The 60,948-nt window shown below is 34.2% G+C and overlaps 8 protein-coding genes across 9 annotated transcripts in view; all 8 read right to left on the reverse strand.

Annotated features, from left to right (window-relative positions):
* The window catches only part of LOC123557139 (uncharacterized), a 4,270-nt gene extending 3,207 nt beyond the window's left edge, over positions 1 to 1,063 (reverse strand). The window contains exons 1-2 of the mRNA XM_045348423.2: positions 537 to 1,063; positions 4 to 206 (exon numbers count right to left, since the gene is read on the reverse strand). Coding sequence (XP_045204358.1) covers positions 4 to 206; positions 537 to 839 — 506 coding nt within the window. The 5' untranslated portion in view covers positions 840 to 1,063. The remainder of the gene's footprint in view (positions 1 to 3; positions 207 to 536) is intronic.
* A 1,860-nt stretch (positions 1,064 to 2,923) lies between these two features.
* Positions 2,924 to 6,845, reverse strand: LOC123558969 (uncharacterized). Its single transcript, XM_045350794.2, has 6 exons — positions 6,595 to 6,845; positions 5,520 to 5,875; positions 4,958 to 5,114; positions 4,470 to 4,553; positions 4,086 to 4,184; positions 2,924 to 3,552 (listed from the first exon to the last, which is right to left on the reverse strand). Exons 2-6 carry the CDS (start codon positions 5,858 to 5,860, stop codon positions 3,244 to 3,246), a joined length of 990 nt encoding a protein of 329 aa, XP_045206729.2. The 5' UTR covers positions 5,861 to 5,875; positions 6,595 to 6,845; the 3' UTR covers positions 2,924 to 3,243.
* A 2,299-nt stretch (positions 6,846 to 9,144) lies between these two features.
* Positions 9,145 to 15,214, reverse strand: LOC123558968 (uncharacterized). Its single transcript, XM_045350793.2, has 5 exons — positions 13,159 to 15,214; positions 11,597 to 12,651; positions 11,132 to 11,303; positions 10,596 to 10,700; positions 9,145 to 9,777 (listed from the first exon to the last, which is right to left on the reverse strand). The coding sequence occupies exons 1-5, from the start codon at positions 13,459 to 13,461 to the stop codon at positions 9,469 to 9,471; spliced, it is 1,944 nt and encodes a 647-aa protein (XP_045206728.2). The 5' UTR covers positions 13,462 to 15,214; the 3' UTR covers positions 9,145 to 9,468.
* A 3,472-nt stretch (positions 15,215 to 18,686) lies between these two features.
* LOC123557135 (uncharacterized) lies at positions 18,687 to 23,431 on the reverse strand. The gene is made up of 6 exons (XM_045348418.2): positions 23,149 to 23,431; positions 22,163 to 22,554; positions 21,712 to 21,892; positions 20,642 to 20,737; positions 19,890 to 19,985; positions 18,687 to 19,624 (listed from the first exon to the last, which is right to left on the reverse strand). Exons 1-6 carry the CDS (start codon positions 23,428 to 23,430, stop codon positions 19,337 to 19,339), a joined length of 1,335 nt encoding a protein of 444 aa, XP_045204353.2. The 5' UTR covers position 23,431; the 3' UTR covers positions 18,687 to 19,336.
* A 1,510-nt stretch (positions 23,432 to 24,941) lies between these two features.
* On the reverse strand, positions 24,942 to 28,549 carry LOC123557137 (uncharacterized). The gene is made up of 6 exons (XM_045348420.2): positions 27,742 to 28,549; positions 26,810 to 26,958; positions 26,409 to 26,586; positions 25,798 to 25,887; positions 25,533 to 25,622; positions 24,942 to 25,242 (listed from the first exon to the last, which is right to left on the reverse strand). The coding sequence occupies exons 1-6, from the start codon at positions 28,012 to 28,014 to the stop codon at positions 24,943 to 24,945; spliced, it is 1,080 nt and encodes a 359-aa protein (XP_045204355.2). The 5' UTR covers positions 28,015 to 28,549; the 3' UTR covers position 24,942.
* Positions 28,550 to 30,089: 1,540 nt separating this feature from the next.
* On the reverse strand, positions 30,090 to 35,163 carry LOC123557136 (uncharacterized). Of its 2 annotated transcripts, none has more exons than XM_053543442.1 (5): positions 33,521 to 35,157; positions 32,576 to 32,768; positions 31,638 to 31,736; positions 31,282 to 31,365; positions 30,090 to 30,673 (listed from the first exon to the last, which is right to left on the reverse strand). In XM_053543442.1, the coding sequence occupies exons 1-5, from the start codon at positions 33,625 to 33,627 to the stop codon at positions 30,383 to 30,385; spliced, it is 774 nt and encodes a 257-aa protein (XP_053399417.1). In that variant the 5' UTR covers positions 33,628 to 35,157; the 3' UTR covers positions 30,090 to 30,382. The 2 variants fall into 2 exon arrangements, with proteins under 2 accessions (XP_053399417.1, XP_053399418.1); XM_053543443.1 differs by lacking the exon at positions 30,090 to 30,673 and adding an exon at positions 30,686 to 30,996 and having other exon boundaries at positions 33,521 to 35,163.
* Positions 35,164 to 36,695: 1,532 nt separating this feature from the next.
* LOC128557315 (uncharacterized) lies at positions 36,696 to 43,081 on the reverse strand. The gene is made up of 6 exons (XM_053544582.1): positions 42,664 to 43,081; positions 40,527 to 40,873; positions 39,358 to 39,550; positions 38,952 to 39,050; positions 37,301 to 37,390; positions 36,696 to 36,953 (listed from the first exon to the last, which is right to left on the reverse strand). The coding sequence occupies exons 1-6, from the start codon at positions 42,925 to 42,927 to the stop codon at positions 36,696 to 36,698; spliced, it is 1,251 nt and encodes a 416-aa protein (XP_053400557.1). The 5' UTR covers positions 42,928 to 43,081.
* An 8,761-nt stretch (positions 43,082 to 51,842) lies between these two features.
* LOC128557021 (uncharacterized) lies at positions 51,843 to 59,925 on the reverse strand. The gene is made up of 6 exons (XM_053543441.1): positions 59,602 to 59,925; positions 58,130 to 58,251; positions 57,644 to 57,788; positions 56,140 to 56,226; positions 55,186 to 55,290; positions 51,843 to 53,925 (listed from the first exon to the last, which is right to left on the reverse strand). The coding sequence occupies exons 1-6, from the start codon at positions 59,863 to 59,865 to the stop codon at positions 53,647 to 53,649; spliced, it is 1,002 nt and encodes a 333-aa protein (XP_053399416.1). The 5' UTR covers positions 59,866 to 59,925; the 3' UTR covers positions 51,843 to 53,646.
* Between the last annotated feature and the right edge of the window lie 1,023 nt (positions 59,926 to 60,948).

Raw genomic sequence — 60,948 nt, forward strand, 5'->3', positions numbered from 1 at the left:
TACAATGTACTACGGTCAGTATAGGTAGACATATTGTCTGCTGATGTTCTAGTATGTTTAGATTTGTCTCTGACGTCATTTGGCTTGTCTTGACCAGCGTCTTTGCGTTCCTGTTGCGCCAACAACACCACGCCTATCTGCTGCGGCTGGTGAAAATTTATCTTGGGAATGTTCGAGTCTGCTTTTTTTTCTTGATTGTTCTTGAACTAAACATAAAAAAGAAATAAAAAATGTAAATAAATATGGCATTTATGTCTCTTTTGTTGTTTTGCATAAAGTCATACCATCTATTAGATCATACGTTGATATTTTAGTTATTAATGAAGGTGTGCATCAAAATTGTTTGAAGGTGGACTCCTGGGTAGAATGTCCAGCTGGACAGCTCCGTTATAACAGCTATGAGCGTTTATTGATGTATCAGTCTTAAGTGTAAAGAAATGTTCAAATTCACATAAACCAAGCCTTACTTCATATGTGGAAATTATGCAGTCCTTACTAATTACGGTTAATGTAGGATATTTGCAAAAAATGCTTACCAAGAAGGGCTTTATAACAGTTGCTGGTACCAGTTTCCGCAGTTTGTTGTATTGCGATTCTGCCTCTATCCCCAGTCGCTTTGTATAGTACCAACTTTTGGATTGTATCGAATCTCCAGCAGCTTCGAGAAATTTTGTAATTTTACTGTCATCAACATAAAGTTCTTGTTTTAATGGTTTAACGTACTTCCAAACATACTCCCACTCACTTGAAGCTACATAAACTAAGTCGGCACTAACTAAATAATATCTTTCGGTAAATATATACAGAAAAATCATATCTAGTACTGTTTTATCCCCCATTTCATATAAATATTCTCACATTAAACGTTAATTGTAAATGAAAGTCAATTTCCAAAAATCAATTGCTGGGATCGATATTACAGCACAGCATGTTAACATTTAGTGTGTGTAGAAATAAGATCGAGTGACAAACCTCCAAAACAAGTGAATGATATCTCCCGACAAGCTTCACTTACGTTGGGACTATTTTAAAGCTGTCACTCCCCCAATAAAAGGTTACGGTATTTTTTGCGCTTAACACAATATAGCAGACGGGTCCCACTTCTTTGTTTTAATAAGGATTTACTAAAATATAGGAAAAGATACTTTAAGAAGTATTAATACGGTCGACCAAGAACGTTTATTTTTTATCAAACTGTAAAATTCTTATTTGCTTAGAAAATTAAACACCATAAATCGGTAAGCCTTATGCAAAAACACAACCTCTTAAAAGTAGTTAAATACCTATAAACACTAGTCGAATCTTTAACTATATGATATGTATATAATGCTCATCTGCTCGATATTTCATGCGGGAAAATTAATGTTATGCTTCGTCTATTCTGTGTTTCTTTTTAAAACACCAGAGAGTAAATATTGAACATAATTTAATTTGAAGTTAAAAAGCTTTGAAATGCAGGCAAATGTCCATATATTTCTCAATAATAGTTTATATTTACATTTTTTTAACCGGAAGTGTGTAGTTATGAGCGTATGTTATTTTCATAAAAAAGAAAATCTTGTGTCAAAGGAAATGTAACTCTTCATGCACATATAGAGCAGAAACCCCATAATATATTGTGTATTTTCTATTTGAATGTATTTCATTTTACATTCAACAGTGTTCTGGATTGCTAAATAATTATCCATTATATGAGCCGTGCCATGAGAAAACCAACATAGTGGGTTTGCGACCAGCATGGATCCAGACAGCCTGCGCATCCGCGCAGTCTGGTCAGGATCCATGCTGTTCGCTTTCAAAGCCTATTGCAGTTAGAGAAACTGTTAGCGAACAGCATGGATCCAGACCAGACTGCGCGGATGCGCAGGCTGGTCTGGATCCATGCTGATCGCAAAGCCACTATGTTGGTTTTCCCATGGCACGGCTCATATATTGTTCACTAAAAATATAAAACATTTAGAACAGTCTGATAACCTTCAAATATGCTGTAATATAATGCAAATATTCAAGGTCTGACCGGGACTCGTACCCAGAACCTCTCATACCTAAGGCAGACACTTTACAATTTTGCTATAACAGCAGCATCTATAGCTATAGACTACATTACGTGAGCTCGAACAATTTTGTGATAGTAACATCATGTTTGGTGTACCCCAGATTATCGGTGTATTGACTTTGTTAGCTAACGGCAATTTTCGTGTAAAAACAAAAGTTCCAATTTTGTCACCATTTTTAAGGAGTTAAAACTGCCCATATTTCTCAAACGTGTTTGTTTAGAGTATGAATTTACTAACTGGCAATACCAATGAAATATAACTTACACCGAATCTTTTATATTTGCCCTTCTAGCAGCAGGCGACAGGAAAGACAGTGGGTTTGGCCAAATTTAATCAATAATTTTACAAGTTCGAGAGGATTTTAATCGGTAGGAAATTACAGTTACAAACTAAATACATTTCTGCATCTCACGAAGTTATAAGCATTTGCTTTCAATCAGTATTATTATGACTAAGATCGACTGTCATTCATTCATTCCAATTATGTTTACAAAAGTCAAAGTACACGAAGAACTCTTGTACGGTCTCTACATCGTTCTAATTCACTCAATAGATGGTTGGTGGATCAATATATGGAAATTTGTAAAATTTATATACAAACAATATTTAAATAAACAGGAAATTATAGAAGTTATCATCAAAAAGTATTTCTATTTAAAAAAAGATAACCGTAGCCAGTATAAATTCAGGCATTTTCAGCGTTAAAATAATTATCTCGCCATATCAACTCCAATTTTTGTTGTAAAAATTGTGAAATACGCTGGTCCTATTTATCGCTAACGAATAATTGAAATGATATTGTAGAAAACGGGTCTAAAACTCATATAACAATGCTTCGGTATGTATCTAATAAATCAAACAGTAACTGAGGGACATGATTTATTGTCTGTCACAAATCAAGAAATACGTTTTGCCAATAATTGAATGCTAACATATTATCTTGCAGTTCAACTGAGCAATGTGGTTTTATAAATAATGCTCTTTATACATGTACAGTTATATTACTAAAGAAATGTACCAAATGTTTCCTTATTTTATGTATCATAGCTATTAAACCAACAAGTTCAATGTCAGTAAATTTAACCCAGACTGTTCAAATGTATATGTAAGAGATATATCATGCATTGCAGGTTTTAAAATAATATTCTATCATTCAACTGAACTATCCTCATGGTATATATAAGGGTTACATCAGAACAGCTACGCCTTTGCTAATGATCGGTCCGTCCTTGTAAAGTCTTAGCGGTGGCCATACAATATACTGCAATCTCCTTCCTTTCTGATCAGGTTTGAAAGAAGTAACTGCCTGATTAAGCTCTTCCACCCGTTTAGGTTCAAAGTTAAAGCCGAGTACCAAAGACGGATCGTGGATACAAGCAAACCATGTAACTTCTACACATTTCGATACAAATTTAAGCAAATTTTTGCTCGGAACCGGATCTCCGGGTATTGAATACTTCTGTTGCAACAATGGTAAATGTGTTTTAAAGAAGTTCTGAAATATAATAATTAATGTGTTTTAATCATATCAAAACATGTAAGTGAAGCATTCAGATGTCAATAATTCGAGGACTTATCCCATGATCAGAACCTTTTATTACCAGAATAGTATCAGCAGCATGGTATTTTTGGGGACCAGATGAGAGATAATTATAATCAATATAAGGCAGGAGTGAAACTTGCACTGACATTGATATCACCAACAAACCATGTAACTATTTTAGCTTGCTAACAACAATACTATTACAATATCCAGGTGTCAGTCATTTTGTCCCAATCAAATGTCTTCTTACCCGATTAGAAACATACAAGTTTCGCACGTTACGTGGCTTGACCAGTAGAAATACCGGAAATCTATAACATGCAAGATAACAGGTTTCACTGGATGTGTTTGAACTTTTGAAACTTGTCATGAAAAGCAGTATATGACGTAAGAATTGTATCATATAATAATGGTTGAAATAAGTCGCATCACTGTTATAACGATTGTAATTAGTATAAGTTCTAAAAACGCAACAATAATGATACCTGTTTAAGGTATGGTAAAGACAAGGTAGAGTTCATACGTCTATATTCTTTTAGAATTTCAACATCTCCTTGCATATTTGCCTTGTCTGTAGGAGATTTCTGAAAGTAGAATATTCAAGCCATAAAACAACAGAATTACTTCGACATTCAAAAATGAGACAATCTAAAGATCAATGTCTCTAAGAATATTAAAAACCTATTGAATGATAAAGACATTTTAAAGGAAAACAGATCTAAATACATGCGATAGTTTGTTCTGCGAGATTGTCACAGTTAGGAATCGAACTCGCGGCCTCTCTTTTCATTTTGTACTTAACCTACTGAGCCAGCCGTGCGGACGTCGGAATATAAAGCGTAATAGTATAGGCAGACAGTATATCATACCTCTCCACGAACAAGTTCCATCGCTTCTTTCATCATCAATTCAATCTGACTGTTTGCATTCTCCACACTTGTATCATACGACAACTGTAAAGATGAAAATTAACGTGTTCACTCTATTGGAATATAATCGATTACTATTAAGTTAACCCTTACCCTGCTAAATTTATATAATGAACTTGTTCGTCTTTCAATTGAACAGTACCATTTACTGTTGAAATGGGTGCATACTAAAAAGATACTGACTGAATGGCGAACAGTGCAGAGTATGAACAGACTTCACGGATGTTCAGGCTGATCATGATCTACACAGGTCGCAAAGGCAGAATCAATCGTGTCCAGCATGATAAGGGTTAAGAAGGTAACAACTAGCGGTCTAAAGTTTAGTTTGAATTCATTAGGAATTGCATGTTGGAGAAAATACACACATGTTGAATTACATAAAGCTAGTATACTTTTCGTTATTTCAAGAACTAACTTTTATCACTTACTTTTAGAATTTCCTTAAGAAATTCAATCGAATGTCTCTCACTATTCTCTTTCCTGACGCTGCTGAATATCTTATTCCAGTCATTTGTATAGACTGACTGATATACCTTCGAAATTTCGGTAGGTCCACTATTTTTCGACAGAGACGTAATTTGTTCCCTGAAAACAACACCGAATACATGTACTTTTGACATTAACTACAACATGTAATCACTGAGTAAATAGCAAATGAATGTTTTGGGTTTGAAATTTGTTAAAAGCTTGTTTAAAAATGTTGCTGTAAGTTTTGTTAACTATGATGTTATAAAACGTTGTATGAATAAGTCAATACATGAAATCAATACAGCAAATTTTCGAATATTTATTTCTAGGATGGCCGAAATCTAAACAGAATTTACCCAAGTTAGTTTTAATGAATAAATTCGAAATTTAAAATTTAAGAATTGTATTCGACTACCATCCGAGTTCTTCAGATTGCTCTGTTTTATAAAAGGTATATTCAGGTATCTAAGAAGAAATTAAGAGAAAATAACCCTGTTACGGAACAGGTAACTCTGTACTCACATATATTCAGTTTGGCTAGCGTCCGGAGTTCCAGTATCCTCAGAAATATCCCCAGCGCTAACAGTCTCCGATTTGACCGGCAATTCACTCGAAATATTCGATCTACACACCATTGGCGATCTTTGAGAGTCTCTTGCTGTCGGAGTGGGTGCTTCATTGTCTGGTCCTTGCTCTTCAGTTATATGAGGGCCCTGAATATTATTCAGATCTGATAGGTCATTGGTCTCGTTTAGTTCCTGCTGTTTGCTGAATGAATTAGTTTTGTAGACACGCTGAGCCGCAAGCATCTTTTCTTCCTCAGACACTGATTTAGGCCCACCTTTCGGGTTTCTATTTTCCATTTTAGTTTGAGGACTCTGAAATTTATTGACAAATGTTATATTAAAAAATATCACGGACCGTTCCGTTATTTATAAATTCAAAATCTTTAGACTTTATCAATAACAGTAATAATGTTTAAATCCTTGTTATGGAAGGATAAATACCATGCAAACAACAACCTTTTTCGTGAATTAGTTTATAATATTTCAGAATTTGTTTCTTTGTTTTACTTTGACATATAACAGATAACATTTAATATTGAATAGATATCGTTTGATGATGAGGTGAACGTCAAAATTCATGGCCCTTGGTCAGGTCTATAGACATGGATATTCACCGATCGATATTATCATACAATAAGTTTATTTTATTTTATTTTGTTACTACACTTAAGACTCAGCAGTTTGATTAATATCTCAGTTACATTTATCGAAATTCGACGAGGCTGCTTTTTATCAGAAAGCAGTTATAACTGGCTGGTGTTTGACATATCTACTAGTATACATATTTAGTAAAGCAAATGAGTTTACCTTGAAGAATAATTGCTCGTTCAAATTTGTTTACAGGACTATAACAGAACAGAACAGTATATTTATTTTGACTTAAGCATATACGGCTTATTATTCAATACACGAAAACATAATACATATTGCGTTGAATATCACTTTCTATGGATCTCTTTGTGACCATTTATCGACTAGTAAAATAAGCAGAGTTTACAATTCATAAAATAGATAGAGATATAAACTCTCACCTTGACATAGCCTGCAAGTTCGCTGTATTTCTTCAAGTACTCATATTCTGTTTTTGCAATGAGGTACAAGTCGTTTAAGTCCTTAGGTATTTCACGACCCGTTTTATGCTTTAGTTCTATTAATCTATCAAGAAACCTCACAATAATCTGTTTATCTATGCTTTTGTTTTGGTGTTTCCTGCTGCAAACAGCACTCCATTTTCCCCACTCGACATCAAGTTCTGTTTTAGACGCATGTAAAAGTTTCAGGCTGATCTCGCAGTATATGTACAATTATTTTTCTATGAAGTATGAAGAAAGTTAAAAAGACCTGGGGGGTCATTCTGTGTTCATTGAAATTTCTACTTTATATTAACATGTCATTTTTTGAGATTCTAAGTTCTGAATAAATTATTTGACCTTTGCATCTTCATTATTTGGTCTTGCAGAAGTATATGTTACTCTATGAAAAAATATTGAATCATTTCCGTTAGTAATGGACTCGTTTAATAGCTATTACATACTCTGTGTGTGTGTGTGTTTTGTGTTGGGGGGGGGGGGGGGGGTGTTAACGCCGTTTTTCAAGTTTTTCAACAGTATTTCAGTCATGTAACGGCGGGCAGTTAACCTAACCAGTGTTCCTGGATTCTGTACCAGTGCAAACCTGTTCTCCGCAAGTAACTGCCAACTTCCCCACATGAATCAGAGGTGGAGGACTAATGATTTCAGACACAATGTCTTTTATCCATTAGTCACGGAGAACATACGCCCCGCCCGAGGATCGAACTCACGACCCCGCGACCCGTAGTCCAACGCTCTACCTACTGAGCTAAGCGGGCGGGCTACATTCTGTGTTTCTCCACAAGGAAACTTAAGAAGCTTCGAAAATTTATATTGAATAAATAGTTAATCAAACGAATTACACGTGGTCAGGTCATAACATTCCCCCATTCTGTATGTATCGTCTTTCATTAAATAAAATATAAAAACGATATGGACCATAGATTACGAATTGTAAACTACGAATGTCAATGCAAAAGCATATCAATGAAAACGTTCTGAAAAGATGCAAGAAAGAAATATGATTGTAATTTGTCACACACTTTATACAAAATGAGTATGATTATTGATGATGATTTCAAAAACTACTACCTGTATTTCTTTCATACCTTTTTCTTCACTGACAGATGCACCGTACAATCAAAGCTTTATTAGGGAGTTTGGAAAGTAATACACTTTGATTCGTATAAACTCGAAAGAATAGGAGGATAATGTATTTCTTTGTCTTAGCTGAGTATTTGATTAAACCACAAATTTTGAAAACATGATATAGATCTAACTAAAAACTTCAGCGAATTTAAATTAGGGTTTTGCTGGACCTTAAACCACTTTTCATAAAAGGTGCGAAAATAAAGGTGTTGGAAACATGTTCGCGTTGAACAACTCTTAAATATAGATATTAATAACATTTTCAATAGTAAATCTTTATAATTTACTAGTATATCATATTGTCAAATAGTATGTTCAGGTTCGTAGGCGTAAATCCATAATTAAAAAGAATCCAAAAACTGGAAGCTGATTTTATCATTTTATACCACGCACAAACACATTTTGTCTATCCTGAATTTCTAAAGGATAGTATCGTTGTTAGCTCTATCATTATGCAAAATAATTCTTACAATTTAACTGTCATTTATTTGTGACATGTTTTACGGTTGCCCATGTCAGTCTACAGTGTAAAGTTTTCAGATAAGAGATATTGAGCCACGACTCCGATGAAACAAATGTGAAAAGCTGCCTAAAGCTTGTCAGTTAGATTGAAACAACATTTATGTCATTTTGCTTTTTTACACTTTGTGTAAAGTCAGGTAAATATGTTTACAGATGTTTTATTTGATTTGGTAAAAAAATGCACCTCTATACCTTTTGGTTTTCTTTGAATGTCATATGGCGATTTCAATGATCTCATATTTGCAGCATATTTTAAGAACGGCCTATAACTTCACAATAAACTTGATCTGTATTCTGTTTCAACGTAGTTTGGTAAAGCGAGGTACTTGAAGTGTTCTCCTAAAAACGTTTCAACAATCGCAAATTATTTTCTTGTTAATATAGTTTTTTCTTTTTTTAATTTCTTAGGCCTCTGTATTTTACTTTGAGCTAATACGGTAAGGAAATGTTCGAGACATTCAATCGATGCTTTTTACGACTGAATATGTGAACACCAGAAGATTTTACAATGCTCAATTCATTTTACGTTGAAAACATATTTATGGAAGGATACTTGTTGATAAACAAACTACTTATAATATCTAATCTTATGTACAAAATGTACTTTATTTTTGCAGTTATAATTCGAATAAGAGGTAAGTAAGTCAAGTTATTAGATACAGGGAGATAATACCGAAAATTACTTCGACAAGCTACACTCATCTTCATCCAAGAACCATAATGAGGCACACCGAGCCCACTGTCTAAGTTAAAATTCCCAAAGGAAAACTATTTTTTGGCTCACTTGGTATTTTTCCTTTAACGGTCAATGAAAATTGAATCTAAAGAAAAACTTGTAGGTAGTATGAATGAATACATTTTATTATGTATCAAGAGTAACAGTAACAAGATATATAAATAGAACTGAGTCTAATGAAAAAAATAAATAACATAAACACATGAAAAATAGCAAACAAATAAAACAATTCAAAAATATTCATTGTTACGACACTAAACGTGCTCCACTTTTTTCTATTTCAACTGATGCACATTGTATAAACACAATAATTACATATCAACAGACAAGATTGTAGTTTCTTACATTCAACAGTTTCACAAGATTAAAGATATACATGCTGTATACAAGTTACAATACTTAGTGTTGAAATATGTTGGTACCATTGTCTATCTAAATTCTGCAATACCCTGAGATACAACTCTTCCGCCCTGCACACGTCGTATTGCAGGCCACACAACGTAATGAATGCAGTGTCCTTCGTTCTTGTATGGCTTGAAGATTTCCACAAGGTCTTCCAGAAGCATCGGTCTAGAATCATAATCAAATACCATTGGTGGTCTCCGCGTGAACATAAACCAGGAAAGCTCAACACACTTAGCCGAATATAAATTGACAATATTTTCTTGTTCTGTCCCTATCTGATACTCAATACTGTGCTCTTTCTGAAGCTCTTTCAAATGTCTGGTGAGAAATTCCTAAAATTTATTTTACAAATTGTTTATGCATTTATATAGTAATGCACGTAAAAAACTAGGAAACATGAAGTAAAACAGAGTGTTAATATAGTTTTAAAGATCAACACATTCATTAACATTTACAATGTACTGTCTGAGTAAACAACAACATTAAATATTAAAAATGTTATTTTACTGTTACCACAGAAAGCGAAAAAGAAACTTGGGTGACAAATACTAAACAATCATTTAAACTGTAAGTGAACTGTATACAACACACGAATTAAAGTTATTGTATCATAGCTCGGTGTTTTTTCTTAACAAATTTGGTGCAGGTAATTCGTATACACTGAGTACAGGGTGCGGTAACTAAAAGTGTGCAGGTATTTAATACCCGCACGCTAGTTACCGCACTGTTGTATAGGAATTAAACTATGCCAGCTGTCTGGAACAGTAGACAGAGAAGTGTATTTTATTGATTTTCTGCTCTAGCATTGGTTTATTTTACCTGGGCTTTACACATTTGTAAAGCAAGGATTTTAAGTACTCACTGAACTGCTGTATATGGCAATGTGGAACGCCTACAACTACCATATATGGATGGCTATGATACAAAACAGAAAGAACATTAAAACTCTCGGGTAAACAATTTATACTCGGGGGCTATGCCCCCTCGTACAAATCGTTTACCCTCGAGTTTCAATGCTCTTTCTATTACTTATCTGATGTATTGGCATATGCGTATGAGAAGTGATAATGATAATAATTATATACGATTAATTTGTAATCCAAAACAGAACTAAAATAACATATTTTAGCACAACATTTTATGCTTGTACCTGTTTTAGTTTCTGTAATACTTCAACCACAGTACATGATACAGTGTCATTAGGAAATGTTATGGATTTAATCTCAGAAGTTTTCCTCACATCACCTGCTGACAGCTGAAAAAAGTGAATTCTTCATTAATGGAAACTATTCATAACACAATGTACATGTATAAAACTTCCACAATTTTTGATGCAAAAAACCCTCACACATTCTGGTTGCATCGTCAGAACGCTCTGCTATATTAACAATTTTTAACAAAATCCGTTTGCCCTTATTTAATTCAAGCTACTTTATTACCGATAATGCATTGTGTAAAACAAATGTAATGTTACTGGAGCTCATCACTTTTTCTGATGAAAAATACATTGAAACGCAAGCTTAAGATCACATGTGAACAGAGATCAGAGTGTTATGAAACAGAACTAAATGCATTTCGGATTTAATCATTTATGGTAAATTAAAACCTCCCGCAAATGAAGACATCTTCCTAAGCCTGGTCAATATACACATATTTGAGCTAGTACTCATATGTATGTTTGCTTACCTTTAGAATTTCGCCGAGAAAATCGATGGTGTTTTTCATGCCGTTAGAAGGTTGGCAAGTAGTTAGTGCGTGGTAAGCTAGACTCCATTCTGTATCGTACACATGGTTTAGCTCTGTAACAATTTCTTCTGGTTTGCATTCATAACTTACTTCCGTCATCCGTTCTGATAATCTGAAAAATAACATTTTGAATGTAATACTTGTGTAAAGTTGTTGCTCTATAGTTTATATCGATTTTTAATTTACACCCATTGTAAGTAAGCTTTCTCGAGCTTTACGCAGGAAAATCTAAATTTGAAAATTTGAAAAGCAGTTTTATTTAATTTGGCAAAATATTATGTAAAACATAGGCATATAAAACAAATTATCTTTGAAAGACATATACGAAATTAAATACAAAATGTACGTTTAATGATCAATTTACATGTAACCAAAATAAAATGAATACATTTTTATACAACATACATGATTGAGATATCACAAGTTTTATGTTTTACTGCCACATTACTATCATAGTCAGTACTAATTTGATCGTTCAGACGGTCGTCTTTGTTAAGATCACCATTTTGAACATTGCTCTTATTTACTGAAGAATGTGCCCCGTTAGGGTCAGTGCCCAAATTTGTGTTTTCAGTATTGTCCATTGTCGTCTTTTGTGTATCGTTAACACAAACGTTGTCTACTACTTTATCTGTATCATGAAAGGAAACACTCTGTTGCATATTTCCTTTATCGGTGGATTTAACAACGTATTCCGCTTTTGTTTCATCAGTAAAATCTGTCGTTTTTGAAACAGATGTAATTGTGTTCTCTTGTTCTTTCAGCTCTGTTCTACTTTCAGTTTCCAGGCTGCTGTGGTCAACATTGCTAAGTACTTCGCCCTTTTGGCAATCGACATCAGTTTTGGTGATTTGAGACACACCTTCATCAGAAACAAGTCCGTCTCTGGTATTAGGTTTATCAGAGGCATCTCTAGTGATATCACTATTCGCTGCAATTGTTTCTGTTTCCCTTGTGTTTTCTGAGACTATTTCATCGCAAGCCTTTTCCTTCACTTTAGATGATTTAGTGTTCTCATTAGTATTTTCATTGCCTTTCAACACGTTTCCAGAAAATATTTCATCCGCAGCTTTTTCTTTCCGCTTAGATGATTCTGTTAGCTCATTACTATTTGCGTTGCCTTTCAATGTGTTACCTGAAGATATTTCGTCCTTGGTCATTTTCTTCACTTTTGATGATTCATTACAGTCTGTACTATTTTCGTTGCTGTATAAATTTGACTTGTCTTTGTTGTCTTTGTTGATTATTTCATTATTCTTCTTTACATCTGGTTTCGTGAAATCAGATTTCTTTAGGAGAGCGCCTCCTGTGTCCCCAATACATTTCTGTTTATTTATCTGCTTGTTGCGAAAGCTTGGTCGATGATGCACATTAACTGACGAAGATGGTGGTTTCTTTTCTCGTTTTGTTCCAGATTTAAATTTTCCGCTTGGAGCAACGTTTTCAATGAATAACGAAACCTGAAATACATGTTTTTTTTTCGTTGTTAGCTTCATTATTTTTGCATTTCGTTCACCCGTACCCTTAGTATTAGGTCATTATTTTCTTGGAAATATGCAATGTCATTATGGTCTCCAAATATTACTAAAGTATGATACGATGTGAGCATACATAACCTTTTTATTCAGTATTAACTGTAAAGATGTTATTTTTTTTTAATAAATTGGTTGGACTTTTGGTTTAAGAGAAACGAGATAAGAATGACAAAATCCAAGAAACAAAAATGAATAACTTTGTTTGAGAGAATACAACACCATCTTTCTTATTTCTCATCAATGTTTTTAGAACAAGGTAACTTGTGAAATGTCAAATGATTGAAGTACTAACTAAACAATAACCCTACCTGACCCATAAGGAAAATGTATACTAAATACATTAATATTTATCATTTTTAAACAGTTGAACGTTACATCTGACCGATTATGAAAATAACTCGCCGTCAGTGATTGTACTTGATGCAGCTTTACCTTAAAATCATCCAGAAAAGATGGGCGGATGTATCGCCGTATTTGCCTGTATTCATTTTCAGCCTGTGAACATTGTCTAACAGCTGCAATCCAGGCCTTCTTTTCTAAACCCTCCTGAACAGCGTCTAGGAAACGCGTGATTTTTCGCACGTCAACACGTGCAAGATCCCGCAATTTTTTCACAAGATTCCACACGTTACGAAATTCATTCGATGCATTAAACAGTATATCTTGATTTATATTATTTAAGTGATTGCCCTGTACACTGTGAAATAGATATTCCATACACGTCTTCTCCTCCATGTTTCTTCACTATATTTAACAGAAAACTTCTGTTTGGTTAAAGACGTAATATGTAGTTTGCAAAGCGCCCTTTATATTTCAAGATGATACATGTTTGATAGGCAGACATATACCTGATCATTTTGCTTCGTTGCAATTTAGTAAGGAAATAAGATACTTGCTTTTGTAACATTTTGACATTTTCATTGTATATATTTCACTTTTATTTCACAGTTATTGATCTAAAACAATGTGTTTTACAGAGCGATATGTATCAATGTCTTAAAGAATGTCATTTTATTAAAGTTCAGTCATTACAGATATAATATTCTCGTGTTGAGAAACGTGCTTATTATCATGTATATTTAAACAATCATTTAGTTTTGGTATACACTTACTATAGTTTCTCTATCAATGGAAAAAGAGATTGTAAGCAGAAAGGCTTTGGCCATTTTTGTTTAAAACAAATTGTCGTCTAGATGGGACATGAGAAATACATAAAGTTAAACATTAATAGATACGTTTCGCTATGTTCAATATACTTAAGTTGTTTGTTCCCATTATAATAAAAACGTTTTGCTATAGGATTAAATTATTATTTTTTGGTATTAAAGAATGTGTAATACAGTAATACTTTTATTTTAACGCACACATTGAATAAAGCCCTGAAGGGGCTTTATATAAAACGTGTGCGTTCATATATATATATGAAATTGACTTTGCCCTTCCCACCAGAAAATTCAGAAAGAATCCTGTTTTATCCTGTTTCAGTTGAAACCATGATCGCCGTATATAGGAATAATATAAGAAAATAAGTGCTCAAACACAGGTTTCGTTCAGATATGAGATTGTTATCGCAGAATTTTGTGTTATTGCTATCTGATTCGGCAACGCCTTAATATGCGTATAAATACAACAAGAGCTGTCGGAGGACAGCAACGCTCGACTATTCAACAGCCTTGTCGAAAAAGGGGCATAATATAGTAAATAGCAAAATAGGGTTATGGAACCTGCATAGTGCTTATCAGCTCATGACAGTGGACAAGTGTGTGAAATTTCAATCCATTCCCATTAGTGGGTACTGAAATACAGCTTACATATAAGAATTTAACCCAAAACTCCTAAGTTGGAAAAGGGGCATAATTTTGTAAAATGCGAAGTTGAGTTATTGACCCTTTGCGCTGCATGTCATATCATGACAAGTTTCAATCCTTTCCCATTAGTGGATACTGAGATACCAGCTTACATACAAAAACTTAACCAAAAATGTCTATGTTGAAAAAGGGGCATAATTTTGTAAAAAAGCAAAATAAAGTTATGGGACCTGCTTTGTACATGTAAGATCATGACAGTGAACAAGTGTGTGAAGTTTCAATCTATTCCAATTAGTGAGTACTGAGATACCAGCTTACATACAAAACCTTAAGCAAAAAATTCTACGTCGAAAAAGGGGCATAATTTTGTAAAAAAGCAAAATAGAGTTATGGAACCTGTGCAATGTAAGTCAGTTTATCACAGAAAATAAGTGTGTGAAGTTTCAATCCATTTCCACAAGTGGTTACTGAGATACCAGCTTACATACAAAAGCTTAACCAAAAATTTCTAAGTCAAAAACGGGGCATAATTTTGTAAAAAAGCAAAAAGAGTTATGGAACCTGTGCAATGTAAGTCAGTTTATCACAGTGAATAAGTGTGTGAAATTTCAATCTATTCCCACAAGTGGTTGCTGAGATACCAGCTTACATACAAAAACTTAACCAAATCGGGACGCCGACGACGACGCAGACGCGGACGCAGACGCATGGGCGAGTCCAGTAGCTCTACTATTCTATGAATAGTCGAGCTAAAAATGGTAACCGATGTGTTCATCAGCGTGCGAGCGTTTTGGCTAAATCAGTAAACTATTTGAAATTTTAGATACTGCAATTATAAACATAATAATTTTGAAAGCATTGTTGAATAGTAACTTTTAAAATAACAGCAGTATTTGTAAAGCGGGATTTGGAGTAAATAAAAGTATAATTGGGCCGTTCAATGACAAATCCTATATTAGTAGTGATAAAATAAAATATTCATGAAGAACATTCTTTTACCATTCAAATTAAAAAAAATTGAGAAGTTATTTCACTAGTTCAAGACTTATAATGATTTTAAGTAAATCTCCGAAGGCATTTAGAGACGTAACGTTAAGAACGTCATGAAAAAAGTATTACATTGTCGTGCATGGCGTGATTTTTCTTATCGTTCAACTAATGCGTACCACTAACTATCCATCATACATTTGAATATTTAGTAACCGTATAAGAAAAATAACATGGCTGTAAATATTTGGTTTCAACAAGGGATCTATACACATCAGTATGCTTAAGGCGCATGCGTGCTTCGGAATTCCGGTTGCCATGACAATACAAACAACGTATATTAATTTTGTAAAATATGACAGAATTTGATTTGCCTAAAATTACTGAATAACAATATTTTAGTTTCTAGTTTCTGTATGAACATAAGAAAAGCAATGATTTTTCGTTATTTAAACTATTAATTACGCAATAATTACACTAATACAGGTTTTCTCATGGAGTGGCCGAGTTATATCATTATCATCATTATTATTATCATCACTATTGTTTTTTTTATAATAATAGTATACTGCCTTCCACAAAATAGACGCACTGGATAGGAAGTGCCGAATTCTACACAACGTCATTAATAAGTCCTTAATAATTGATAACTGGTCAAGTTACAGACATGAATTGCTTAACATTTACAGCCCGTATGCGCGTCGTCCTATCGGGAATAATGTCGTAACACGCAACTACATCGTTAATTAAGCAGAACTGAAATGATTTGACTACTGATCCTTCAAAGACATAAAAATGTACACACCGAGTAAGACGCCCCTTTGTATCTGGCACACGGCGCTTAAAGGCAACGCTGGGTGACATGAAAAACCTGTAAAAATCTTGAAAGGGAGTATATACTCAACTTTTAACTTTAAGATTGTTCATCAATGCACACGGCGCTTTAAATATTTGGTTCCAGCTAAGTACAAGGTGTGAAGGCCTTGAAATGGATAGCTTATATATACTTTTAATGTACTTTAACCAAATGTTACAAGCTGTCACACGGATTGTAAAGAGCTTAGTTGCGACAGCTAATAAAATCTGTGGATCCTTTCGAAAGGCAGGCTAACAGGCCTTTGAACATTAATAACCAATTCGATTCAGCTTAACACGGCAGCTTAAAGACCTTAGTTGAGAATGTTAACAATATGTAAAAAGGGAATTCCTTGATGGTAGTGCTATTGGTAACCTTTCTAAGTAATTTTACAAGCCATGAGCTTGCACACAATCGCGCATAAGACCTTTGGTGACAGCTAATAAATCTGTAAGATCCTTGAAGAAGCTCATAATAATTTTTAATGTAATTAACAAATCATGTTTATCAGGGGCACCGCCTTAAAGACTTGTGCCTTGTGACAGCTAATAAACTGTAAAGATCCTTTGAGCTAGCATATACATAACCTTTTAATGTACTTTTAACAAATCATGTTTGCAGCTGCCACACGGCGCGTTAAGCCTTTGTTGGACAGCTAATAAAATTGTAAAGACCTTGGAAGGCTAAGGCTAATACAATAACCTTTTTAATGTAAATTTTAGCAAATCATTTTACAGCTGCCACACGGCGCTTAAAGACCTTTGTTGTGACAGCTAATAAAATCTGTAAAGATCCTTTGGAAGGCTAGGCTATATACATAACCTTTTTATGTACTTTTAACAAATCATGTTTACAGTTGCCACACGGCGCTTAAAGACCTTTGTTGTGACAGCTAATAAAATCTGTGAAGATCCTTTGGAAGGCTAGGCTATATATATAACCTTTTTATGTACTTTTAACAAATCATGTTACAGCTGCCACACGGCGCTTAAAGACCTTTGTTGCGACAGCTAATAAAATCTGTAAAGATCCTTTGGAAGGCTAGGCTATATATATAACCTTTTTATGTACTTTTAACAAATCATGTTACAGCTGTCACACGGCGCTTAAAGACCTTTGTTGTGACAGCTAGTAAAATCTGTAAAGATCCTTGTGGAGGCTAGGCTATATACATAACCTTTTTATGTACTTTTAACAAATCATGTTTGCAGCTGCCACACGGCGCGTAAAGACCTTTGTTGTGACAGCTAATAAAATCTGTAAAGATCCTTTGGAAGGCAAGGCTATATACATAACCTTTTTATGTACTTTTAACAAATCATGTTTACAGCTGCCACACGGCGCTTAAAGACCTTTGTTGTGACAGCTAATAAAATCTGTAAAGATCCTTTGGAAGGCTAGGCTATATACATAACCTTTTAATGTACTTTTAACAAATCATGTTTACAGCTGCCACACGGCGCTTAAAGACCTTTGTTGTGACAGCTAATAAAATTTATAAAGATCCTTTGGAAGGCTAGGCTATATACATAACCTTTTTATGTACTTTTAACAAATCATGTTTACAGCTGCCACACGGCGCTTAAAGACCTTTGTTGCGACAGCTAATAAAATTATAAAGATCCATTGGAAGGCTAGGCTAATATATAACCTTTTTATGTACTTTAACAATCATGTTAACAGTTGCCACACGGCGCTTAAAGACCTTTGTTGTGACAGCTAATAAAATCTGTGAAGATCCTTTGGAAGGCTAGGCTATATATATAACCTTTTTATGTACTTCTAACAAATCATGTTTACAGTTGCCGCACGGCGCTTAAAGACCTTTGTTGTGACTGCTAATAAAATCCGCAAAGATCCTTTGGAAGGCTAGGCTATATACATAACCTTTTTATGTACTTTTAACAAATCATGTTTACAGTTGCCACACGACGCTTAAAGACCTTTGCCGTGACAGCTAATAAAATCTGTAAAGATCCTTTGGAAGGCTAGGCTATATACATAACCTTTTTATGTACTTTTAACAAATCATGTTTACAGCTGCCACACGGCGCTTAAAGACCTTTGTTGTGACAGCTAGTAAAATCTGTAAAGATCCTTTGGAAGGCTAGGCTATATACATAACCTTTTTATGTACTTTTAACAAATCATGTTGACAGTTGCCACACGGCGCTTAAAGACCTTTGTTGCGACAGCTTATAAAATCTGTAAAGATGGTTTGGAAGGCTATGCTAAATAAACAATATAAAACTTAAAAGTCTTTTCACGTACTTTTAACAAATCATGAATATACAGTAACACAGATAATATAATATTAATAGATGTCTATTTCTATAGGAAGAAAGTATAATGAACTGAACAAAGTATATTCACGTTCTTAGAACGCCGACCCCTAAAACAAACCTGAAATAGATATCCAGACACAACAGGTTCAACAAAGTAATAAGGCAAAAGAGGACAGCATAAATACATCAAAGGAATGCTATAAAAATCCGGGCTGAAATGACATGCAAGAACAAGTATCCCTGGACTTTTTAATAAGAACGATAGGTTTTTCATTTATCAAATTATTGTAAGGTGGTTTAGACTATGTATAAAGTAGAAAAAGTAGAAAAATCATATTTGCTGATTAAAGATATCTTAATATGTTTATTTCCTAAGTTTTCGCCCAAATCCTTTTACAGGCCAAAATATGTCTTTACAGAGTATTCATATACACTACCGCATCATATCTTTTCATGTGAGCTTTTATAGCATTTGGACATTGCGTAAACAGTTACGATTACATTAGTAAGTGGTGCACACGCTTAGTTTATCGATAAACGAGCTTTATATAGATATTTAGGCAATTAAGCAATGAAATACATAGCGTGAATTTTATCTTGTTAATCATTTAAAACTCATAGTAAAGTCTTGCTGATACTATAAACCTTTTCACAAAGTATTTACATATTCCTTATTATCCTTGAGCAACACCTTGACATAAGACAGGTCCTTTTTTGTAAATTCTCAACACAGGCCATACCAGGAAACGGATATTATCACCAGATTTAGAAAATGGCCGATATAAGCTATGATTAAAGTCAATGTTTTTGTCTGGTTCAACAATGTCAATGTGCAAAGGAGGGTCCTGTATCACCATCCTCCATGTCACAACAATACACTGGCGGCTATAGCTGTCAATATAATCATCTTTCTTTACACCATACCGTCGGTGAATTACTGGCAATGTCTTTGTAAGAAACGACTGTAATGTAGAAGAAACAAAAATGGTCCTAATAAAAATATTTAGTAGATATACTGAACATGAAATGTGATTACTGGTTTAATAAAAGATTATCTTGCATATAAGCACATATTTTGTTTGTCATATAAATATGGCAACGTTATTACACAAATGATGCGATATAACCATTTGTAAAATCACAGAAAATGATAGTTTAAATGACAGACCGACAGTAACAAAATTGATAATCAACGTTTATTAATTAAAGAAATATATTAACACTTACGTCTTGTAGTCGTTTCACTGATAGATCAGATACTTCTTTACGATATTGTAGCATATGTTTGACATTTCCAGTTCTGCCGAATATATCCTTATCATACTGTAAATGTAATGAAATTAAACATTACCCTACTAAATTTCTATAATGAACTTGTCCATCTTTCAATTTGGACAGTACCATTAACTGTTAAAAGGGGTGATTACCAAAAAGATACTGACTGAATGGCGAACAGTGCAGATCATGATCAGACTGCACGGATCGAATGTGCAGGCTGATCATGATCTACACTGGTCTCAAAGGCAGAATCAGTCGTGTCCAGCATGATAAGGGTTAAAACATGGTAAGGGTTAAGTGTTTGTGTTTGCATACAACATCTGTTAATCAGAAGTGATAATTATTGCTATTGAAATACTAGTAATATAAGTTTACATCATACAAAGGCCACATTAACTGATTATTTGACTTGGAGGTAATGTTACAGAACAATTGTTCCTTGTTAAATTGAATTGCTGTAATGTAAAGTGCATTTCCTTTTCATTCCAGAGACATTAACTATGGGACATAGTATTATACTTCAAGATTCAATGACGAGAAATTTTCAAAGAACTGTTTTCATGACCGATAAACTAAATCAGTACCAAAATATTTTTATATACTTACCAGCTTCAGAGAAATAAGTTTAACTCGAGCAGAATAAATATCCAAAATGAATCTGAACATTAAAGCGTATGTTGTTACAACAATAGCTGTCTAACCTTTGTATATTTTCCGTCTGTAACAATATTAAGGGCTGCATGCTCGAACTGTAAAATTTGGGCTTCGGCTTCGTCTATACATTCTTTGTAGGCTTCCTAGTAAACGGTATTGCAAAATTTCTTTTAAAAGTTTACTGCTATCACATTAATGGTCTCTTACCTACAACGGTTACCATGATCAGATAATACTTTAGGAGTGTAATATTTGCAAAAGTATTCTGGCATTTTGAAAATATCAAAGTTTATAGTAAATGTATATCTACATAAGATAGCTAGAGTCGCAACATAGAATTTTACTGAAAACGGTACATTTCATGGAATTTTATCATACTTACGAGGTAAGTAAATAAGAAAAGGCACGGAGCTATGAAACGTGGAATTTATGGTATTAATGATTGTATCAAACACGACGTATAGAGTAGACATCATTCTATAAGACTAGATAATGGGGGAAATCGTGTACAATAATTTTCTTTTTAGAATGTTTTTTCCCTGTAAATCAAATGGCTACAACATGATTCAAAGAGTTTAAGTGTTTGGATATACTGCAAGGTAAACATTTCTTGGTGTACATCTGAATAAATAAGAGAATTATGACTACCTGATGAGAAAATACATATCAAATAATACAAAAATAGACAAATACAATAGCGGGATAATACAGAAAAAAAGTACAGAATAAGCATATACACCATTCACATAATGCATAACTAAAATACAAAAATAAATACACTGATGAGATATGAGAACGCAACAAACATGCCTGAATATTTTTTTTTACTACAGAAAGCATCATCTTAAAATGTTCAACATATAAACATCTCGATACTCTTTACCCATTGTGTTAATTTTACAGTCTGTTGTGCTGATTAAATATGAACACAATGGGTATAGAGTATCGAGATGTATATGTGTTGAACATTTCAATGTGATGCTTTTTGTAGTAAAAAAATATATTCAGGCATATATTTGTTGCGTTTTCATATCTCGTCAGTGTATATACAATATCGGCATAATACATGACAGATATGACAAAAGTAAACATTTACAACATTTAGAAAAAGCATTACCGTAAGGATGTAAAGCAAACATTCTATCGCTGTTTCCTCTATAACAGCAGCACGTTTTATTGCCGAGAGTGCGAGCTTCCACTCATTTGCATACAGAGACTGATATGCATCAGCGATACGTGAAGGCCGGTTTGGGTCAAATCCGTCTGTGTCGGCTGCCTCTTTAACATTTACATCTTTCCTATACATTAACATATACATTTTGTGTACATTGTATTTGAGTAACTAGAAAAAAGAACAAAAAGCGAAAATCGAAATATATATTTTCAACTCCAACTTTGAAAGAAAGTTAGAATGTGGTGTTCTAAGATAACAAAAGCAAAATCTTGATTATACACGATTCTTTGAAGAAATATTTTGTCTGAAATTTGATATGATATGATAATCGATGACAGCTAGTAATTATATTCCAAAACAAGACATTAAAGCAAGTCAGATAATGCAAATATACCTCTCATTGACAACTTCGAGTGCATCTTTTAATGTTCTTGGTCTATTGTGCATTTGATTTGCGTAACTTCCTGGATAACCTCTAGAATGAAGTTCAATCGCTGGTCTATTGAGAAACGTTGTCTTTCTCTCCGGCCCCTGTTCATCTTCATCCGGTGTGCGGGTAACAGTCTTGGATTGTCTACTTGACCCTGGCGATGTTGTTTTATGTGACACGATTTCCTCTTTCAAGGCTCGTATCTTTGAAGAATCTTTCTCCGCTTTTTCTTCAGAAAAGGCGCCTTCATTTTTAAACATGTACTTGTCCGAAGTAACTTCTTTCCATGGCAAGGCTAGTTGACCATTTTCACTGGCTTGTCCTCTTCTACCATGGATTTGTGCATAACCCAGTCTCTGCATTTACCAATATATCTATTGAACATTTAGTTCTTTTTTTTTGCATTCAGTATCTAATAGTGCAATTCTAATAGGTACTGTATATGTGCTGTCCTCACTCTGCCCTTTCTTCAATGTTTCCAAGCTGTCTACTCTTGTATTTTGAGTTTTGTAGAGCAGGACATTTGGTACTTTATGTTGAAGACTTAAACTTATGTGACATTCCATTGGCCATTATTGCTATGTGTGCATATGAATACTTGCATGTCAGTTATAAATATTGTTCTACTGGAGAAAATTAGTATGGTATTTATCAAATAATTAAAACCTTTTCGTTGTTTTATTTTTTTCTGATTTACCACGGTTCAGTGTTCAGATGAACCGCACGAAGTCCTTGTTTATTTTCACTTTAGGAATATGATTATAATACAATCTGTAAAAAAGATCATTTGGAAGCAAAGAATGCAACCAAGAATAATAGCAGACTCGGTTTGATTGAGTCTGTTCATGAGGTATAACCAATGAAAATTCGAAAACTTGTATGTTTTTATATAGATTGTATGTATATATGTATATAGAATGTACCCTAATTATATACAATAAGTTACTAACCTGACTGTATCCAGTTATTTTTGTTTTATTACTCATGTATTCCTGATATGCTCTCTGTGCTCCATTCAGCTGGTCCCTAGCCTGGTTCCATTCTTCTCTCTCAGCATGGTACAGTAGTGTTTTTATAAAATTCACTTTCTGCTTCTGGTCATACGTTAAATTAGACCTTATGCTTTGGTATTCATCAATGGCATCAAATAATAAAGGTTTTATATCTCTTACATTATTAATAGTAAGATGAGCGAAAAGCATTTCTAGTTTTCCAGATATTTGATCATCCATATTCGCTAAATTTTTAACTCTGAATTTATTTCATATCAAAAAGCGAAAGTCAGGGCAGAAAATTATTTAAGTTAAACGAGCTCTTTAAAAGTTGGTTTTATTTTACCAACCATATTTACTAAAGCATTAAAGAATCAGTAATTCTATACAGCAACCCAATACAGCAAGACGGCCTTTGACACATTTTAAATATAATAAAAGAAAACTTAAAATGCGATAAATATCAGAATTCGGTCAGATATCTTGAAGTTCTATTGACAATTATGGATTACCTGTGATTCATAATATAATAATACCATAAATGTACCGCCCTAATATTTACAATATCTGATTCTGACCTTGACCTTTTTTGCTAGATAATTTGTTATATTGGTGGGGAGTGAATCATAAGTAAACTGTGACAAAAGTGATAAGTGACAACAAAACAATCAGAAAATTCTGAAAATTATCATAAGTGACGACTGAACAATCAGAAAACACTGACAAATATGATAAGTGACGATTAGAAAATTACAAAACTCTGACAAATGTGATAAGTGACGACTGTATAATCAGAAAACTCTGACAAATGTGATAAGTGACGATTAAATACTTAGAAAACCCTGACAAATGTGATAAGTTACGTCTGAAGAATCAGAACACTCTTTCAAATGTGATAAATGACGACTAAACCATCAGAAAACTCTGGCAAATATGATGTAACAATTCACTAATACATTATGGTAGCATGATTTAATAACACCAATCATCGGCTAGATTTACACTATTATAGTTATTTCTTCAAAGCAGTTTTGTATCATTACATGTTCTTAAAGACCCACAACAACCTGGTGAGCTACCTCCGCCCGGCACACATGAACTTCAAAATTCTGATGGAACCATATTACAAGCTGACAGGCGGACAATTTAAGGTTCTTCTAGAAATAATGTGTTTTTACACCTTCATCTGTTAGCACTCTTCAGCTTGTTTTATTCAATCAATCTCTATTCAGTGATTTCAAAGTTTAAAAAATAAAGCCAAATAACAATCTTACACTAGAAACAAAATGTGTCGGAAACTTAACTAATAACATCAAGTACTGTGCATACTTTTACATTAATTCTATGAAATGTTAAGGCATTAAACACATTTATTTTAGACTACATTATGTTACTGTAAAAGCAGTATAGATAATGTGTCATCTTTTTTACAATAATGAATACACGAATGAATACAGTTATATTGTGGTGGCACTAAACCCCAAACAAACCAACACATCTTAATGTCTAATGGTAGAGCGTATTACTTACATGGGAGTTTAATAGTTGAGATAAATGCAAAGTATGGCAAATGTATATGTACAGAATCTAAACCATTTACATTTTAGAATGAGTTTAATTAATAATTATCAATCGTGACTTCAGTTATCTACGCGCCTGATAAGCTGTATCTGTGGGTACTTGGCATGCTTTGCCACTTACAACACCGTCATGTAGGCCGATCAATGTCTGAGAGTAATATATATGATGAAATCAATGTCCTTGCGCAATTCCTTTTGACAACAATTTTCCGCCTTTGTGAGAAAACAGCGGCGGCCAAACATAGTAATCGACGGACAGACCGGAATTGGAATATGTTTTGTATAACTCTCTATTAAAGAGTCTCGGTTTGTCTCTGTCATCCACAACGTACACCTGTGGATCAATTATGGCCATAGCCCAGCAGATAGCTACACACTGACTTGCGTACTTATGTACAGGCCCATGAATTCGAACCTTTTGGTAGACACCGATGCTTCGGATAATTTCTGGTAGATAGCGGCGTATGAACGTCTGAAGTAGTCAAAATAATTATGCAAAATACAAATCTCTAAGTAAACGACTTTTAACGGGTGATGCTAAATAGCATATTAATATATTCTAATAATATATATCATCGTTTTATCGTGGTCATAGTTCAATATGCATTTCTATATTTGATACAGGTATAACAAAGCCAGAAGCACATTAATTGAGCATGTTTCCTCGCAAAAAAGCAACAAAAGTATTACAATTAACCATTCCGATGAGTTGTTTTGAAAGTGGGTTTTCATATCAGATTTTGCAACAAATTGTAAAAATACCTCTTGCAGTCTTTCTCCGCATACATAGGCAATACCACGTCTATATTCCATCAGGTATGACCTGCGGCCTTCAGGTTTTTCACCATATGACTAAAGTGAAAATGGAAGACATATTTTCAGTAACAATAATGCTGAAATTTGACAAAACTGCAACTTTTATTGCTAAATGTAATGAAAATGGTTAGAGTTATATTACAAAATGGGAAAATAATAACAAAAAACTTGCAGATAGTTCTTGTTACAAATTATGAAGTATGTTACGTACATTGACTCCTTCAAGTAATATACTTGAGGCTGCGTTTTCCAGCTTTGCAATCTGTGAGTCCGCCTCGACAGTACACACTCGGTAAGCATCCTGCAAATTAAAATCATTCAGCATATTCTTGCACTGGCATTAAAGGTATACTAGACACAAAATTTCATACAATGTATCTGAAAAGATGCACAAGAATTATAATTTATGTAAGTAGTACTATGCATTATGTTAAAAATAGTATGTGGTGTACAAAGGAGGTATAGCTTAACACAGTATAAATGTGTATTTGAAGTAAATATTTAGATATAAAGCCATTGGATATCTTTAAAAGTTTCAGTTCCTTTGTCATGGAACAGATGAACGAGACAGTCGGCGTGTCGTAATCGAGCTAAATGTTCTATTTTCAGAACAATCAAATTCAGCTGACTGATTTATTTGTTGAGAATGCTAGTGATTTGTCACCTGCATGGAAATCTCGCAATATTGTAAGAGCAATGTCGAAACACAGCAAATACAGTATAAGAATGGATAGGAAAGGAAACAAGAAATAAGAAAACAAATAAAGATAAAACATTTGATAAAAGTTACAATCTAAAAATATGAGCAAAAGTTTTTACTACCAGCACTACTTTAAGTAAACATGTGATAGCGTCTCTCTCGTTTATCTTGAAATGTTCCAACTCATCGAGGGCATCCGCCCATTCGTTTTTGTAAATTTCTTCAAACTTTTGTGTTATCTTCTGTATAGTGCTTAAGTCACTGAGATCTGTAGATTTTCTCGTTGACTTCTGAATGGTTCTATGAAAAAACAAAGTGATATATTAATGTATGTAACAAGAATACTACCAAAGTTGATGTGCTTCAGAAATACCAATTTGAATGTAGCATGTTATGAGTAGAAAGTTTGTCACTACATGTAAACATACTGTTAATTGTGTCGAAAAAAAAACACTGATTTCACCTGTCTTCAAGGCGTTAGAGACAAATTTTTTATGAAGCCACAGTATTTCAAAGAACTTACTCTGAAGCAGGCCTTGTAGCAGCGACCTTTTGTAAAGCATGTGTTCCTGAAGATTGTCGTGTATTGAGTTTTCTCGGGTCCAATGATTTACTTTCCCTTCTTTGATCGCTTGGTAAGCCCGAAAGTAGCGCGACTGGAGATCTTTTTATCTAAGACAAATACATATATTAAATAATCAACATTAGATAATAAATTAGCACTGATATTGTATTTCTTGTTAATTTCACATTTTATCTATCAAAGGAAGGGGCCACTGTGGCCGAGTGGTTAAGGTCGCTGGCTTCAAATCACTTGCCCCTCATCGATGTGGGTTCAAACCTCACTCGGGGCGTTGAATTTTTCATGTGAGGAAGCCACCCAGCTGGCTTACGGAAATTCGATGGTTCTACCCAGTGAGTGAGTGAGTTGGGTTTTACGGCGAATCGACACAAAATGGTCATACATCGCCGAGAGGAAGTCATATTGCAAACGCCAACTGTAAAGCATAAACATTGATGTAAAAATGTAAAGCATACCCAAAAACATCCATGTAAAAATGTAAAGAACACAATGAGTAATGTAAAACATATCTAAAAACATCCATGTAAAAATGTAAAGCATATCTAAAACAGTTATGTAAAAATGTATATACGTGTGTGTTAAAATATCAGCTGCAAACATAATAATATTGCAAGAAATAATGCACGTAGGGGCACCTGCGGTCTTCTTCCACCATTAAAGCTGGAAAGCCACCATATGGCTTATAATTGTGTCTGTGCGACGTTAGACCGAACATAAAAAATCTATCAAAGAAAGAAATCAAATTAAACACTTATAAGTATACAATGCTTATTGTGTAGTAATCTGGAGTGAATGTTTATCATGCGAGTTAAACTTATGGATAGGCTAAACTTTTCAGAAAATAGTGCATTGTTACAAATAAAACTCCTCACCCGTTTTGCTTGTGTAAGTTTTCTGAAGAAATATCTGTAATATTCCTCTTCAGCAGGTTCAAGCTGATTTCTCGCCAAACCCCATCTGGCAGCACTGCAATACTCTATCATTGACCTGATGTAATTTACCTTTCTTCTCTCCTCCCTATCTAACTCGGCGGCCAGCATCCTGTACTCGTCAATGGCATCTTGAAGTATCCCGGGTATATATTTATTCTGGTTATGATGCAAACGGTCAAACAATAATTCCAGAGCACCCTTTGTTAGTGCCATCCTTTAACTGTATTTTCTTAAATTTTGGGTGGAGTGGCTCTTGTGTCCTTACTTCCTCTTCATAAAATCTGTAAGATACTTTTTCTCTTGCTTTCCTTTGGAATAGTAATAATTGCTCAATCTAACTGTATGTTAAAAGGTTAAAACACTTTTTACTGATCATTGGGTTTAAGTACTTGCTCTTTCGTGTGGAGATTTTGTAAGATAATTATTGTATACATCTGTCAAATTCATCAAACCTTAAGTTCTCTTTTAAAGAGAAAAGTTACACAACCCATTGTTTTTCCATTGTTTAAACTATGGTCATTAACGCCAAAATACAATTAGGCGGTTTTAACGGTTTTTGATTTCTTGTAGATTATAACGATTGTTTGTTCTAGTTTGAAACAATGACCCCAATCTTAAATTCATATGAAAATATTTATAGGGATATCTTAAAGACATACTAAACTATTTTCACTATTTTGCTCAGTATATAAATATAAAACATTTCACAGTTTCAAACTTTACAGAAATAAATCATTGTCTTTATCTTGTCGGCTTTTGGGAGTGAGTGAAGTAGATTTTACGGCAAATCGACACAAAATGGTCATTCATTACCGAGAAGACGTATTGAAAACGTAAATTGAAAAACGTCTCTGAAAATGTATATAAAACATACTTATAGTGCTAAAATAACAGTTATAAATGTAATAACATCACAACAGATGTGAATAAAAATATATCATGTTCAGATTTTATGACAGATGCTTGTCTTTTTTAAACAAAAATAAAATGTTGCCGACAGAAACCGTTTCCAACAACTCTTTTGAATTTTGAACGTCATAGTATGTACTGTGCTGTAGTCGGCTTTTGAGTCTGGCTGTCTTCGCTTAATTTCTTTAACTGAGTCACAATAACAATAATGGCACAATAAATATACTTAAGTCTTCACGGAATGTCATTTAAATTCAAGAAAGCCCTGCGGGGCAAAGATACTAATATCTATTGATTTTGAACAGATATATGTTCATATTATCTTTCACAATCATAAGGATCAGGTCCGGTAACATTTGTTACCATTTTATATCAGTATTTTTTTTCTTGTCTTATCTTAAATAGATACTTGATGAATTACTACGAACGTTTCATCTTTAGTTCTAGCCAGTTGACACCAGGTTAGAACTGTATTATTTGCCATCGTTCACTTTTGCGTTTGAATTAAGAAAGATGTAAGTAAGTCGTTTGTAGAATACTGTTACATAATTGTCTAACCGCGATATTGTCTAGATGGAATTTAGCAGTTACAGATTCAATTCTTCGGTGTAATAAATCAGGATTTACATGGAATGAAAAATACCTGCAAACCCGAAACTTTGCGTTAGTTTGTTGCCTTGATATTTCCTCAAATGGTGATATTCATTAAAACGAGTTTGACTTCTGTGTTGTGTAAATGATTGCTACCTACATGAGTTTCCTTGCAAATCAAAATTACATACAATATCTACTTGTTTTGAAAGGCAAAGCGGTCGCTTAAGTTAGAGATACAATAACTGGTTTCCTTTAAATACTCCATTTCCACCAGTGAAACTTGAATCCAGAGACAGTCTTTCAACAAAGAATGCCTTAGATTTACTAATTACAAAGATGTACCATCAACAAATCTGGAAGCTGCATTTATAAAAGCTCAAGCAATGACCGAGTGCAGCTCATGGATTAGGTTTACTCTTGTAACTATTAATCCAACCGCCCTCCTAGAAGATTGGACCTCTACCAACTCTGCTCTGAGGCATGGTTGACTGGTTCCGGGATTATAATGGTCTTGCAGAAAGTGCAGGGCAAAATCAGTTTTACTTATTGCAAGCGCTAAGACTGTGACTGGACAGCAATAAGCGTATCGTACCGCCTTCTTCCGGTATAACAGTGATAACAATTCATCGCGTTGCTTTGCACTTTTAAAATTATTCATTTGCATGTGAGTTTATAAATTTTACTACAAATGTATGTATAAAATCTTAAAAAAAGAAATCAGTCATTTTCGTTATGAGACAATATATACATAGAAAAATGTAATATAGAGATAAGCGACCACGATGCAAGGTATACGAGTTTATTATACCATCATATAAGCAAATATATTGTTAAATCATGTTTCATGCATACCGATGATTGAATACAAGTTTAGAGTAAGGACAGTCTTATTATTGAAAATATTTCATTAACAAATAATGTCTAAATTGAACATTTCACTTTCCATATATCATAAACATCAGAAGATGAAAAGAAGAAATGTATTGAGCACTATACATTTCTTGTTACATTTCTTTCAACAATACACTGCTGAATTAAACACAAAAATGCTACTAGTACATTAGGCATGAACTAAAAACTACTTATATTGCACAACGCCCTTTTGTAGAACTTCGCCGCTATGGGAATATCTTAATGCCGGCCATACGAAGTAATCTGGATGACTCGACGTTTTACTGTAGGCGGTATACAGTTTTGGATCGAAACCGTCTTTACTGGTGGGAATCATATAAACCGGTGGGTCTTGCACACACATCCACCACGTGACTTCAACAGCCTTGTTTGCATAATTAGAGCCTACTCCTTTTTTATCAGGCACCGTCCCTAACTTTGCAATACAAATATCCTTGAATTTCTTATCATAGAACCCCTGAAATATTTGAGTATTTATATTATAGTGTTTGATGCATGTGGAATAATATGTGGAATAACAAAATGTCCTCTACGCGGCGTTATATATCATTTTTGAGTTTCTAGTTAAACTACCAAACATACAGCAAACATACAGCAAACATACAGACATAACTGCCTGATTATAAAGGGCCTCCGTGTTTGAGCGGTTAAGATCGCTGACTTCGACTTACTTGTCTCTTACCAATGTGTTCGAAACTTTAGTCGTAGAATTCGGCATGTGAGGATGCCATGCAACTGGCTTATAGAAGGTCAGAGGTCTACCCAGGTGTACGTCCATGACTGAAACATTAACGGGGCGGTAACTGTTAGTCTTTCTCTCACACGAAAAGTTGGAAAAGCCGTAATATGTGTCGATATGACTTTTACTCCAAATAATATAAGACAACAAGAAAACACAACAACCTTTACATTTTATCTTTCATATAAACAAAATCACTTAAACGTATCGTTAAGCTTACAACACCATACCATTATCGAACAATGGTGAATGCTTCTGATGTTGATACAAATGCCTATATATCATATACCCATAAACGTTATTATGAACATTTTTATATGACTTACCTGAATAAGCTTTTTTAAGGCAGATCCTGCCATATCCTTACGGTACTTTGCAATCAAACTGGATTTTGAGGGCCTTTCTCGATACTAAAACAAAAACAACCTGTCATGAACTTAAAGGCTTTGAAATAAACAAAATATAAATATTCTTTTCGGGGAAGTGGAACTATAATGAAATCTACGAAAAAAGCAAATTAAAAAAGCAAGAAATAGAGTGAATATTATCTAAAGAATAAAGCCGCTTTAATATCTTTCGAAAGGAAAAGATAAAAATGAAAATAACAACACCCGACAGAAAGCATATATATATAGTTTAACCATAAAGCACGTGTTGGTAATGAATTCCAACAAACACTTACATTTCCCATATTTGTTCCGAACTCCAGGATGTCAAGGAACGCTGAATGCAAATCCTGCACTTGACGTGCTGCCTCCTGTTGACAAAACCTATAAGCTTCCTGAAATATATCTTTGATACATGTTGTCACGTATCTTTAAGAACATTCATTAACAAATTAAAATATAATATGCATTGCATAAACACGGTAAACAAAAGCAATGGAGCGTTCGGGAAACAATACTGAAATGTTATGTCCAAACTCTTGTAATGTTCCAAAACTGTTGTTAAATTTTGTTTTGTTTTACATTTTATATTATAAAACGACACAATGCTAAAAAGAAAAAGTGAGAAAACAACTACTTGGGTAGAACCACCGATCTTTCGTGAGCCACCTAGGTTGCTACCTCACGTGAAAGAATTTTACATCTCATGCGAGGTTTCAAACTCACAGCGATGATGTGCAAGTGATTCAAAGTCAGTGACCTTAACCACTCCGCTATCGGTGACCTTATCCTTTAATCTGTTGGTTTAAACAATATTTTATTCAACAAATAGCATGTGATTACAATATAATATGTTACAAAAGCAAGGGATCGAGTAATAACCTAATAAGCTTTTTTAGAAACTCTTTCCTGAAAACTGTTGATTATTCAACTTTATGTAAGCTCATTTTTATTCGGTTTTGAGTCACACCGACACAGTACACATCATAGGCGAAGTTTCAACATCTAATGACGGGGGAGACAATAGATGCCTCTGTGTGCGTTATATATGTGAGTGGAACCCACGACTTCACACAACTCAGTTTGATGATTTCCTAACATACTATTACATTAGGGCTCTAACCTTCTGATGTAGGAGAAACATATTAAACATTAACGTGTTGCATGATCTGCGTACTATAGCACAGTTGTAGAAATCATGTGATTATAAGATACAGAAAATACTTGTACATACTTCCACGACTTCCAGCAACAACTGAATGATTGACCTCTCGTGAAGTTTTCCCTTGCTTAGTATTTCAAAAGCTTCTACCCACTCATTGTGGTAAAGGTCTGTGAATTTCTCAGCAACAAGTGTAGGTGTGTTGAAATCTTTCTTGCCGTCATTGTCTGTTTGTACACGATCGGTACCTTTTCCTGACTTCATACTAAAAGGGAGTTCACATTAATTAACATTTTCGATTAATTTCATCTTTTACTCTCGTCCTCTGTTAGCTTTAATTGCTTTATTTTGTAATAATTATATCAATAAAAAATAACCATTTTTTCATAGGCTTAGATTTTGAAGAAACATGGAAACGGTACATTCAGTTTTCAATGAAGCAGCAGCAGCAGCAGTAGTAGTAGCGGTAACAACAGCAGCAGCAACATCAGCGGCGGCAGCAGCAGCAGCAACAACAAAACATCAAACTCTCGGATTTCACCAGGCATCACACAGGGAAGGGAATATCAGACTATCGTGAGTCCATTCGCTTAGCTCAGTAAGGAGAGCGTAGATCGTAAGGGTCGTAAGTTCTATCCTAGGGCATTTATTTGATGACATACATTGTGTCTGAAATCATTCGCCCTCCACCCCTTATTCATGCGGAGAAATAGGTAGTTACGGAGAACAAGTTAGTAATGGTACCGAATCCAGGAACACTTGTTAGGTTAAATGTCCGCCGTTACATAACTGTAATACTGTCCAAAAAATTGCGCCACACCCAAAATTAAATACACAAAAGACTATAATGATGCTATTCCTTTCAATTGGACTCTCTTGCGAAATTTTTGTTAGTGAAAAAACAATTCATTTTTAGACAAAATAATAATGTAATCTTTAAATCTAAGGGCCATAAACACGTAACATTCTGATAAATGGTTTGGAGAAGACCGGAGAGGAGAACATAACAATAGTTACCTTTCTTTAATGAACTCTGTTCCTTCTCCTGCTTCAAGTATTGCTTCAATAGTCCATAAATCATTGGTTTCTTTTCTGCTATGTTCCTTGTGAGAAAAATCTGACATAATATTTTGCCAGCCAACAACTCTCCGACGTGTTCTAACTTGTGCGGGAATGTCCACATAGGAATCTCCGCGACCAGATGAGGGGTCATAATATCTTGTGATATCTTTACTAAGAAAGCTCCGAAATTAATGTATGGTTCATTATTTGTTGTGAGGGATATTTACCCTATAATTAATAATGAAGATAAAAGGGTTTGTCTGTATTTTGACTAGAGGTTTTCTGTCTAATTTTGGATCCAATGGAAGAAGATAATAAACAATAGCAAATCAAATAATCTGCTTGAAATATTAGTGCAGATTATACGAATTCACTTAACAATCTCTATTTTCGTTTCATATTAGCATTTAATTTAAGGTCTTATAAGCATATATAATTATCATACAATTTCAAAATTAACACATATTCATATAATCACCAATCTGCATTTACAATATAAATAGAAAAAAAAAACGTGACAATTAATTTTATAAATAATACATAACATACAGCCAATTCAAAGGTTTAGGGAAAGAGTTCACGACAAAAACATTTAAGGAACCATTAAGAAATATAATTACCTTGATAAAACTGTGCATGCGGTACTGGGCAAAGTTCGCTAGTGCTGTCTTAGCCTTAGTGATTGCTGATCCGTCATATCCTTCATTTAAACGAGCAATGATTACATTTATCTCTTTCACTACACCTTTTTGAGAACGAGGCAAATTAGATGGTAACATACTTAATTCATATTCTACATGTCCAAGTATTCTCCTAGCCTCGGTCGTTCGGTTTTCACTTAACAAGGTTAGAAATTCTTGTGTTCTGGTTTTAGTCTCCATAATCTAAAATATCTAATGTTCATACTATTCCTTTATGCAATATTTTCACATTTTCTCATAAATAGAAATATCGTACAACACAAAGTTAAACCTAGGGTGACATGTTGCAATTTGATATTGTATTGTAGAAAACAATATAGTATTATTCTTAAAATATTTAAGCGACGTGTACATGTTTAACGCTTTTAAGTTCCAATGGTATTGGTAAAAGTCGTCTCACAGAAGTGTAATTTAACAATATTTATATATTTTTATTTATGCATCGATAAATTTGTATAAGTTTCGCAGCAGAAATATTTTCTGGGGCGTATTATTTATACGCGACAGAACGGGCGCATATTTCTCAACACGAATCTATTCTTAACAGTATATAAATATAACAATGATTTACATTTGTTCTTAAGCCTAGGTGAAATAACAAAGATATCCGTTAATGAGATTTTAACGCGACACAATCAATTGAAATGGCGTCTGAAATGACGTCACGCACCTGATATGAAATTTACACGTTAAATATGGATATTGACATCTCTAGTCATACTCTACGTAACGGAGATATGTAATAATAAGTTGTTTGTATTTGTGTTAGCATTTACTGTTTCACTTTCCATGTACAATTAGTTTTCCTACTTAAGCAAAAGCAGTAAATTTCTGTTAAATACAATTTCTGATAGAATTGTTTCTAAATAGTAAAGAACAACATCCTTTTACTTTGAAAATTTGAAGAAGTTGTCTTAACTTTTTTCAAATTTCACATTGCTGTTAAATGAGCCGCCGAACCCGTTTTAGACATGACGTCAAGAATATCTCAAAAGCAATTTGACGTTATTTGCATGTCATGTATAGTTCGTGTCATATTTGTAAAAAATAGATGTAAACCACCAATATGCTTTTGTATAGTAAACATCTAGAGACAGCTTGAAAACAATTCACTGAACTATAGTTTAACGAGGTATTTATTTTTCATGAAGGGTATTTTGTCCAGGAACAACTGTTTTCAGAAGATACATGGGTGTTTTGGAATTTGGTTGTCATGATAGCATGAAGGCCTTGTACTTGTAAAGTCTCTTAGAGTTTTTAATTGCTGAACACAAAGCAAGGGATTTATTGATACCATTTTGCATGTATTTTGGCGTGATGCGGCTAGGCAACAAACCCAATCTACCTTACCGAGGCGGAAAGTTTAAACTGTCGAGATACTAGAATTTGTTTATTCACAAGTAATCTAACAGATATGCAGAGCCGACATTTTCATTTACTGAGAAAGACAGATAGATGATTCAATACGATTTCAATGCAATGGTACTGGGGCCGTATTCATAAAGCATCTTAAGTATAATTTTTGACTTAAGTTTATTGATAAGATTTTACTTAAGTTTGTGGTGATTTCAACTTAAGTCTAAGTAAAAACTTAAGTTCTAGTCATAAAAGAGCTAAAACTTAAGATACGTAAGAAATGACTTAAGTCAGAAAATAAAATAAAATAGCGTGGTGAGTACGATTAAAGTGTTGTTTCCAGATAAAAGCACTTTAAACATAATTGTGCATGTTGTATCTGTCTGAAATTAATGCTGTTTTTTTAATGTTTTCGTCCACAATAAAAACCAAGAATTACTTATTAAGTTGTTTTATGAATAACAAATATACTTAAGTAAAACAAATTTCTAACCTAAGTAATACTTAAGTAAATAATCAATTTCTTATACTTATACTTAAGATGCTTTATGAATACGGCCGGCCCCTGGTATTTTAATTCTGACACAGATATGACGTTTCAGTTCTTTAGTCACAAAATGAAGCAAATCTTCGAATTGTTACTGCCTGATGATACCAGGTCGTCTAACGCACATCATTCTTGAACAACATAAACTTTGTAACACAGTGTATATGTAACGTATGTTTTTTTTTTCCAAACTCTCTTATGCAGTCTATACACTAGTAAGAAAAGTCTAATTCAGCGTTGCTAACACAGTGTTAAGGTAATGAATAGTGGGGAAACTGTTATACTTATTTCGTTCTTTCACAATGTTTCAAAACAAGTTTTATATATTGCTTTAAATAAGTTCGTCTTTAGTTGTTTCTACAAACTGAAATCATTTGGAGGTATGGTAAATCCCACATTTAAAGTCGGTAACTACATACTGATTCAACACATACAATAATGATCACTACAGCAAATGGACGGAAGACGGTAAATTCGATCACATTACACGCTCTCAGAGCGAGCCGATATTTCAAGTCTACTAGTGTTAGTTTTTGTATTGAACGACACCTTTCATGAGCACACCTCCTTGTCTATGCAATCTTAATGCAGGCCAATCTGGTGTCTTGCCCGATTGTGTGTAAGCTCTGTATAGATTAGGGTCGAAATCTGTTGTTACAGTAGGGCACATATAAACCGGAGGATCTTGTACTGCCATCCACCAAGCAACCTCTACGGCTTTGTTAGCATACTTTACTATTTTTTCTTCCCTGGGTATACCTGCACGCACCTTGCAAAATTCGTCCTTAAAAGTAAACATATCTATGATAAGTGTGGTTTTGACAAGATGTCTGTTTTAGGGATGCTAATAATGGACCGAATTAAAGACACATTAAAATTATTCTCTAACTTAATGGCATTGCATTTATTGACATGCATTACTTATTATGATATTCAGTAAAACATTCAAATAATAATATTAACTCAAACAATGGGAAGAGTAAATTACCAGTATCTATTTAAGAGATGTCATGTGTTTTAAAATACCTACTGTTTGACTGTTTGACAATTTCGTGCACATATGACCGTACTTTCACAAATATAAGTCGTCAGAAGTGTGTCAAACTGATCTTGCAATAAATAAAATAATACCTGTAGTCTTGGTAACGCTTTTCCTGCAATATCTTTCCGGTATTGCACCAGCAATTCCTTCCCTTTATCATTTTGGCCTCCTTTGTATTTCTGTAAGTGATTACGCTCTTCTGTTAGTTGAATGTTATAATTATGAATTCCGTTAAGTAGAAATAATAAATGTAAATATTTCTCAAGAAAACCATCATTTCAGGAAAGAGGATCATGCAAGAAAACCATCATACTTCAAGACCGGTAGAGCATCGGAACGGTATTCTGAGGCCCCGGGTTCGAGTCCCGGTCTGACTGCACATTTTTCTCATCTTGTTACATTTTTCATAGGTCGTAATAATATAATTTACATGAAACATGACTATAATGCCATTAATTACCTTTTCATACTTTCAGGAACATATTATTTTTAATCCTATTTGTTGCCACAGTTATTAGTCAGTAGTATACAGGATTCAGTTCGAAAACCGTAACATTACTATCGTAGGTCGTATCACTTACACTTATCCAGAGTTATACTAATGATCTCCATTGGTCCTTCCCATGAACCCTTTGTTATATCATCCGCTATCATTGTTATTGTATCAGCAATAAACATACATTGCCTTTCAATATATTACTTTATATATTTATAGCGCCAATTAAGATAATAAAATCATTGTTTGGAGTTAAGATGCGAAGGAATTATATCACGAGGGCGCAGCCCGAGTGATATAATTATACGCATCTGAACGACAAACAATGATTTATTCAAGAGCAAATCACTAAATGAGATATATTATTTATAATAATACGCATGTAAACGACAAACAATGATTTTATTAATGAGCAAATCACTGTTTGAGATATATTATTACGATTCTAACACGTTATCAAGGATTATTATGTAAGTCCTCGACGGTATCCATCGAATATTTGCCTGATTTCTGTTGATTTCTTCTCCAACGCGCCGCTGTGCCATCTAACGCTATGACGTAATAATTTTGACGTCAGAAAAATGAATTGTTTAAGAAATAATATATTTCATCCTTGTTCATCGTGCTTTGTCGTTGAATAAATCATAGTTTGGAGTTCAGATGCGAAGGAATTATATCACGAGGGCGCAGTGATACGCATCTGAACGACAAACAATGATTTATTCAAGAGCAAATCACTAAATGAGATATATTATTTCGATTCTAACACGTTACCAAGGATTTTTAAGTACACCCTTGACGACATTCATTAAATATTTGCCCGTTTTCAATCGGTTTCTTTTCCAGCGCGCCGCTATGCCGTTTGACGCCATGACGTAATAATTGTGACGTCAGAACAGTGATTTGTTGTTAAAAATTCACAGTTTTCTGCCTTCTTTGTTTAATAGGAAAATGAATCGGATCGTGTTAGAATGAATAATAACAGACAGTGTTCAGCCTTCTTTGTTTAATAGCAAAACAAATCGGGTTGTTATATATATATATGAACAAGCCCCGTTACAGGTCTACAATATGAATTCATCAAAAAAGGCAATCAGATACGGAAAATACCTACTCATAGCAAAACAAACTTAAAGGTATTCGAATTTACTATATATGTTGTGTGATAGGACTAGTTCATGTATCTATTCATAAAAAGCTTTTCTTCATTTTTCCACATATTTTATTTTTGGAAATGCACTTACCGATCCGGTAACCTGTTCTCCTTTGAGTATTTCTACAAATGCACATTGTACCTTTAAAAGTTGTTCGTTGGCTTCTTTGTCACAAAAGTCATATGCTTCCTTGAAACAAAAACAACAAAACATTTTTGCCTTGCAAATTAAAAATCCCGCAAGCCCCGAAACCCTTTAGCAGTGAATATATGAATGTGTACCACATAAAAATACACACATGAAGTCCTATTTACATACATCGAGGGAACAACAAACAGATGAACCCAATGGATACCGCCTTTGAATAGTCAGTGGCAAAAAACAAACTTCTGGAGAGTGTATCAATACCCGTTAATGATGCTCCCAACCCAACTCTTAATCCCAATCATTTTCAAGATTTATGGGAAATAGTGTGTAACATTGAAATTTTAACTACCTGAACAATTTCAAGAAGTCGTCTAATAATATCCCTCTCAGGTAGGTTCTGCTTAGACAGGGATTCGAATGCTTCGGTCCACTCATTATCATATAGCTCAGAGAATCTTTCGGCCAGTTTCGTTGGTCTGTTGGTATCACTCAGGTCTGCGATGTCAGCGTTGTTAAGTCTCATCGCCTGGCTAGCCCGTTTACTGTAAGTTCAAGTAAATAATTATTTTAATAAAATGTATTAAGAGATCCTGTAGAAGAATAGAACGTAATTATGCAAAAATACTAGCAGACCTGGCAAACCTGGTTTACATTATGCATAGTGGTATGGTATGACATATACATAATATTAGGTTTAATGATATGTTATTTCTGATCTGGTGCCAGTGGATCTAGGACGATAAATTGACTCTGTACGAGATACAATACCAATGATATAACTACTTAAATTTCTTAAATAGTCTTAGTTTAATGTATACAATGTATTTATATTTCTCTGACGTTTCCATGTAATGCTAATCATCTACTTACCATCATACTTCTATTGCAAACTTACTGTGGTATTATCCGTAGAATGTTAAAATAGTCACGTGACCAATATTCTATTTTAAATCCTAGTCAATGAGAGAATTCAATATCTGCACGGAATTAAGAGCTACAAAAAGGTCTCCCATGTTGAAACATTGGACAGTTCGTTTGATAGTACTATTATTTAATGATAGTGTTATTTTCATAAACTGTAAGGACGATTTTCGACAAGAAATACGTTTAACGACTATTGTTGCTTCAGTTAATAAAATGTATAAAAAGATCCTTTGAGAAACAGGACTCAGGACAAATAAAATAATAGCAGACCCGTATTGACTGAGTCTATTTATCAGTGGTAAAAATGAAAAGAGCAACGCCCCTCTCGTCTATATTTGAAATATCCTATGTCGATTTGCATATAGACAAGCGTCTCTCAATGAGTATAGCATGGCAGTTTGAAGATAAGACTAAAGGAGTTTATACTATGTATGTTCTAATGAAAGCAGGTGTAATGGAGGAAATTATATATGCAGTTGTAGCGATATTTGTATAATGTATTTATTTAAAAAAATATAATAACTTACTGAAAATTAAAAATATCTCTACTTTAATTTAAACACTGTAAATAATTTTTTATTTTGCACACTTTACCTTTTCTGGTTTTGACGAAGATTCTCGTCTAACTGGTCGGCAATTATACTTTCGGCTTCAATTTGTGCTCTTGTGGAGTTTTGTAAACTTTTGGATGCTTGAGAATCTCTCTTTGTTTCTTTGGACTGAATCAAACTATTTTGTTGTGTGTTATAGTTTCGACCTTCATCTTTTCTTTTGCTAGGCATTTGGTCAGAACGTCGGGCGTGTTCTCTCTGTGCATTAGTATAGGACTGATTATTCATGTCGCTGGTTTTGATGTGGTGACACTCCTGTCGATACGGATCTTGTTTCGGGTTGTTTCTACCGCCATTCTGATCTTTTGTCGGCGCTTCATTTCTACGTCCCTATGATAATGATAACATTTCTAGCTTAATATAAAAGACTATATGCAAAGCTCTTAAACACATGATTTTACCAGGAATTACATGTCAAGTGACTTATGTATACATTAAGAACTGCCCTTGGATCAGATTTTTTTTGTGGGAGTGTGGGGGTGGGGTTCAGACATACTGACACACGTGTGTCACGAAACATTTCATAAGAGCGTTGAAACAGAAAAGCACATGAAAATGGTGTAATCCCTTTTTACCTTAAAAAACTTTATTTAAAAAATGGCCGACTCTGTCTCTTTTGCCGTTCGATTTCTAAACAAGTGGTCCTAAAATGCATGAAGTTATTTACTCTTCATGACTTCGTATATAAATTTCCGATCTAAAATGTTTTATTTATAATTCCAACCGAGCATTTATTAGACTACAACGATAAATAATAAACTGCTGTTAGTTCGTAATACGGTAAAGTCGATAATAATTTATACATTGTTCATTCCAACACATCCAATATCTCTGTATTAAACACACCTCTTAATTGGCGCTAATTAACCTGATTGTAAACAAGGCGGGGGTTGCCGTACTATGTATTTAAGTAACTCTGAAAAGACATGTACATGCTTTTGTCCTTTTACAGAGAAACAGACGTGTAATATATTGTCGAAGAAATCATTAATTTGTTACCGGACCTCTAGAGGCAAAGTTTAGCTCTGGGTTCGGCCATCGGACCCTTAAGTCGCTATCTAAAATGTAAGTTGATCAGTTACTACTGATAAAGATGTCAATATCTCTAACATTTAAACTCTCAAACGCACAGTTTGTATAGAACTGTACGTTAATACCTAGCATGGACATTTTTTTTGTTCGTTGTTTAGTTAACTGACAATTTTCTGCAAACCATTCACATTGTTTTGAGAGCTTAAAAACATTTTCTTTTTCTAATTATTATTGATATGCAAACAAGCCATTATAATATTAGTATTTCCGAAAACTTATAAATGCTTTTCTTTTAATGTTGTGATCACTTTCGTAAAATGTCGAAGGGATAACGTGCTCTTCTAAAGAACTTCCAAAAGATAATAATTAACTTGCCTACTTTATTTTCAAACACGCCTGGCCTATGGTAATTGAAAAACTACGTTTACATTTAACAGGTAAACTTTGGCACATTGGTGATTATATATATTCAAAGTTTACTAAAGTCGTATAAATCCCGCACGATAACACAAACGATAACATGTTTGATAATTATGATTTTTCGTTATTAAAACGTTTCAATACAGAAAACATTTTTGTATAACATTACAGTATGCACTTAACTTCTTTTTGAGTTCAACGATGCATGACAACCATAACAATTAAACAATAATATAAACATGCTGTCGTATAAATTATCGTGCGGGAGTAGTAGTATCTTGCGTTTTACGACAATAGCATGACGTAAGGGTAGACAGTAGATAGGTAGGGTAGGGTAGGGCAAGTATGTAGGTAGATAAATAGGTAGAGTAGGTTACGGTGGGTAGGTTGGTAGGGTGTGGTAAGGTAAGGTCGGTCGGTCGGTTAGGGTAGGTATGGTAGAATAGGTTGGGTAGATAGATAGGGGTGGGTAGGTATGGCAGAGGGTAATGCAGACCTATAGACAAGCAGACAGGCATACAGGCAAGCAGACAGACAGGAAGACAGAGTTACATATAGGTAGATGGACAGACGGATGGACGAACATATCTTTATAGATGGATAGGTAGGTAGGTAGGTAGGTAGGTAGAAACAAATGCAGATAGAAACAAATGCATAAAATACAAGACCTTCAGAAGAGATCCCACGTGCTGCGAATACTTTGAAGTAGTAGATAACGATGATTTATGAGCTGCTACAAACTGTTTACCATCTAAATTTTTTATTATTTTTTTCACTTCCTCAACAGCTTCTTTCTGGCTTGTTGTGAAAACTGTTCCGTGAGTTCTTTCGACATCACTGATCTCTATCTTCGCATCACCGCATGCTCTTTTTGCTGTTTCATAATGTTTTTCCATCAGATGTTCCAGTAATTGTATAACTTTACTCTCCATTTTGAATGTTATTTTGCTGTCCTTCAAAATTCAGAGAAAACTGAAAATAAAAATATGTTTTTCAAAGAACTAATAATCGTAATAAACCATATTACTTCCTGGTTTAAATGTTAACAAATCTTGTATTTAATCGATTAGGTAAACACGTACACAGCGTGTCGGTACACAGTCAGCTTTATCACTTTAAAGGTGGTTAATCAGCTTTTGGTCGTTAAAAACTTTAACATATGGACCCAGTTGTTCGAAACTTTAACAGGCGATTAAGCTAACGTTTGATTAACTTTTAGAGCTATTTTTCGGCATTTCAGACGACTTTGAAAAACAAATGTATGAGGTTAGAATTATGAACAATGAAAACTCAAAACATCATACTGGAGTTTCTCACCAAGTCTAGTATTTTGAATCAAAATTTAACAGGCGGTTAGTTTAACAGCATCTGTGATTTCATTACGGGTGGATGAAATATGGAGAGCCATAAACTGAATACCGTGAAAAGAACTAGCTGACGTATTAAGTTCATAACCCTGTCATTTTTTGACGATCGTGTATTAATAATATGCACTAATGCATTGTTATCAGTTCGAAATAGAATTTTCTTTTTGTTCAAGAGATGACCCCAAACAGACTGAGCAAGCAAGATTGGTATGAGTTCTAAGTAAGTTATGTCTTTTAAGACCTCATACGGCAGATTGGACGGCCACTTTAAAAAGCACCACCTTTCCTGAAAGTAGGCTCGATCCACATCCATAGTCACTATTGCCGCATGCATCTGCGAATAGCTCGAGATCAACAGAACTGGTCTATTGAAGGCCACTAAAGTAACAGATACCATTGAAATCTTTCAAAAATATTTCCCATACTTCCATATCATATCGCATTCCAGCAGATACCCTAATGAAGTGATGAGGTTTTCGTGCCTGAGACATAGCGTTGTAAAAACGCCCGTTAAAAGCTCTACCGACAGGAATGGCTTTAAAATAAAATTTAGAGACCCTTCTAATGACTGTAATTGCTTAAGAGTAATTTTCTTTCTACATCCAATGCAGGCAACTCGAGAATTTCTCAAGAGTTGCACAGCTTAGAGAACATTCTTGTGGCATGGTTTTTTGAATGAAGATTTCAGACGTTAAATTATTCTAAATGCCCAAAAGAGGGAAGTCTGATGGGTACATAGGAAGTAAATCAAAGGCTGACTTTATGACCTTTTTCATTAAAAGTGACCCTTTACCTAAACTATGAACCATTTTGACAACATTGTCGAATTTCGAATATTAGACTGAAGTTAATTCTGGATGAATGAATTCATTTATACTAAGTGCTGGAGGGTATGACAGTTGTGTGATAAGTATCCAACCTCCTAACCTTTTTGGTAACAAACCGCAAGGATTGATTCTCAATTTAGAAAAAGGTGAGTCAGAGAATGGACTAAAAATATGTCCTAAACTCAATTCCCGATAAAGTTAATCATGAAATATTTCTTGATATATGAAAGCAGATTGTAGATTTTTAACATGAAAAAGAAATGCGAGGGCCCTTATATTCTAATTTAATACCATTCTGAAAACCATCTAAAAGGTAGGTCACTATGCCTAAATCAGGGTAATCGTCTAACCAAAACTTTAACCTATCAGTTTTTATAGGTGTTGAAGCGAGGTCCCATAGGCCATGGCATGCTCTGCTGTGCTGTGCGGTATGGTCGGGTTGGCCTGAATGAACCTACATTGTGAAAAGTAGTGTTATAGTTATCGGAAAGCCTGCACTTGCAAACTGGGTGATTGTGTGCACATTTTAAACGTACACAGGGGCCTGTGACATAGACCCTTAAAATTAAAGTCATAACATCGGCGTGCTTCGACAGGCGCTATACTATTAGTGCTAGTGCTGAGAAACCATAATTCTGTGTCAACTACATCCCAACTTCTTGTGGGATCCACGTTTTTTTCTCATACGGAACTGATTGTCGTAATAAACCCAGTTTGCATTGCGAGTTGCAAGCTTTCTGATTACAGACATGTATTTCAATAGATCTTGAATAGCTTCGGGGTGTTTCATTACGTATATCGAGATAAAAATTAGAAAAGCGTCCGACCATTTTTCAATACTGGTGATATTTTTCTGTTTACAACTCTGGCTTACAATTTTGCCATCTTGAACAACTAAAAAGGACGAGTTTATATTATCTTTGTTCTCTGACAGTAAAGAGTTTATTTCAATAAACTCAATAATCCAAATTTTTGCTTTTATCGTTTGTGGAACATGAAAAATGGATAGTGTTAACAGTTAAAGGAACCAGTAGTTGTGGATTTATTTGCATGCTGCTTGGTTCGAATGGCCGAGCAGTTGAATTATTTATTACTGGATTGATTGTTTGATCAGTACTGTTATCACAAATAGATTGAAAACATGTATCATCAACCAGCTGCCTGCGCGGTAAAGGTCCAGGAATTTCTGGATAAGGAACCCCTTCAGCTGACTCCACTTGATGAACAGGTGGAGCCGCCGGTACTTATTGGGGCGGGGGGGGGGGGGGTGCTGTTCGAGGTGGTGATGTCTCATTAGGTTGGGGCGCCAGCACTACGGGAGATGAGCCATAAGGTGGAGCCGCAGAAGAAGATCCTGCTCGAGGTGGTGATGCCTCGTGAGGTTGATGGGAGGTTAGCCATTAGGTGGAGCCGCAGAAGATCCTTCAGATGATTAAGTAGCACGATGTCTAGTCTAGTATTTGTCGCATGTTTTATTGCGTTTAAGGGATCGGTTGAGCCAACCATACCTGTCTTTTTTATGCTTTTGGCATCTATTAAAAATAGAAAAATAACAAAATAATCAGTATATTATAAAGTTAATTAATTTAATTGTGTACAAAATATGTTAATTGAATAACTAAGGTTGTAGGTTTGAATCCCTCGGACCTGTTTCATGAACCAAAACAATTTTTGGCCGGTGTCCAACCCTGCGGGCACCGCACCAGGTCCATGTTATCAGTAATACAATGTTTACTGTACTAATTGTCAAATACAGCCATCAGAGAAAATGTACAGACAATGTAAAATACAACTAGATTTAAATTTGACTTCGCATGTGGTCTCAATTATTGTAGCATTTATGTACGCATAAAGCGATAATCAATGGTATAAGTGTATTTATTTGAAGGCGGTATTGATAAAATTTAATTAGACAAGTGAAAGATAGTGAATTCAATTGCAAAAAAAAAATATATAGAGAAATGCTTCTCTGCAGTTGAAAACGACTTTATCTCAGCTGTTTTTTCCAGAAAGAGGCTATGCTTCGGTATAAACTCCGTATGAACGCACTCAATCCGACTATAGATTAAAGTCGTGTAACACGTACCCGGTCCAAACAAACAGCTACTGCATATGTGCCGATAAAGGGCTTTGTCGCTTTATATGGTACACACCGTATTATATCAGACCTATTGCAATTATATTTGTCAAAGATGTGCATTTATAACCATACATTTAGCTGAAAATAATAACAAATGCAAGTTTGTAAAAATAGTTTTACCTTCCTTCCTTTGCCTATCTTGGTTGTGCAATAAATATAGATGGAAAATGAATATATACACGAAGCTACACACAGTTAAAAAACTTGGCTTGATGAAATATCCCGAAATTTTATTGAAATCGGAAGAAATACGCGGCTTTTAAATACTTTCATATTAAATCGAATGGGTGGAAATTATAAATTTTTATAACAACAATAAAATGTACATTTCTAATAGGGATTTATACATAAAGGATCTTTGTGTTCTTGTCAAAAGTTAGATGAAGTCAAACTATTTCATCCATTGACTTTATTCATGTTTAGACCTCAGCCAAATGTTAAATAGTGAATTTCATAAGTGTCTAAGCGGTGCCTATATATGTTTGACATTGACTCCTTTTTGATGAACTCCTTATAGTTGACATTGTTTGACATGTACCTATTTACCGACAATCAGATATTTACTGTAATCCAACATTGAATAAATGGTAGATGTAAACTTTACTCTACCCCAATATGTTTAGATCACAAACAATTGTGAGCTAATTATAGATAGGTACTTCTTCCACATTTTCATGTGGAATATGATGTTTTGGCTTCAGTTGCTGCAATAAAAGTCGCGGGCTCTCGGACCAATAAGTAGACAGTCACATGGAACCACACAGTGCAGTGTCAGAAAGCGCCTCTTTGGACTTATTGTGATAGGTTCGCTGGTTCTTGCTTGAGTGCAATTTATTTCACATAAAGCAAGGTAAAAAAACCCTCAATAGGACTGGAAAGCTTCTTTTCAAAACCCAATACCGATCAGACGAGACGGGCCAGAAATAGTGGTCCGTTTTTAAAATTTCTTTCATCGTTACAAAAGGATTGACGAGTGTGCACGCAGTTGGTATAAATTTGCAGTGCTTTTAAACAAAATATACGTCAGGGATGTGAGCTTCCTCCAGATATAGCTCTGATAACATTCGAGGTTTATTTTATGTGAAATGTAAATTAAGACATGTTTAGCTTGGGTTGTCTTTAAACTGACATCTTTATTATAGGACAGCCTTTCAGTAGAGTATGAGCTGTAAATTAACAAGCTGGACTGACCTTGGTGTGATTATGTAACCAGAGCAATTTTGTCAGCTTCTTCACATTTAGTTTGCTTACAACAAAGTCAAGTGGAGAGTGTTGAAAATAGAAAATTAAATCACAGTATTGCGGTAACATGTCACTACACATTTAAGCATGTTTGTTTGCTATATACACACAAATGTCAATATCTTGTGATTTTTATGTCTGCCCGTAATCTGTGAAATTGGTCAATCCTGGTTGCAGTTTGTGCAGTTTCCACTTCTTGGTGTCCTTGTTCAATTGTATCATAGCTCGGTGTTTTTTCTTAACAAATTTGGTGCAGGTAAATCATATACACTGAGCGCAGGGTGCGGTAACTATTAAATACCCGCACGCTAGTTACCGCACTGTTGGATAGGAAAGTATGTCAGTGTGTATGGGCGTGTCTCTAATAGCAAACAGCGACGTGCATTTTATTGATTTTCTGCGCTCGCATTGGTTTATTTTACCTGAGCTTTACACATTTGTAAAGCAAGGATTTTAAGCATTCACTGAACTGCTGTATATGGCAGTGTGGAACGCCTACTTAACTTCCATATATGGTCGGCTATGATACAAAACAGAAAGAAGTTAAGAACATTAAAACTCTCAGGTAAACCAATTATTATCGGGGGCTACGCCCCCTCGTACAAATCGTTTACCCTCGAGTTTCAATACTCTTTCTATTACTTTACCGTTATTTTGCACTCCACAGAATGAATTTTGTCAAAATATTTGACCGTGAACGACCATTTAAACGTGTAGCTGAAAACCTTGCAATTAATTTTATACTCAGTTGTGTCTTTTTGTTCAAAGTTCGGCTTACTAACCTTAGCTGTGAGAAAATTTAGTCACTCTAACACATTTAATGTTACAAGAAAATAGATACGTAACATAGTTAAACTTTCTGCAAAAATTGATTGGAGATATTGCTTTATTTAGAGATTTACCCTTAGCCTTCTTTACGCAAGGGAAGCAATCTAATTATATGGTGAACTTGTTGAGTGAACACCGTTTCTTAATCCTAATCCTGTCCGTGTTAAATCAGTGCAAAGGAAAAGTAACCTATCTATGATAAGTCTTGAAATTAATTTCTTCGATTTTCTCATATTTCTAGATATTTTTCCCATACTTTGACGCATATGTATGGGTAGTTGAGATTGTTCTCTTTCCAGCAGTAGCCTTTTCAACATATTTCACCTTGTGAAATTCTGTGGGTTTTGTCTTTTTAAAAAAAATCGTCTGTTTGTTGACAAATTTCACCACAATAAATGTCCTACTTTCCCCAGGGCAATCAATTATTTGATCTTTACATAGTTTTGTATTCAGGTTGCTAATTCAAGTGGCAAGTATGCATGCTTTTTTCATGATTAGAGGTAAAAGTGGGTAGCTTGCATGAGGTACTAGGTCAATTGTCACCTAAGCCCATCATAAAGTCTTTGCGGAGTTGTCTCCATTTTTTCCAAATATTTCCCCCGGGATCATTTTTTTTCAGCTCAAATAACTCTTTTTCTGGAAATGATATTTTAATAATTTTTTCAGTCCTCGTATTCTGATGCAGTTAACTTCACAAACATATAATATAGATAGCTCCTACTTGAAGTTTGTATTTTCAGTTACAATGCCTACTTTATTAATTTACATGTTTTTCGGTGAATTATTGAACTATTAGAGTGAAATATATCTGAGAAATATCAAATATATTTTCACTGGAAAGAAACTATTAAATTGGTAAATTAAGTCAAAACATGAAAGATGTAAGTTCAAAATATATTTCACTCATGAGCACCATATCTTACATTTACACTAGTGGCTATGCCACTCGTGAAACTATTGTATTTGGTATTCACTGGTGAAAGATATTACAATTTTACACTGAAAAAAAAAACAACAACAACAACAAAAAAAACCCAACAAATAATTATCTTCTGTGTGTGTTGTGTCTATCGACATAATTCACGTTATCATTCTTAATCCCTGTTGGTGTATCCGTTGTTCATTTACATTTTTCATGCGCTTGTCATCAATTACGTACGCCGGTTGTAGGGAAAAAAGTTATGCCTTTTTATGTCGCCCCCACCCTTTGGGCGGCATATAGTAATTGCAGCCTCCTTCTGTCTGCAAATAATGGAACATGTATTGGGTTCTGAGGACAATAAGTAATGGTAAATTTTTTTCATTCCGTACTGCTTATTGGGTACTTTCTGTCGCTTGTTGGGTACTTTTTAACAAAAGTAATACCCAATAAAGGTCTGTTCGTAAGAATACACGTCAGTCTGTCCGTTAGTTCGTTTGTCCCGAATTCGTGTCTTGTCCGTAACTTTGTCATCCATCAAGGCATTATAATATTACTTGGCGCTAAGACTATTTGTAATGCGGAAGACCCGAACCCTAGCTCAAAGGTCAAGGTCACACTTGAAGGTAAAATGTCAACAGGGCTTTTTTCTGTCCGGTCTGTAACTCAACCATCCATCAAGGGTTTTAATATTGCTCGGCACAAATATTCCCCACAATCAGACAATGTGTCATGCACAACACCCAGAACCCTAGCTAAAAGGTCAAGGTCACACTCAGAGGTCAAACGTCAATAGTGTTTTTCCTGTCCGGTCCACAACACTGTCATCCTTGAAGCGATTTTAACATTGCTTGGCTCAAATGTATCCCATAATGAAACCCCAAGTTCAACGGTCAAGGTCATACTTAGATGTCAAAGGAAATAGTGTTTTTAACTCTCCGGTCCATACCTCTGTCATCCATGAAGGAATTTTAATATTGCTTGGCACAAATGATCCCATAATGATACAACGTGTCATATATAACACCCAGACCCCTAGCCCAAAGGCCATGGTCACTCTCAGAGGTCAAAAGAAATAGTGTTCTTTTCCTGTCCGGTTGTAGTGTTTCGTTTTGATAGGAACGTGAAAACGTCATTGCTGTAGGGTTTCGTTTCGACAGGTTTATTTGTTTACTTGTCAATCTTACAATTTGGACAGTACCATTAACTGTTAAAAGGGGTGCTTACCAAAAAGATACCGACTGAATGGCGAACAGTGAAGATCTTGATCAGACTGCACGGATGTATGATGTATCATGATCTACACTGGACGCAAAGGCAGAACCAATCGTGTCCAGCATGATAAGGATTCATTTCGTAATACATAAAGCAGAAATAATTTCTAAAACATTAATGATTGACAACTTAAAATCTATATTACCGGTATGACTCTGCTTTATCGTCGATTTTAACATACGAAACATGTTATATGGAATAATTGTGATTACTCTGTTGAAGGTTATTGTAAATCTAAATTCTATAGACAATTTGATGAAAAAAATGCAAAAGTGCTTTTACTTTATTTCTTTACAGATTTATCTGTACTTGGCAGCCTCAATTTTATTGACAGTATCTGTTTGATATTTGCCACCGAGATATATAAGAAAACTTGAGTTCTGATGTAAATGTATTTGACATCATTTTACATAAAAACTAGGTTAAGGATATAGAAACTTTGACTGAGATCAGGGCCCATATTCATCAACGATTGAAGTCTGAAATTAGGCTTAAAAACGAAAAATATTCAAGTTGTCAGAACTTTTATTGCAGTTTATCTATACTCCTGTAATTTTGCACAGCAGCTGCCTGTAGCTACAGAATAGATGCACAAGCAAAGTTTCATTACGCTCTTTACTTATCAAATAATGCCAGAGTAGAAAGAAAATTTAACATTTTTAAGTCTAAGTTTCAAACTTTAAATGTTGATGAAAACAGGTCCAGTTCCTCTCCCAAAGACTTTATTTTTCCTCTGTTATATAATGTTTATACAGCATATATTGATAAAAATGAAGATCTAAAAACACTGCAACATCAGTATTTAGTTGAGAAATACAACCACAATACCTAATCCACAGTTTATGGATTTTTTAACGTTTAAGAAACTGCTAAATATCTATATTGATGACCCTCATCCTTGTTTAGGAAAAGACAAGCCCATTTCCGGTATTATGGACTCTAGTAAAGTAAACTTGATTTCTTAAACGTCATCAAACAGCAACGGAATTTTAAGTAAATTATTATCTGTACACACCTTTTATTAAGGGGACGTGAAGTAAGCTAAAGACTACACATTGATCCAAGTATATACTTAACTTATCGCATACTAAGCAACTGCATTAAACATGTTTGGACGATATCGTTGCAATCAGGGAAAAGGATCCAAGTTTTATGGAAAATGGATAGCATACTCATGATATATCAAATAACACATGAATGTGTGTTGTAGTCATTCAAATATTATAAATAAAAGAGTCTAACACGGATGTAACATTGTCAGTAGTTTATTCCTCCACGTTGCTTAACATGTTAAGCGAATTGCTGCCGAATAACTACAATACTAGGTCTAATTGACTGAAGCGGGTGTAGATAAATGCCAGAAAAAGAGAGTACAGTAACCGTGATTTTGACTTAAAACTGCACGACTATGTGATTTTACTGTATTTGAGGATATTTTACTAATAGATAAAAATCAGGAACAGTATTTTTGTCGTAAAGCGAATTACAATTTATCGTAGGCTGGTTTATTTAGAGGTTGCAAGATCGATAGTCAGGCGTTTTATTTATTAGGATTTTGTGATACGCATTAAAAGAAAATACCTTTATTTTATGTTTTTCGGTGGTTTATCGAAATATAACGGTGAATTATATCCTGATAAACTCACTGGCCACTCAGTGAAAATTATCAAATCTGATTCCCGGATTAACGTCAAAAAGTTTACCGAGCGTACTGAAAGCCGGAAACAATATGACGATGACGTCGTTAAAATGACGTCATCTTTGCGATGCTTCCTGATAAAGTTTCCCGTAAATTTCGACATTTTATTGAAATAAACACAACAAAAGTAGAGTTTTAGACATAAAATAAACAGAAAAATCGTTGGTATCGATGTAATATAACGGTAATTTCACTCGTGAACACAAAAAGTTGTTATTTTCACTCGTGGCTGCGCCACTCGTGAAAATATCACTTTTGGTGCCCACTCGGTGAAATTATAACGTGATATTACACCGAAACCAACAATTATCCTCTATATTTTGTTGTTAACAAAACAGAACGGAAAACAGTGTAAATATAAAAAAAAATATTTTCGAAGTTCATGCGAAATGAACGACAAAATTGTGATTGGTCATGAATCGCTTGCGTAATTCATGGATTTGTCGCTCATTTCGCATGAACTTCGAATTTCTTTCTTTAATGAATTTCGTTAGTAGTGACTTAATTAACCATTGAAGTACAGAAAATGGATACTGTTGTTTCATTGTATTAATACTGTATACATTCCAATACAGAAGTTGTATAAAAGTGGAACTTTTATCGATATTTTAAAAGACATTTTACTTATTGTAATATAATGTCAACACAAAATCAGTCAAAATGCTTTAGTTCATAATGTAACACACTGGGATTTAAAAGTCAAGTCTTAATAAGCTGTCACTTAGTGTGAATATAACCAGGTTACAATCTCTGTTATGGTTCACGGATTTGCCATGAAAAATAAAGACCAGTCTGTAACTTATACTTAATTCATAGGATGTCGATCCCAAGTTATATTTCGGGCTATTTTTACATGAAAAAGAACCGTGATAAAACAGTGAGTAATTTAGCGAAGACATTTGACAATCATCTAAAGAGACTTCGTCTGTAATAAAATCACCAGAAAAAACAGGGTACCAATGTATCCAGTTGAATTAATACGAAACAAACATGCGTTACCGCTATTCTAGCATAGAACGTGTATAAAACTAATTTATGAGTATATTTTCCATTAACATTCTTAAATATTTATGAAATACGTGTGTAGATCAACCTTTTTTATCGCGTTTATGTCATTTCCATTTGAATTATGCGTTGTAGGGCCGTGATACGTTTTCGCCTGTTAATAACGCGTTAGCGCGAGAATCTCTCTGTTAAAACATTTAACGACAAAACATTTTTATGTTAGAATCAACATTGGTGAATTTCTACACTTTTTTATTTTACGTCGTCTGATTCATGCTTTTTTCTAGTAAATATATATAGTCAATATACACAGTAGTTACTATATTAGTTTTCCTCCAATCCAGGACACTTATTTGTACCAAGCAACACCCTTTGCTACCACTGGGCCATTCAAATCAACCTGTAATGCCGGCCAGACAATGCAAGTTTTTCCTCTCTTTTCAAGCTCGTATTTCTTTTCGTCAATATTCTTCGCATCTAAAGGGTGCATATAGATCGGAGGATCCTCGACACACATCAACCATGTGACTTCCATGCAGTCTTGTATGAAACGCTCCACAGCTGATTCTTGTCCGATCCGAATGTTATATTTGGTATCGAGATGTTCAAGGATAGTTTTCAAAAAAGCCTTAAAAGAATATAAAAAGGCAAAGATAAGATTAGATAAATAAATTTCAATACCTTGCTATGAATACAAGTGTTGCTATTTCTAACTGTTTTAAGCTCATTAGGTGAATTTTGATTTTAATGCTTTATTTGTGACACGTATATTCCGGATATAACATTAATTCTATTACCAAATTAAAATTAGGATAAATATGGTTTCAGGGAACATTCGAAAAGAAATGCATTTGTGAACCCTTTCAGATAGATTAAGGATTGGAATGCACATATAAAGATCGACGTTTAAGTTATATTCAGTTCAAATTTCGCAGGCATCAAATAACAAATAACTTTGCTATGTAAGTTGATTTGGGTATTGTAGTGATTTTATTTTCCAGCTGATCTGGTGCAGACGCTTTGTTTGGATCGTTATAAAAATGTAGTTTAGCTCGGTTGAACCGTTAATTTCACAGAAACGAATTCTTCACACACGTGAGGAATTCGCACGTATTCTTATCAAGTGTGAAGAACTCTGGTTCAACAGAGCTCCATAATTTAACACCCAAAAGTGAAATTATGTCTATTATGTCTTTGGAAATCTTATCAAGTTTTTATTTTTGGAATTGTCTGTATGTTCGTTTAAAATAGCCCACTCAAAGATGACATTGACTCTAAACGTAAAGATCAATTAGTATAGAAAGATTTTTAAACCCGAACAGGAGTTTTTAGCAGGAAAAAAACTTTGGAATGAAAAATAAACAGCCACAATTCCACGATTTGAAAAGAATACCGCTTTTTCCGATTTTAGAAATTCTGTGAAGAATGAAGTTTTTAAGTAGTGAAAATTAAGGTTAAAATACGTATATTGACAATACTGAAAAACCAATTAATGCAGGAAATATTTTTATAGATCTACATACATCAAAAATCAGCATTTTAAAAAGATGTTTTGATAATAGTTTGATTAAAAAAACCCACACAATTCTATACAACACCTTAGAATTTTTTAACCATATATTTTTGTCCTTTTCTGAATGTCTATAGTTACCTTTATATAGAACCAAAAGTATGGGTCAAATGCACCCCCCCCCCCCCACACACACACCCCCTCCCCCACCCTTTCGTAACTGAGTAGCTGTTACCGAGAAATTGTAGAGTAAAAATAAACAGGCATTTTTAACAAAATGAGAATAGACCAGGTCGCATCACTTTTGGAACACCCCTCGTAATGAATACTAACGATTGTCTTTATTTTATTCATATTATAATTATGTTGTATTCTTACCTTCTGCAGGCGATCCACCGCTAACTCTGCATGTATATATCTGTATCTTAGCAACAAGTCATTCACTGGTGTATCGTTGCTTAACTTCGGTTTTACACGAGGCAACTATTTAGAAAAATTAAATGTTTTAATGAATTACATGACAAATCACTCATAAGATCTTTTTCTGCTATTACCGGTTCATACTCAGACTGAACCAACAGTACTAATATGCGTACTTTATGTTTCAAGTTAATATTATATAATAAACTTGTGAAAAGGGTCATACATCCTGAAATTGATATGTAGTAGAATATAATCAATTGATGACAAGCATTTTAGGACACTAAATACTTACAAAAAGCAAAACAGATAAACTTTGTTTAATATAACATTAATGCTAATATGAAAAATGTCCACATTTGCATTAAAACACGGATATTTGATGTCACGTCGAGATATTATTTGGCGCCAAACAAGCGCCACTACATTTGATCTTCCGCTTAATATCTAAGACGTTTCAGAATCGACATAATACAACAGACCAGCGTTACACTTAATTACACACTGTATTCATTATTAGGTGCGTAGAATAACTCATTAGATGTCTACGTACTCCTAAATTATTCCGCGGCACCTGTTACTTCCGGTAAAATTGACGTCACGTCGACCTATTATATTTGGCGCCATATAGTGTTTCCATACTTCATCTAATTGTTTGCATAAAATGCATGTAAGAATAGAAATAATATATTGCAGAACTTGTCATGTTTTCATATATCTTAACAATACGAATCGGTTATACACCGCGTGTATAATTCACTCGGGCTACGCCTTCGTGAAATTATTCTGCAAGCGTGTAACCTCATCGTATTTTTTCGATATGTTAAAACATAGTTCTGCTATATATTATTTCTTAAATAAATGCAAACAAAAACGTATATCATACTTTGATGTTAAGAAAATATGTCTTACCTGGCCGTCTTTCACAATGAGACGAGCACATTCCTCGGCAGTGTTCACTTGTGTAGAAGATTCCTCTTTGCAATAATCAAATGCTTTCTGCAAAATAGGCACATCCAGGTTAATGAATATTTTTACATACATGTTTATTGATAAAATTAAACTCAGAAAACAATAATGCAGACATATCGTTAAAACGAAAATAAACAGGAAAACCAAATATGGACATAAACAAGAGCTGCTTGTAAAATACAAATGCCCTATGATGGCCTATTGGGTAGGTAATTTTGCATGCTGCGCCCTTGAGTTTTGCCCACATGACCTCAAACACAACAGAAATTATCTACCTATTACAGGTAACCTATCCTATAAACATTGACGGCCAAAGTGTTTTTAATTACTGTGTGGAAACCATTTTCCAATTAGAGGTCACTGTGACACTAATATTTGATCTAATGACACAAAAAGCAATATGGTCATCTACTGACAACAGGCAAACATTCTATGATATTTAACAACTGTGGGCCGAAGCGTTCTTTCAAGTTATTGAGAGGAAGCCGTCGCCAGTCTGGAGGTCACTGTGCCCATGACCTTAGCCCAAAACAATATTCGTTATCTACTGACCACAAGCAGTCATCATATGAAGATTTACGACTGTATGCAAAAACTTTCTTTTAGTTATTTAGCGGGATCTGTTTTCTATCTCAAGGTCATTGACGTTTACCTTTGACTTACTAACCCCAAGAACAATATGGTTCATCTACTGACCACATGTAATACAGTCTTAAGGTCACTGTGTCTTTTTCCTTTGACTTTAGGATCCCCAAAACGATAAGAGTCATCTACTGACAACAGGTAATCGTCCTATGAAATTTAGGGATTGTTAGACAAAGCAGTCTGTAGTTATTGATCGGAAACAAAATGGTCTAATGACCGTCGATCTACCAACGGACAGACCGACAGACAGAAAAATGTATAAATAACACATACCAGCGAGGGTGAAACCTGAGAAAAGTAATAAGAGCCGGGGGTGTTATTATCTTTCGAATGTTGGCAATTTCCCATATCTTAGGAACATGCCTGTATTATTTGTTTTATTACACCGAAAATCATACCTTGAGCGCTTGTCGGCACAGGGTTTTGGAAACGGATAACACCCGACCGGGTGATACTCAAAACAATTATCATACCTTGATAGTGCTCGAAATGTGGTATATATTCAAATTTTATTCCTGTTGGGTCCTGTTGGGTCATTGAGTGTTTACTTGAGGTATTATAATGAGCAATATACCCCCTGTTCTTCGAAATACGTTTGGGTATAACAATTCTTTTATATTTTGTGACTATATATGCAAGTTATTAGATTCATGCCGACTTGCTGATTTTCTTGAGTTCCGAAATTTGCAAATGACAGGACAGATGTCACGAATTGTCACAGAAATACTGGGTAATTTATTGCAAATTAAAGACGCATATATGTTGCATATGTATCAAAATTTATCAAGGATAGAATCACCTGTACAATTACTAGAAGACACTCGATACTGAGTTGTTCTGATCCTCTCATTGCCTTCAATACTTGAAAAGCAGCGTTCCATGAACCATGCTTGTATATGCCTTTGAATGCCTGAATTAAGCCTTTGGTTCCTCTCTCGATTGGTCTGAAGATATATATATATATATCAGATCTGGTAGTTCCAACTTGTTTGGCAAAATGAAACATTTCTTGGTTTTGAAAGTATGAATAAAGGTAATGTGTACCCATTATATACCGAATCGTGGAAAATGATTAAAATAGAATAAAAGTTAGCACATCTTTTATATATTTCAGAGTAAACACACAAATACATTATAAATATTCGTGGCATGATACTTTTCTTTATATATTCTATATAACTGTAAACTTTTCTTGAATATAATGCTAACTGTATTCTTTTCTTAAATCTAATAGTGTATTACATTCTATACTTTTTTGAGCATAACTTATTACTATTTTACAGACCCTTTGGCGATTTCCTTGCTGTTAAAACCTTCTACGTGTTCTCTGTTCTGGCGTGTATCTGCCCCTTTTGTATCTACCTTACGGGTTCCACCATCCATTTTTCTAAGTGTTCTTTCTTCTTCCTTTGAAAGAAGACATTCGATACTTCTAAATATTCTTACATATAATGAAAATCGAAATTGGTAATCGTTGATTTATAATTTGTATGATTTAAAATTTGAAGTTTAAGTTTGATTAATAAAACAGATAAGAGACAAGGCGATTTCGTTACAAATTTATCATTATTTGTAACCTTACATCCGCATATACCCTACACATAGCAAACCAAAGAAATTACAATTAAGGCGAAGCCCCCATGTTTAATATGTTAAGATTTATCGCGCTGAATCTCAGTCATGCTTGGAAAATTTATAATGGTGTAGTTCAATTATGAACAAATGTATTGTATAGTAAGAAATAGGAAGTGTTTTTGCACATGCGCGTGATCAAACGCACACATTAATTGCTACTATAGTCCAGTGTACTGCTGTCTACTGCTGAAGGTGAAGAAGTATTTATACACAATATGGCAATGTCCGTAGAAATTTCTCTAACACATTTTTTCTTCTTCATATTTTTGACGATTAAACAAATCACATTATCACCCGGACATACTCCTCAACGGTCCGTAATGCCCCAGCTATCTTTTGAAAACAATCACTTTGAATAATACACTAAAAATGCTGTAATTTCACGATTCGATCAACATTTTCTCTAATTTCTCCGCCATTTTGAAGCTAGAGGAACAATGCCTCATCCGTGAGTTGAGCTATTAGTAAACGAGTAACGCCATATCCTTTATGTATAGGCAGGTTGACGAAACTAGTTAAACTATAGTTTAAATGATAGGTGATCAGACTAAGCCGATATCAGGGCAGTATTGGGGGTATCATAAACACAATGCATGTATATAAAGATTTTTCGTAACATCGTAACAAGTCATGTTGCTTTAAATATTCACTAAAACATTCTATCACTGTTCAAAAACTTGTATCAATATTGTAAGCTGCAATATATTGCAATATGATCATTCGTGAACAGCGTTTTATTTGTTTATAAATGTTTTACGAAAACAGCAGTATGTAAATATTACTTACTATTTTGCTTTGAGTGGGACAGTTACTATTATATCTCATTTTAATTGCCAACGCCAGACCCCAATATAACAAATGTTAGATATTCTTACTATTTCTATCAAAAATACTGTATTTATTCTACTAGTCTATTTTAGCAAGATATGGTGATATGAGCTTGACTGGCTCTTAAAGTACTAGTATTGTAATCACTCTCGATTTTCAATGGTGCAACTACTATAACCCTAAAAGTCTTCTTTTTGCTTGATATAGTCGACTCTCCTGATATACCCAAAACAAGAAATGGTATTGTTTGTTTTCTAAAAATAATGACTATTTACTATAAATCAACCTACTTACCTCAAGGTAAGGTTTTATATGCGTTTCGAACAACTCCGAAACGTGATCTATTTGTTTCTGTGCTGATTTCTGCTGACCACTTGCCACATTCTCAATAAAAGTTTTAACAAGCGATATCTTGCTTTTAACATTCAGATTTATTCTTTTGTCAATGTCTTCAAACTGACGTATTGCTTCCTTGCATAACGGCTTTGCGTTCTTTATATCATTCTTTTTTACAAAGCTTATAACCTTCCAAACTGCACTTTTCTCCCAAGAATCCATGTTTAATTTTTAGTGTATCGATTGAATAAAAACTTATAAACACTTCATGTTTTGACAACGCTCGATAAGTAATATACTTCCTTGTTCGTGGATAAATTGATATAGTTAGTGTAAAACATACCATTTAAAGACCCATCACAGTTTTGTATTTCCATGATAGTAATTGTAAATAGTTTGCATAAAAAAGTATCTTGTAACAATATAGGGACAAGACAATGTGTTTAATGACAAAACAATTTATTGATTCAATGTAGCAGTATGTATAGCACTTGATGTATTTAGTTTATTTTAGACCAGTTTGTTTCTGCAGGGTAAGATAACTATTCAACAATATTTTAAAACTGTACTGAATGGAGGTTGACTAAATAAGTTAGCAGATGGAGTTATGAGAAAAAATAACCTAGGAAGGGCTGTCATCTTGCAGTACAGCTGTTTTATAACTGCTTTTTTTCAGAATGAGTTTCATGAAGTTTATTCGAGGGGGAATGTAGGTCACTGGGTTGTGGTTGTTACTATGAAGAGAAGCGGTCTTATTGCAATAAAATACATTGTGAAATAAACTTTTTTCTAAGGTAATTTCTCCAGAATTACAATTAACTAAACGTTGCCACAACCTGATTATTACGTACACCTGATTATGAACAAAACGTTGAGGGATTTCTCAAAATGTTACAGCAGTTTATCCTAAACCGTGTACATATTTGTGTACGGCCGGTCATTCGATTAATTAACGAATTTACCAAGAGAACAAAGTATTAACATGAAGTCTGTACACGTTTACCAACGTATTTGTACTGCGTAACACATACATTCAAAGAGCCTTGAAAGTCATAGCTGGGAGTGCTTGAGGAATATACAAAGCAAGGAACAGAAGTTGACGGCGATAATTACAAGTCATACATATATATATTTAAGTAAACTTGGTCAAGCCTACCTCTCCCTGGACATGCTGTCTCATCAAAACAACCTATGGTTTTCTGAGAAGAATATACTGTGTATTTGTTTATTATCTGAATTGTCATATAGATTAATGTTACTGTTCAGATGTGTCGGAGAGACGAAATTTACTTAAAAATTTCAAAA

Source organism: Mercenaria mercenaria, chromosome 5 (genome assembly GCF_021730395.1).
Source record: "Mercenaria mercenaria strain notata chromosome 5, MADL_Memer_1, whole genome shotgun sequence".
Lineage (NCBI taxonomy): Eukaryota > Metazoa > Mollusca > Bivalvia > Venerida > Veneridae > Mercenaria > Mercenaria mercenaria.

What these genes read in the sequence shown, in the direction of transcription:
- LOC123557136 (XM_053543442.1), bottom strand. Translation starts at nt 33,627, where the DNA reads ATGTCAGATTTTTCTCACAAGGAACATAGCAGAAAAGAAACCAATGAT. An exon ending in TGTTGCTGGAAGTCGTGGAA is followed by an intron (nt 31,737 to 32,575) that starts GTATGTACAAGT and finishes GATATATTTCAG; the next exon opens with GAAGCTTATAGGTTTTGTCA. An exon ending in TCGGAACAAATATGGGAAAT is followed by an intron (nt 31,366 to 31,637) that starts GTAAGTGTTTGT and finishes TTTTTGTTTTAG; the next exon opens with TATCGAGAAAGGCCCTCAAA.
- LOC123557137 (XM_045348420.2), bottom strand. Translation starts at nt 28,014, where the DNA reads ATGGCACTAACAAAGGGTGCTCTGGAATTATTGTTTGACCGTTTGCAT. An exon ending in GCTACAAGGCCTGCTTCAGA is followed by an intron (nt 26,587 to 26,809) that starts GTAAGTTCTTTG and finishes GTTTTTTCATAG; the next exon opens with AACCATTCAGAAGTCAACGA. An exon ending in GTTTACTTAAAGTAGTGCTG is followed by an intron (nt 25,888 to 26,408) that starts GTAGTAAAAACT and finishes TTTAATTTGCAG; the next exon opens with GATGCTTACCGAGTGTGTAC.
- LOC123558969 (XM_045350794.2), bottom strand. Translation starts at nt 5,860, where the DNA reads ATGGAAAATAGAAACCCGAAAGGTGGGCCTAAATCAGTGTCTGAGGAA. An exon ending in TGGAACTTGTTCGTGGAGAG is followed by an intron (nt 4,185 to 4,469) that starts GTATGATATACT and finishes TTCTACTTTCAG; the next exon opens with AAATCTCCTACAGACAAGGC. An exon ending in CTTTACCATACCTTAAACAG is followed by an intron (nt 3,553 to 4,085) that starts GTATCATTATTG and finishes ATTATATTTCAG; the next exon opens with AACTTCTTTAAAACACATTT.
- LOC123557135 (XM_045348418.2), bottom strand. Translation starts at nt 23,430, where the DNA reads ATGGATGATCAAATATCTGGAAAACTAGAAATGCTTTTCGCTCATCTT. An exon ending in AAATAACTGGATACAGTCAG is followed by an intron (nt 22,555 to 23,148) that starts GTTAGTAACTTA and finishes TGGTAAATGCAG; the next exon opens with AGACTGGGTTATGCACAAAT. An exon ending in GTTTGCTTTACATCCTTACG is followed by an intron (nt 20,738 to 21,711) that starts GTAATGCTTTTT and finishes ACCGTTTACTAG; the next exon opens with GAAGCCTACAAAGAATGTAT.
- LOC128557021 (XM_053543441.1), bottom strand. Translation starts at nt 59,865, where the DNA reads ATGGATTCTTGGGAGAAAAGTGCAGTTTGGAAGGTTATAAGCTTTGTA. An exon ending in ATATAAAACCTTACCTTGAG is followed by an intron (nt 58,252 to 59,601) that starts GTAAGTAGGTTG and finishes CTTCTTTCAAAG; the next exon opens with GAAGAAGAAAGAACACTTAG. An exon ending in GTCTTCTAGTAATTGTACAG is followed by an intron (nt 56,227 to 57,643) that starts GTGATTCTATCC and finishes CCTATTTTGCAG; the next exon opens with AAAGCATTTGATTATTGCAA.
- LOC123558968 (XM_045350793.2), bottom strand. Translation starts at nt 13,461, where the DNA reads ATGGAGGAGAAGACGTGTATGGAATATCTATTTCACAGTGTACAGGGC. An exon ending in CTTTTCTGGATGATTTTAAG is followed by an intron (nt 12,652 to 13,158) that starts GTAAAGCTGCAT and finishes CATGTATTTCAG; the next exon opens with GTTTCGTTATTCATTGAAAA. An exon ending in ACTTGTGATATCTCAATCAT is followed by an intron (nt 11,304 to 11,596) that starts GTATGTTGTATA and finishes GTTATTTTTCAG; the next exon opens with ATTATCAGAACGGATGACGG.
- LOC128557315 (XM_053544582.1), bottom strand. Translation starts at nt 42,927, where the DNA reads ATGGAGAGTAAAGTTATACAATTACTGGAACATCTGATGGAAAAACAT. An exon ending in ACGTGGGATCTCTTCTGAAG is followed by an intron (nt 40,874 to 42,663) that starts GTCTTGTATTTT and finishes TCATTATCATAG; the next exon opens with GGACGTAGAAATGAAGCGCC. An exon ending in CTTCGTCAAAACCAGAAAAG is followed by an intron (nt 39,551 to 40,526) that starts GTAAAGTGTGCA and finishes TTGAACTTACAG; the next exon opens with TAAACGGGCTAGCCAGGCGA.